We start from the raw sequence: 72,089 nt of genomic DNA, 5'->3' as shown, positions 1-72,089 counted from the left end.
TAGCAAGCCTGACATGTAACCTGTAAACCTGTTTAATCCCATACATGATCAACAATCATACATAAAAATTAAAAACTTTTCTTTCATTCAAACACCAAACTCAACCTGAACTTAGACATAATCATAACCATGATCCCTCTGTGGGATCTCATCAATGCCCCAATGGGCAATTACAACATATGTTGAGTTGGTTTTACATAAACATCAATAAACATAAGATCATGTATCAACAAGGGATTACAATAAACTATGGTCAAGCACACTTCTATACCTCAATATCATTATACATAACACAACTATTCATAACTTTACATTTTATCATGTCCACATTCTACCTATTACATACAATTGACTTCAAAACTCTTGCTGACCTCCTGGTCTACCCTGTACCTGCAAACCTGGGAAATTTGGGAGAGGGGTGAGCTACTAGAGCCCAGTGAGCAGAATCATAAAGCATTTAAAACACATGCTATCATGGAATGCATCACATCACAACTAATCATATCAAGGATGAACTTGTCACCATTTAGCCCTCTACATAATCCAATCATGCCAGGGGCGTAGTGCAGGCCACACCTGGTCTTTCCCTTATACATAACATAACATACATAATCCATGGTGCCGGGGGCATAGTGCAGGCCACGTCCGGTCTTTCTCTTACATAGTGCCAGGGGCGTAGTGCAGGCCACACCTGGACTTCCATATCATATCATCATGTCATAACATATGAGGGCTAATGGATCATTCAACATTCATCCACATCAACAACATATTATGCAATGCAGCATATTCGTGATTTCTAATGCAAACAACCTAAAATATCACATGGCATCTGTGATGCATGAACATGCTCAAAACTGGTTTATTTACTTGAAACTTAAAGAGTTATTCTACTCACCTCTGGCTAGCTCTGACACTGACTGAAGCAACTGACTCACTGCTGGGGTCCTCGGGTCCGAACCTACACAGGTGGACTCAAATGAGGGACCAAACAACTAGAACATAACTCTAAAACATCCCCCAAAAACCCCCTAAAACACCTTCAAACAATCATGCAAAACATGCAAAGGAAGGCTGAACAGGGCAAGTTCGGCGGCACTTTCGGCGGCCGAAAGTCCCTCCAGAGCCGAAACCCAGGCAGGTTAAGCGGCACCTTCGGCGGCCAAAAGTCCCAGACAGAGACGAAAGTCTCTTTTTGGCAACTTCGGCAGCCGAAAGGCCTGCCTCCCAGGCAGGTTCGGCGGCCGAAAGTCCTTCGGCTGCCGAACCTGGTTTCTGCCAGAGGGCAGAAACTTGGTTCCCTTTGCACAAAAACCTCTCCTTCTCATTCCAACATGCATATAACTCATTCAAATCATGCAAATAAACATACATTGGCTCCTAGGGGCTTCAAACTATCTTAAACCTCAACTACAACACACAACAACAACACATTGCTCAAAATCACAACATAAGCTCATAAACTTAACCATAAGCTAAACATGCATTCTACCTCATAGATCTTACATAAAACTTACTTAAAACATGCAATGAGCTTAAGATCGGCTCTTACCTCTTGAAGATCGAGAGAGAGACGACCTAAACTCGGAAATGGGAGAGATTTGGGTTCTTGAACCTCAAAGCTTCAAAACTTGCTCAAAACTTGAAAATCTTCAAAACAAGATGAAAACTTGTGAAAATCGTGAAAGATTTGAAGGAAAAGCTCAAAGATTGGTGAGGAACGGCGGAGAGCTCACCTTGGCTGACAATGGAGAGAAAAACTCGCCCATTTTCGGCTAAGGGACCCTTTTATAGTGGCTGGCCAGGCCACGTTCGGGGGCCGAACGTGCCTCCGCATGCATGCCATGTTCGGCGGCCGAACTTGAGGTTCGGTGGCCGAACCTGGACTTCCCTCACTTATGCCTTCGGGGGCCTAAGGCACACCCGAAATGCATTCATGTTCGGCGGCCGAACTTTGAGTTTCGGCGGCCGAACCTGAGTTTTCCTCCAAGGTTGTTTTCATTCAAAAACTCATCTCCTCTTTACTTAAAATCATGAAATACATTAAAACATTTTAAGAAAACATGTTTCTACCCTACTAGAGGCTTTCGACATCCGAGATTCCACCGGACGGTAGGAATTCCGATACCGGAGTCTAGCCGGGTATTACATTCTTCCCCCCTTAAGAACATTCGTCCCCGAATGTTTCTCAACTAGCACATAGCAAGACATACAACATATCATACACATAAAACACATGAAACATATAAGAAACTAACCTTAGAAAAGATAAGGGTATTGCTGGAGCATGGACTCCCGTGTCTCCCAAGTGCATTCTTCCAAATTGTGGTGGTTCCACAGGACTTTCACCATTGGGATTTCCTTGTTTCTTAGCTTTCTGATCTGGGTGTCTATGATCCGTAGTGGCTGTTCAACATAGGTGAGATCCTCTTGGATCTCCACATCAGGCTCACTAAGAACCTTGCTCGGATCTGACACAAACTTCCTCAACATTGAAACATGGAAAACCGGATGAATTCTTTCCATTGAAGCAGGTAAATCCAGCTTGTACGACACATTCCCAATCTTTTGCAAGACTTCAAAGGGTCCGATGTATCGTGGAGCTAGTTTACCTTTCTTTCCGAACCGAACCACTCCTTTCATTGGAGACACCTTGAGCAATACCAGATCCCCCTCCTGAAACTCTACCTGTCTTCTGCGGATGTCTGCATAACTCTTCTGTCTGCTTGTAGCAGTCTTGATTCTTTCTCTGATTATGGGTACTACCCTGCTGGTAATCTCTACTAGCTCAGGCCCTGCCAAGGCCTTTTCTCCAACTTCTTCCCAGCAAACAGGTGATCTGCACTTCCTCCCATACAAAGCTTCATATGGAGCCATCCCGATGCTAGCATGATGGCTGTTATTGTAGGCAAACTCCACCAAGGGTAGATGCTGCCTCCAAGAACCGCCAAAGTCCAGCACGCACATTCTAAGCATATCCTCTATCGTCTGGATGGTCCTTTCTGATTGTCCGTCCGTCTGTGGATGGAAAGCAGTGCTAAAATCCAACCTGGTACCCATGGCATTCTGCAGACTCCGCCAAAATCTGGAGGTGAACTGGGGCCCTCTATCGGACACTATTGAAACAGGAACCCCATGCAGCCTGACGATCTCATCAACATATACCTGCGCCAACTTGTCCACAGAATAGCCACTCCTAACAGGGATGAAGTGAGCAGATTTGGTGAGTCTGTCCACAATCACCCATATGGAGTCCAATTTGTTGGACGTCACCGGTAACCCCACTACGAAGTCCATAGCTATATTCTCCCATTTCCACTCTGGAATAGGTAGCGGGTTAAGCATTCCAGCCGGCTTCTGATGTTCCAGCTTCACCCTCTAACACACTTCGCAGGCTGACACAAACTGTGCCACTTCTTTCTTCATCGCTGGCCACCAATAAACCTTCTTCAGATCTTGATACATCTTGGTGGCTCCGGGGTGAACGCTGTATCTTGCATTATGAGCCTCCCTCATAATGTCTCCCTTTAGCCCTATGTCATCTGGTACACACAAACGACTCCCATAGCGGAGGATCCCCTTGTTGTCGAATCTGAACTCACTATCTTTGCCTGACTGACCAGTCCTGACAATCTTCACTAACTCTGGGTCCTCATGCTGTTTCTGAGCCACCTACTCCAGAAACACGGGTGTCACTCTCATCTGGGCTACCAAAGCACCTGTACCAGACAACTCCAACTGTAGACCTTCATCAATGAGCTTGTAAAACTCCTTCACCACTGGTCTCCTCTCTGCCGTGATGTGGGATAGACTGCCTAGTGACTTCCGGCTTAGGGCGTCTGCCACAACATTCGCCTTACCCGGATGATACTGAATCTTTCAATCATAGTCACTCAGCAGCTCTACCCATCTCCTCTGTCTCAAGTTCAAATCTCTTTGACTCAGGATGTACTGCAGGCTCTTATGATCCGTAAAGATCTCACATTTAACCCCATAGAGGTAGTGCCTCCACATCTTGAGTGCAAAGATTACTGCTGCCATCTCCAGGTCATGTGTGGGGTAATTCAACTCATGCTTCTTTAGCTGTCTAGAAGCATAAGCAATTACCCTTTCATTCTGAATTAACACACAACCCAATCCCACACGGGATGCATCACAAAAGACTGTAAAGTCTTCATCACTAGATGGCAGAGCTAACACTGGTGCTGAAGTCAACCTCTTCTTAAGCTCTTCAAAACTCTCTTCGCACTGGTCGGTCCACACAAACTTTTGATTCTTCGTCCACACAAACTTTTGATTCTTCCTGGTTAGTCTGGTCAGAGGAGCTGCAATCTTTGAGAAGTCCTGAACGAACCTCCTGTAGTAACCTGCCAAACCCAAGAAACTTCTAATCTCTGTCACTGAAGTGGGTCTAGGCCAGTTAGCCACAGTTTCTGTCTTCTTGGGGTCCACCTCTATTCCATTTTCTGACACTACATGCCCCAAGAATGAAATGCTCCTCAGCCAGAACTCACACTTAGAGAACTTGGCATACAAGCCATGTTCCCTCAAGGTCTGTAAAACCAACCGCAGATGATGGGCATGCTCCTCTGCATTCCTGGAATACACTAAGATATCATCTATGAAGACAATAACGAAGTGATCCAGGTACTGGCTAAACACTCTGTTCATGAGATCCATGAATGCTGCAGGGGCATTGGTTAACCCGAACGGCATTACAAGGAACTCAAAATGCCCATATCTGGTCCTGAAAGCTGTCTTTGGCACATCCTCCTCCCTTATCCTTAGCTGATGGTACCCCGATCTCAGATCTATTTTGGAGAAACAACCTGCTCCGGCTAGCTGGTCAAATAGATCGTCGATCCTAGGCAACGGGTACTTATTCTTGGTAGTGACTTTGTTCAACTGCCTGTAGTCGATACAAAGCCTAAGGGATCCATCCTTCTTTCTCACAAACAAAACTGGTGCACCCCAAGGTGAGGTGCTCGATCGGATGAAGCCCTTTTCTACCAACTCTTGCAACTGTTCTTTCAATTCCTTCAACTCAGCTGGAGCCATCCTGTAGGGAGGGATAGAGATCGGTCGGGTTCCAGGCATCAGTTCTATCTCGAACTCTATCTCCCTAGCAGGTGGTAAACCTGGCAGTTCGTCTGGGAACACATCCAAAAACTCTCTGACCACCGGCAACGAGGTGGGCTCTCTAACCTGACTGCTAAGCTCTCTCACATGAGCCAAATACCCCTGACATCCCTTCCTAAGCAACCTACGAGCCTGAAGAGCTGATATCAGACCTCTAGGTGTACCCCTACTGTCTCCCCTGAAGACAACCTCTGACCCATCCTAACCTCTGAACCTGACTACCTTGTCCCTGCAGTCCAAGGTAGCACCATGGGTAGATAACCAGTCCATCCCTAGAATGACGTCAAAATCTGTCAAGTCTAGAACCACAAGGTCGGCGGAAAGGCATCTTCCCTCAACAAAGACTGGACTGCACTGGCAGACTGACTCTGCCACTGATGGATCACACTTGGATCCACTGACCCAGAGAGGACACTCTAACCCAGAGATCATCAACCCCAACCTCTGAACAGCTCTCGGAGCAATAAAAGAATGAGATGCACCAGGGTCCATCAAGGCATACACATCTGAACAACCAATGACTAAGTTACCTGCCACCACGGTGTTAGATGCGTCTGCCTCCTGCTGAGTCATCGTGAAGATCTGTGCTGGAGTTAATGGACCTTCACCTCTGAAACCCGCTGAAGAAGAGGCTGCCCCTCTCCCTCTACCTCTGCCACTGGCCTGAGTCGCGGCTGGAGCTGCTGGCTGAGCCACACTGCTAGAAGCTGTCTGCTGGGACTGTGCTCCAAAAGCTGCCCTAGGACACTCCCGAGCCATGTGTCCCTCTTGCCCGCATCTGAAGCAGGCTGCTGTCCCAGCCCGGCAAACTCCCCTGTGTGACCTACTACACTTTGCACAAACTGCATTATCTGCACCAGAGCTTGAGCCACTCCCTAGTCCCAGACTAGACTTAACCTTGTTCCAGAACTTGTTCTTCTTAGACTTCCTGGGACCTCTGTCCCACTTCTTGCTACCTGAAGCTGCTGCACTCATTGAAGAAGAGCCTGGGGTCTTCGAACCAGAAGGCTGTGCCACTGACTGTTTAACTGTCCCCTGAACGATGGCACTGGCCTCCATTTTCCGGGCCATATCCACTATGGCATGGAAGCTCTCCCTATCTGCTGACTGGATCAAGGAGGAATATCTGGAGTGGAGTTTCATGATATACCTCCTTGACCTTTTCTGGTCTGAGTCAAGGTTTTGCCCTGCAAATGGCAACAGCTCCAAGAATCTGTCTGTGAACTCCTCTACACCCATCTCATCAGTCTGCCTCAACTGCTCAAACTCTATCATCTTCAGCTCCCTTGAACTATCTGGGAAAGCCCATCCTGCAAACTCGTTTGCAAACTCCTCCAAGACATGCTATCCACTTTCGGGTTCACATAATTTTTGAACCACTCTCGTGCCTTCTTGCACTTAAGTGTGAACCCAGCCATCTGAATGGCTCTACTATCATCAGCCCCAATCTCATCTGTGATCACCTTGACCCTCTCAAGATACACAAACGGGTCATCCCCTTTTTCATATTGAGGAGCACCCAACTTCATGTAGTCGGTCATCTTGACCTTGCTCCCACTGGCTGAGCTAGGTCTAGAAGGTTGAGCAACTGGGGCTGCTGGTTCTGTAGGTGGTGGAGGTGGTGCAACATTTTCTGAGGTAGGGTTTGCTAGATTTGGATAGTAAGGTGGGGGTGGATACATTGGGTATTGTGGGTATGGTGGATAATAAGGTGGGTATGGCATCTGTGTGGGATAAGGGCTAAAGCTATGGTAATCCGATGTGCCTCCCATCGAATACCCAGGGTTTTGTGAGAAGGGTGGGTAGTAAGGTGGCTGAACAAATCCCGAGGCCTGAGTGCCTCCTTGGGATTCTCCCATTCCTTCTTCTGACATGCTAACTCCCAGACTGCCATCCCTCCTCTGCTCTACATCCATATCATCCCCCATGTCCTCTGACATTCCTCCCTGAATTGTTCCTTTTACTGATCTGCTTCTACCCAGATCCAAAGACCTTCTAGGGTCTCTTACTGCTCTTTCCCTGCTAGACCTGCTTGACATTGCCCTAGGCAATGCTGGAGGACGGGCGCTCGTGCCCTCATCCTCAGGTGGTACTCCAGTCAATCTTGCTGATCGACGAGTTCCTCTCACCCTGTTTTCTGAAAAACAGTACACATCTCATAAACATTAGCATCATATGGTTCATGTGGGCACACATGAACCCGCATCACACATCATAGCATATCATTAATGTACATGCATATAATCATGGCATTTCACATCATCATGCAAGACAGGACTCCACATCCTATCCTAGTGGACATGATCTTCCTATTATGCTTGACCTTCTAACACAACTATGAGCCCGACACTCTAGGTCCGACCATATGAACCTAGGGCTCTGATACCATTTTGTAACGACCCGAAAATCGAACCGCTACCGGCGCTAGGATCCAGGTCGGCTTAAGGCCGCCGGGACCCGTAGCAAGCCTGACATGTAACCTGTAAACCTGTTTAATCCCATACATGATCAACAATCATACATAAAAATTAAAAACTTTTCTTTCATTCAAACACCAAACTCAACCTGAACTTAGACATAATCATAACCATGATCCCTCTGTGGGATCTCATCAATGCCCCAATGGGAAATTACAACATATGTTGAGTTGGTTTTACATAAACATCAATAAACATAAGATCATGTATCAACAAGGGATTACAATAAACTATGGTCAAGCACACTTCTATACCTCAATATCATTATACATAACACAACTATTCATAACTTTACATTTTATCATGTCCACATTCTACCTATTACATACAATTGACTTCAAAACTCTTGCTGACCTCCTGGTCTACCCTGTACTTGCAAACCTGGGGAATTTGGGAGAGGGGTGAGCTACTAGAGCCCAGTGAGCAGAATCATAAAGCATTTAAAACACATGCTATCATGGAATGCATCACATCACAACTAATCATATCAAGGATGAACTTGTCACCATTTAGCCCTCTACATAATCCAATCATGCCAGGGGCGTAGTGCAGGCCACACCTGGTCTTTCCCTTATACATAACATAACATACATAATCCATGGTGCCGGGGGCGTAGTGCAGGCCACGTCCGGTCTTTCTCTTACATAGTGCCAGGGGCGTAGTGCAGGCCACACCTGGACTTCCATATCATATCATCATGTCATAACATATGAGGGCTAATGGATCATTCAACATTCATCCACATCAACAACATATTATGCAATGCAGCATATTCGTGATTTCTAATACAAACAACCTAAAATATCACATGGCATCTGTGATGCATGAACATGCTCAAAACTGGTTTATTTACTTGAAACTTAAAGAGTTATTCTACTCACCTTTGGCTAGCTCTGACACTGACTGAAGCAACTGACTCACTGCTGGGGTCCTCGGTTCCTCGGGTCCGAACCTACACAGGTGGACTCAAATGAGGGACCAAACAACTAGAACATAACTCTAAAACATCCCCCTAAAACACCTTAATTCTAGAACATAGACTCCAAAACTGATTCTGATTTTGATGAAATGCCACTTTTAGAAAATTGTTCTAATGTAGAGATAGAAAAGTATCCTATTCAGGGAGAGTCCTTAGTGATATTGTATACTTTAAATGTTTTTGTTAAAGAAGAGGACTTGAACAGCATGGAAACATCTTTCACACTCGTTATTTAATATGTGGTAAATTTTGTTGCATGATAATAGACTCGGATAATCAAGTTAATTGTGCGAGTATTATTTTAGTCGATAAATTAGGACCAGAAACTATTAAGCACCCTAATTCTTACAGACTTCAGTGATTAAATGATAGTGGTGAGACAAAGATAACTAAGTAATATAAAGTGTCATTTTCTATTGGTAAGTATGTAGATGATGTTACTTGTGATATTGTACCCATGCAGCCTTGTCATATTTTGTTAGGTAGACCATGACAATTTTACGTTTCTTAGTATAAAATATATACTGGTACCATTACCTCCTAAAGATGTATATGTAGATTAAGTAAAATTACAACAATCTGCTAAATTAAGTAAGGGAGTCGAGACAAGTAAAAAGAATGAAGAAAAAATGCCAGTAGTAAAAAGAAGATTTCGAATGGTTCAAAGGAGTTACTGCGAGTAAGGGTAAAAATGAGAGAAGTGTAATAGAGAAAACATTAGTGAGTGTGGAGGTAAAAGGAGAGCTGAGGGAGAAGAATGAAACATTCAGCAAGTCTTCCTTTTATTGTAAACAGAGAGAGAGTTGAAGAAATCATACTTAGAGAAAAGACTTTGATTATGTTGTGTTTTAGTTTCAATTTTATGATTGAGACTAACACTATTGATGAATTGTCTAGTTCTTTTTCTAAGTTGTTCTAGGATTTTGCAGATATATTTCTTGAGGAGATGTTATATGGGTTGCTGCCATTTGGAGAATAGAACATCAGATCGATTTTGTTCCTGAAACTCAAATTTCAAACCATCCAGCTTACCGAAATAATTATGAGGAAACGAAGGAATTACAAAGGCAAGTTGATGAGTTGCTAGATTACGCTTCACGATTGTTGTTCATCGCCAGTCAATTATAAATGTCGCGAGTTTACAGTGATATTGGGCCACAATATTGAGAGATTGAGTGAAATGAGGAGGATGAAATCAATTTATTAGGTTTAGGGATTTTAAAGTCCCATCTTCACGAAGGGGTTGCTTAAATTTTAAACAAGGGCATTTTCGACTTTTCATCATAAACAAACAGAATCTGTTAGTCAAATTTAACAAAAGGATCGATTAGTTCTATTTTTTAAAATGGAAAAACATTTTAATTATCTCTAAGAATTTAATAATAAATTTTTTTAAAATTCAAAAATTTTATAGTAATTTTTCATAAAATAAATATAACTAGAATATAAATATAACTAGAATTAAAATATAGATTGACATTTACAATAATTGCATAATGAATCTTCATTGTTACTTACAACAATGAAAGTGCTCCAATTTTTTAGTATATTACACCACTATTAAAAAAATTGTTCTACAGTAATTACAGTTAATTATTACTTTATATACTTAAACTAAAATTATAAATTAATAATAATAATAATTTAAAAATTATTATATTTATTTTGGTTATTGTAGTATAAAATATTAATTAATTAATTTTTTTAAATAAAAAATAACTAAAATTATAGTATTATAAAATATTAAATAAATTATTTATTAAAATATATTATTATATACAACAACTTTTTTACAATAATTTTAAATTATTATTTTAATAATTAATATAATAATTTTATAATCACTGTTATACAATACGCTATATCCCATTTCAAAAAAAAAAAAAATGCTATATGAACTCTAAAATGATATAATGTATCAACTTTAATTAAAATTAATCAACACTGTAATTATTATTATTATTATTAAAAATAACTTTATTATATAAAACTTAAAACAACAATTAAAAATCAGCTTTAACGGTATTTGTTAAATTAAAAATACTAATTTGATTAATTAATTTTTGTTTTGTCATTTATTAAAGTAATTCTATAAAAGAGAAAGTTTTTATCTCTGTATCAGAATGGAGTCCACGAATGTGTTCACTACTAAACTAGAGTGATTGAGCAATTTGATTAATTAATTAAAATAATAATAACGGCATAATATATTTCACTTCCATTGTTTTTTAAGAAAATAATAATAATTAATTAAATATCGAGACCATGGTGGGTAATGACTCGGATGAAATTCCATGTTTGTGAACATTAACAGTCTGTTTGGATAAATAATTGGGGAGGAAGGAAAATATATTTTATTTTCCATCTATATGTTTAGATGGATAGAAAATAAAATAAAAAGTGAAAAAATGATAACAATAATAATATTTTATTAAAATTATTATTTTGCCCTTATAACTTTTATAGAATTTTTTTATAAAATAAAAAAATTCATACAATAAAAATTATTAAAGAACTATATTATTATGAAATAATAATATATTTTATTTTCATACTCATCAAAATTTTATTATAAAATTAAATTGAAAAAAAAATACTAAAAATTAACCATGTAATAATAACTTTTTTATAAAATTTTTAAGACATATTTCTTGTTATTTTTTAATAATAAAAATTTATAAATATATTATAAGGTTAGAATTTCCATACTAAAAAAATTATATGCATGTCATTTTACAAAAATTAAGACACTTTTCACTTTAATTTTACAAAGAATTTCCCATATTTTTCTTTCTAAACAATGAAAAGTGTTTTTCTCTTACTATTTTCTTCTGTTTATTTTTTCCCTCTTTTTTACATTTCCAAACAAAGCATAAATGTCTGGAATTAAAGCAAAAAAATTCAATTTGTAAAAAAAGAAACATCTTTCTCCATTCGCTTGTAAATCTTTATTTCCATCTTTACTGAAGATCCTAATCCCATCATGCAATTCTTTTTCATCCCTATAAAAAGATACCTTTCTTATCCTTTCACCTACAAGATTAGGCTCAGCAATTGAACAGCATAAGAGTCAGGTTGCAGCCATCTGTCGATAATGGCTTCAAGAAAAGGAGAGCAGATCGGTGTAGGAGAAGCAATTGAAGACAAGGAGCAACTTATCCAAGGCCAAGAACAACCAAAGCAGAGGTACGTCATTGGTGTTTGTCCCAATTTGAAGACGCGCTATCAGCTCAGCAAGAAAGCAAAGAAGAGAGTTTCAATGATTAGTACGCTTCGGAATGTCAGTGGATTTGACCCAATTTCATATCCTCAAACCCTAAAGCAGAATGTTGCACCATCTATATATGGTCGTGAGGGATTGCCTTCGAGGGAAACAATGAATTCGCTGATAGATCCTTACCTTAGCATGATTGGTGTTTATGGGATGGGCGGCGTGGGTAAGAACATCCTAGTAAGGGAGGTCCATAGAAAATAAGCTCAAAAAGCTATCTGAGTTTACTAAAGAAGAAATAGAGAAAAGGTACACCCTGTTTTTTGAGTTAAACTACAAGAATTTATCTCTTGGTGAACTCAGATAATTTTGTTGCTATATGGATTGTTTGGACAATCTAATATTGAAATACTTAAAAATATTGCATGAGTTTGAGTTTATTCAAGCACATATCTATTGTTAAAGATGAAGATGAGAGAAACAAACTATGTATTTTGATGGATGGATGAAAGCTTAGTACTTATTGGCAATGCTTATTGCACATGGATGGATTTGTAAAAGGTCATGATATTGTTGGAGACTCTACCCTGTTAAAGCTAGATGCTTTATAGGCAGAAAGTTGAGCTGTTGTCAATTTTTATTTGAAGATTTTTCTTTAGACATTCTTCAAGCACTTTTTAATGGAATTACCAAACTCAAAGTAGTGAATTTTACTGGGTGTTTTCTTGTCTCTACCTATCACTTGGTCTCCTAACAAATTTCTTTCCTTGTGCTTGCTTCGATGTCACCTGGATGACATAGCTATCGTTGGAGTGTTAGTTTGGGCAATTGTTCCAAACTTAAAATCATTCCAGCAAAATTACTTGTCCGAGTTTTCATTATTAGAAGCCTTGTATATGAGCAATAGCTTTGTTGAGTGGGAGGCTGAAGCAATAAGCAAGCAAAGGAGTAAAGTCTTTCTGAGTTGGGAAACTTGTCTCACCTTAAAATTCTGGAAATACAAGTAGTAGATGAGAAGATGGTATCAAAAGCCTTTGTTTTCTAATGATTTGCAAAGGTATAGAATACTCACAGGAGATGTATGGGGCTGACATGGAAACTTTGAAACTTCAAGAACTCTAAAACTCAAGCTGAAGACAGGCATCATGGGATTAGAGTATTGTTGATTGATGGAGACCGAAGAACTATATTTTGATGAAGTCTGAGGGATTCTGTGAAGGCTTTCCAAGCTTGAAGCATCTCCACATCCAGAATAATGATGCGATTCAGTATATTATCAACTCAACCTGTTTTTCCCAACCTAGAGTCCTTGTTTTTGGAAATTCTAATGAACCCGGAGACGTTTTGTGATGGTCTACTTGCGAGAGGTTCATTACGGAAATTAAGAGTTTTAGAAGTTAGAAATTGTCAAAAGCTGGAACCGATGGTTATGGTTGGAAGTGAAGACAAAAATGAAGTGGTTGAGATCAATCAATTGTATGCCTTGAAGGTAAATGATATCCTAAACCTCATATAAGTTTTTGCTGGAACAGAAGGTGGCTAGGAACAGAAGAGATGATCCAACTTTTCCCATTGTTTTGCATGACTCATTTTATAAGAAAAGAATTCGGATGAATTCTTGCAAAGTAATACATGATTTCATCTTTTATTTTGTAATAAGCATCTAGTTCTTCCATTATAAACAAGAAAAAGAATTGAATTAAATTGATTTCTCGTGAAATTTTTTTATTCCAAGCAAGGAATTTAAATATGTTTCAGTTTGATATTTTATATATTAATTTTTATTTTATATATTATTTTTAAAAGAAAAAAAAAATCAAGGAGTTGTGCTTAAAAGAAAGGTTTATCTGCAGGTTTGTTTTCCCACCTAGGAGGAATTGAAATTAACCTCAATTACTTGTGAAAGGACGTGGAACAACCACCTTTCCACGACATGCTAAAATTTATTGAATTTGATTGTATAGAGTTGCGACAATTTATTACATTTATTCACACTTCAATTGTTAAATGTCTTTTGCAGCTCAAAAAATTTGAGATACGCATGTGTAAGTCCGTGGAATTATTGACAGAGAAATTCGTAGGACTGTATCCTTGGTTTTTCTTCCGCAGTTGCGTATATTCTGCCCTGCCCTGGGTATCCGATTAAATTTCAGAATTGACAATATGTGTAATGTCTTTGAACCTGGTTCATTCCATTAAACGGGTGACAGTAAAGGGTCAATAGTATTATATTGAGATTGAGTAGATATGTAACGGTACGTTGCCTGCTTGTGGCTTTCGTTCCACATCGGATTATTTTCTAATTAGCACGAAACTATTAAATAAATTGGATTAACCATTTTGAATCAATTAAAAAGTGAGTCCAAAAGTTATTTGAATTAGTTTGGACCGGACTGTTTCAATTGGTCTCACATCAGATTATAAAAAATCTAATATAATAGTTAGCACGAAATTATTAAATAATTTGGATTAAAAAGTAAGTCTAAAAGTTATTTAAATCAGTTTGGACCGGACTGTTTCAATTAGTCCTACATCGGATTATAGAAAATCTAATATAATAGTTAGTACGAAACTATTAAATAATTTGAGTTAACCATTTTGAATCAACTAGAAAGTGAGTCCAAAAGTTATTTGGATCAGTTTGAACCGAACTGTTTCAATTGGTATCAGAGTCACTTTTAGAAAAATTAGTGGTAACATCCCACCACATCATATTATAGAAAATATAATATAATAACTAGTACGAAATTACTAAATAACTTAGGTTAACTATTTTGGATTATGTGAAATTTTTGGATCAATTTGAATCAGACTGTTTCAAGATATATTATTAAATAAAGGGCAATCTATAACTTAATCTATAATATTTAATAAAATCTATAATTTAGTTACTATTATTTTAATAATAAATAATTTAATTTATGAAATTTTATTTAGTTGACAAAATAGTCATTTTATTAAAATTTACTGTTAAAATATAATAATTTAATTTCTTAAATTTTATTTTTTACAATAGCTTAACTTTTTTTAATTTTAATAATTTTTAATAATTTAATCCTTATTATTTTAATATTTTTAACAATTTAGTTCCTTTAATTTTAATTGATTTCTTTAATTAACTGTTGACTAATGATAAATTTAATAAAAAAATATTTTATTAATAAAATAAAAATGTAAACACTAATTTATTTATTATTAAAGTGCACAAACTAATTTATGGCTTTTGATATATCTTTAGAGACTATATTGTAAATTACTTTTATATAAATATTATAAAATTAATAATAATGTTTCTATATATTTTTATAAATAATTATTAAAATAAGTCTACTGAAATTTAATATTTAAATATTTTTAAAAATAATTTAAAATTTTAAATAATAATTTTCAATTATGTGTAATAAAGAAAAGCTTATACTTAAAATTATATAATAATAAATAAAAATAAATAAATATTACTTAATTAAAACTATAAAAGCCATAAACATAAAAATTTATATATCTTTTACGTGATAAGAAATAATAAAAGAAAACAATATAATAACTTAATTTAACTAAAAAAATAAATTATTAATAATATTAATTATCTAAATGATACTTCTGATTTTTTTAGTTAATAGTTATTTGCTTTATATTGACATAATAATAAGAAAAAAAAAGATATTCATAAAAAATAACTGTTTGAAAAATAATAATAATAAAAAAAGAATAGTGGTCCATTAGGCATGATTAACTATAAAAAAATAAAAATAAAAATATAGTTACGCATTTTTATCGGTAAAAGATTGATAATTCTATTGTTACTATTTTAAATAGTCAATAATTTATTTTAATATAACTTTTTTTATTCTACTTAAGTAAGTTATATATGTGTAAGAATATTTTAAGAATATTAACTGATTTAAACTAAAATAAGAATATTGTAATTTCATTTGCAAAAATCAAAATTTGAATTGAGTTTGAAACTAAAGTTAAAGTTGAAAAAAATCAAAATTGGAACCGAACCAAAATTTTGTTTCATATATAATTCTTAGACATTAAAGAAATGAAGGTTTAATTCCAGTTCTGGTTCCTAGCAAGAACTGTAACAAAATCAGAACCAAACAATCTTATTCTAGATGGTCATAGACATTAGATGCATCACAAGGTCATTTGTGTTTTTAATTGAAGGAGAACAATTCAATTTAGAAAACTAGATTTAAACTATGCAAGTCGTCGGTTCTCTGGTACCCAACTATTTCATCCAAGTTTACTCTAGTTCTACTAAATACAATGTTTTTCCTTAAGTCGAACTAGATTTAATTTTCATTTAAATCAACCTGATCGATTGGTACAATTTAATTTAAACAATCATGTATATGAACGTGTTAGGGTCCTTAGAAATGGTTCAAGTAATGGATCCATGGCTGAAAGATTCGGAACAAGCAAAAATGGATGGGAATGCGATTTTTTTTTTGCGATCTATAATTGCAATAAAATAGGCTATCTAGAGCGAATCTAAAAATCTCTTGAGCTGAAATATTTTCTCATGCCTTTCTTTATTAATTTGTTGCACTTATATATTGAATGGAGAGATTACCATCTCCTAAGTACAGAGAACCACTAAATGAACATGGAAGATCACCATCTTATAGTTATGGAAAATAAAATAGTAGCTGACTTGCATTTCTTTCGTGGGTTGGCTACTAAGAACATGACTGTAAAAAACTGGGCAATAAATAACAATTTAAGAAAATAGCTTAGCAGACATGACAATAATACTTTAAACATTATAGCAGCACAAAAATTACGGTAACACTCGACAATATTCTAAATTGTTATTTGTAGCTTGATCTTGCTGAGATTTCTTCTTTCTTCCATATGTGAATCTCATGTATCTCTTCAAGGGCTTGCTAACATCACTCCCCTCCTCTATTATGTGGTTATCCTCAAGTGCAAACTTAAGAAATTGTTATTATAAATGGTCTATTGAATCCCATAAAGTATCGGCTAGCGAGGAAAATGCCCAAAGAACTAAAACCTTTAGTCGGTAAATACGCCTATCAAGAATTGCTAAAGGTTGTCATTGGAGTGATTTTGGTTGGTAGAGCTATAGCTAGGTAATTGCATTAGCTTGGCATGCATGGTACTGCTTAAGACATGAGACATAAAAAATAGGATGCAACCGCAACTTAGATGGTAACTCCAACTTGTATGCCATTTGTCCAATGCATTGTAAAATAGTAAAAGAGTCATAAAACTTGGGTAAAAGTTTGTGATGGCAACAGTTAGCAATGGACAACTGTTTATATGGATGAAGGCAAAGAAAGGTTTTATCTCCAAGTTGGAATTCGATGGCCTGATGGTGCTTGTCATAGGTGTCCTTTATTTCTATTGGTCTCACATCAAATTATTTTGGATAGAACTCAGAACTTTATGTCTGGATTGAAGAGCTTGATCAACCGCATCAAGGACTAAGCTGCCTACAACGTATGAAAGCAAACAAGATGGAGGTCGACTATTGACTACTTCAAATGGGGCAGTTTGCAATGCTAAATGATAGCTTGTGTTATAACAATACTCAATCCATAATAGCTAATCAAACCATTTTTTGGATATTCACTAGTAAAACACCGGAGATACATTTCCATTGTTCGATATGCAATATTTATTTAACTATCAAACTATGAATGATAAGCTAAATTAAAAGATGATTTTGTTCCACCCAATTGAAAAAGTTTAATTCAAAATGAACTTGTGAAAATAATATCATGATCATTAATTATAGTTTTAGGGCGGCCATATAACTTAAAAATATGATCGAAAAATAAATGAGACATACTTACATCAGTGTAGGGATATGATAAAGGAAGAACGTGTACAAATTTGGAGAGGCAATCCACTACTATCAAAATTATATTTTTTCTAGGAGATGTTGAAAGTCTCTCAATAAAGTCTAAGGAGATATAAACTTAAATTAGGGTAGGAATAGAAAGTGGCTAAAGAAGACTCATAAGTTGAAGGGTTTCAGTTTTATGTCGCTAATGCTCAAATAAATTCTTTAATTTTGAATTTTATTCAAGACCAATAAAAATTATGAGTGATATGGAACAAGGGTTTTTTTGTAATCTTTATGCCCTTGATTATGGAGTGCTACAATTATGGTTCAAATAGAAGGAGAATCTTTAGGTAGAAAAATCTTACCTTTGTATAAGAGAAGACCTTGTTTATAACTCCATATATTAGCTGTGGCACCATCATTTACAAGAGAGATTAATTGCTGGACTTGATTTAATACTTATTGTTTCGTCTAATATCATCAAAGAAGCTTAATTGCGACACGGATATTGCCATCAAGATTGAATTATCAATATCTCTCCTTGAAAAATCATTGACTACTATATTAAGATATCCTTTTCTATATTTAACAACGAAGGAAAAACTCAAAAGTTTATAGTATCAATGATATTGACTGGAGGATAATACCTTTTTTTCTAAAAGAAACTTGAGCCTATAAACTCAAAAGTTTATAGTACCAAAGTTTATAATACCAATGTCGCTAGCGCGAGATGCCAAAGACGCAACACTTGCGCTCACTGGCCAACCTGCTCCGATAGCAATAGCCTCGTTATTGATTGCATTGCGAAGGTTTTTGCGATTTTCGAGAGTCGCACATCAGTTTTCTCCTACAATCTCGACGCAACTTGATCTTCACCAACGAAGGGAGCAGTTGCAGTCATTGCTACCTTCTGTCATGGACTCGCATTTTGACACTCAATTGGGACCATGCGGCACTTGACTTGAATGCCTTCAAGCCAAGTCAGCCTTGAGAATCACCCAATTCCCTGTGAACATGAATATCCTAATTAGTCAAGGTTTCACTTGCGAACAACGAAGCCAATAGGCAGCATTCAATCAGAAGCCTCACAGTAGGCACAAAGATAAAAACTGGACATGAGAATTCATAAACAGGCTACTTATTTTATTCCAAGGGCAAAATAGTAATTATATATTATCACCGATACCATCGTTACAATAATTATCACCTCCCTTGTAGACAGGGGGGACGGTCTACAAGGAGTGAAGGCACAGCTCAAGATCTCCGTAGGCTTACGGTAGCCAACTGGGCCTAGCCCTTGCTGGTGGGCGACTAGTCACTCCCCCCTAAAGAGACTTGGGAACAACTTGGCTTGTGGCAGGAGGAGACATCAATATGTCTCATATGACACACCCCTCTAAATAAATAATCTAAAGGGAATTACAAAAATCTAACACGACACTTAGCTTACTTCTATTTTACACTAATTTATCCCAATATTATTTCTCAAAAACTCTACTGTTGAAAAATTACAGTTTTGGTCCCTGAGATTCTAGGACCCTAACACTCTCCCCCACTTAAACAGTCGACATCCTCATTGACTTAGTTTCTCAGGAGGATGAGGATGGGGGTATCCAGCACCTGAAGTATCTATTCAGGAGTTTTTGGGAAGCGATGGATTCATGTTAACTAACAGAGATTCCATTGCATGGTTCCTCATTTACATGGTAGCATAGGAATGGGTCAAGCCAATGGATTCAGGAGAGACTGGATAGTGCCTTTGTGACTCACACATGGTTGGAGCACTTTTCGACTTGTAAGTTATCTAATCTTTATGCCTCTGTTTCTGATCATTCCCCTATTCTTCTATAGTGTATTAGTAGCCACTAAGAGGGTAAAAACAAGCATTTTAAATTTGAAAATTATTGGTTGACCAAATCTGATATTTATAATGTCGAGGTTCTAAGGTAGAAGAAGTAATAAGCGAATCAACCTGTGTGTTGATAAGTTAGTGGCTTGGAGTAAGAGTTTTGGTTGTAATTTTCATAAAGAGGTTAGTCGAATCCATAATGGTATTAAAGCTATGAGGGACAGTAATAATGATCTCTCTAGACTGATTGAGAATGGTTTGAAAGAGAATCTAAACAGGGTTCCTCTGGAGGAGGAGTTGTATTGGAAACAATGCTAAAAAAACTTTTGGTTGCAAGAAGGAGATAAGAACACTGAATACTTCCATGCTCAGGCCTCGACACGGAAAAGAACTTTGTTAATTTTCTCATTAGTAGTGCTAAGAAGCAGGTGTCAGATAAGAAAGGTATGAGCCTTATTGTTATGGACTATTTTAATAACTTGTTTTATGTGTCTAATGGTGATTATATGTGTTACAGGGCTTATTGAGCCAGTGGTTACTGATAGTGATAATAATAGGCTCTTGGCACCTTTTTCAGCTAACGAGTTTCGCAGAGCAATCCTTCATATGCACCCTACTAAGGCCCCAGGCCCAGATGGCATGAATCCAGCATTCTATCAAAAATTCTGGGATATTATTGGGGAATTTGTGGTAACCTCTTGCTAAGAATGGTTGCAAGTTGGAAATTTTTCAGACACTCTCAATGACACTACTATTGTTCTTATTCCCAAAAAGGAATCCCCATCAAACCTACGGGATCTGAGACTGATCTTATTGTGTAATGTTCTGTATAAGATTTTAGCAAAGGTCCTTGCTAATAGATTGAAAGTGCTATTACCAGGTATTATCTCTTCATCTCAGTCTGCTTTTGTACCTGGCAGGTCGATTTCTGATAATAATGTTTTGGTAGCTTTCGAACTTATACATTTTATGAAAAGGAAAACAAGAGGTAAAAAAGGAAAAGTGGCTCTCAAAATTGATATCAGTAAGGCCTATGATAGAGTAGATTGTATTTATCTTAAGCTAATAATGTTGCAGTTAGGATTCAATAGTAGGTGGGTTGATATGATTGTGTTGTGTGTCTCAACGGTTAGATATTTTGTTACTTTAAATGGTGAGAAATTTGGGCCTATTACACCGAAGAGAGGGTTATGATAGGGTGATCCTTTGAGTCCTTGTTTGTTTATTTTATACTATGAAGGGTTGATAGCTTTGTTTCATCATGCAAAATGACATGGGCTTATTCATGGTATAAGAATTTGCTGTCGAGCCCCGGCTATGTCCCATCTTTTGTTTGATGATGACAGTTCCTTCTGTTTTAGGGCAGATGATAGAGAAGCTGGGCATATTAAGGATATCCTGGGAACTTATGAGTATGCTTCAGGTCAAGCTATTAATTTCAATAATTCAGGTATCTTTTTTAGTCCCAATTGCTCTAACCATATTAGAATACACATTTCTTTAATTCTGGGTGTTTATAATCCTCTTGACCATAGGAAATATTTAGAATTTCCTTCCGTTATTGGACATAATAAAAAGCGTATGTTCTCTTTCTTGAAAGATAAAGTATGAAAACATGTGCATACCTGGAATGAAAGATTCTTATCTAGAGCTGGTAAAGAGGTTATGCTTAAATCAGTAGCTTAGGCTATTCTCTATTATGTGATGAGTGTTTTTGCCATCCCAGTTTCTTTGTGTGAGGAACTAGAAAGGATGATGAATTCATTTTGGTGGGGTTCTAATGGTACTAACAGAAGGAAGATTCATTGGCTATCATGGCAGAAGATGAGTGTGAGTAAGGACAAGGGAGGTTCAGGTTTCCAAAATCTAAAGTACTTTAATTTGGCTATGCTTGGTAAGCAAGGTTGGAGATTGCTTTCCGCTCATGAGTCTCTTTCTTTTCATGTTCTTAAAGCTAGATATTTTCCTAGAGTGGATTTCTTTGATGCTAATGAAGGGTCTAACCCGAGTTGTATTTGGAAGAGTATTTTGTAGGCCAAGGAGTTGCTAAATAACGGTACCAGGTGGAGAGTAGATAATGGTGAGTTGATTAAGGTTTAGGGGGATCTTTGGCTTAGCCGAGATGATAATTTCTTTGTTGAAACACCTTATATGGATGGGCTGGAGGATCTCAGAGTTTCAAGTTTAATTAACGAGCAAGGTACAGGTTGGAATTTGTGGCTGCTCTCAGAAGTTGTTGCTTCCTAGTGACATTGCTTGTGTGTTAAATATTCCTTTGAGTATATCTAGGCAGTTAGATAAATGGATATGGCATTATACACAGAACATGTTATATTTTATAAAATCTAGGTATCACTTGTTGGTTAGTATGGATGAAAGCTTGGAGCAACCAATTATGTCAGGCTCATGGAAGAAACTTTAGAAACTGCAGATGCAACCAAAAGTGAAAAATTTTTTGTGGTGAGTTAGTAGAGGTATTCTACCTTCTAATATATCTCTGAATTTGAAAGGAGTTAATATTACTACTGGGTATAAGGTTTGTGGAATCGATGTCCTTTTTCACTGTCTTGTTCCAGTTGAGTGTTGGAGGATCTTTGATTTTCCTATTCTAGATTAAAATATGTCTAATAGTTTTATTCTAATTCAAACTATATTGGGTTTGTCTAATATCTCTTTGTAGAGCAAGACACATATGCTGTTATAGAATCTCTGGAATGGGAGAAATGCACATCTATGGCGTGATCAACACTCGGTTCCTCATCAAGTTGTTCGGGTAGCGGTGGTCTATTTATATTCTTGATTAAGTCTTCAACTTCCTACAGGAGGAGCTAATGGTAGCCATAAACATGCCACGAATAGTCGTTGGCAAGCACCTAGTACGGGGAGGTTTAAATGCAATGTGAATGCTGGAGTAGTTAGTCAATCTAGAATTATCAGGCAAGGTGTTATCTTGCATAATTCTTTTGGGTCGTTTCTTGCAGCATTTTTTGGTCATTTGAGAGGTAATGTTCAGCCCAAAATGGCTGAAGTGCATGCTTTGCGTGAATCTCTATTGTAGCTTGAATCCTATAACATAGATAGTGTGGATGTTGAACTCGATTCGAAATGTGTGGTTGATGTTGTGTTATCTCAATGTGAGAATTTCTCCGAATTTGGTCAACTTGTTTATGATTATAGGATTTTTTTATATAAAGATCCCATTCTATTTCTTATGTTAGTCCTATTTATTGACTTTTATATCCAGAATTTTTAATGATTCTATACATTCTGATATTGGTTCAAGTTTTTCACTTTAACATTTTGGATCTAGATTTAGTGTTATGGAGAGACTTGCTGGTCTGGATTAGTATGGATCTTCAATATTAAGTTTTTTCTCAATATAATTAATAAAATTTATATTAAAAAAATATTTTAATAAATTTTAAATAAAGAAAACTAGTAAATTTATAATAATAATGTTAATAAAATATTTCATATTTAAAAGATTACGTCCTCTATTATAACTTTTAATACTGAAAAAATATTAATCGCAACACGTGATAATTGTTTTATCTGTAAATATATTGCATTATAAAATTGCTAACAGCAGGAAGTACTACATAAATATTAAACACGAATTTTAATTTGCTTATTGAAAAAAAAATTAAATATTTACATAAAATTATATTTATATTCTAATTTTTTTAGGTAATAAAATTAGTTACAATTTAATCAATTTAAAAAATTGACAACAAATTATAATATGATTCTTGAATTTTTATTTCATTAATAAGATAGTATTTTGAAATAAATAAAATGTCTTAACTATGACTACTAATTCAATAATTTCCTCTTTTAAAAATTGTAAAAATTAAGTTTAAATTAAATTTAATAAAAATAAATAAAAACATGACAAAATCGTGACTAATTAATATTTAATTTTATTGTCCAAAATATAAGTATAAGTTTTCGCAAACTTTTGAATTATTTTATCGAGTTAACCAAATTTGTTTCACAAGGCTAATTAAATTTTGACAAAAGCAGAGGTGGTTCAGAGTGTGTGTGCTGCCACCTGAAACAGAATGAACTCACAAAATATTGTTTAGATCTTTATTCCTAATGGTGCTGATCTAAAGAGATATATATCTCAAATGGTTCACAATAACCTATATGCTCTTTGCTTGTGTCGGTTGAAGGTCTGGGATGAGAACATATTGAAAATTATAACATCAATCAGCTTCTGGAGAAGGGAGCACAAAACCCTACTCCCATCACTTGAGCAGCTCAGTCCAGACGAAAGTGATATTGGAGAAATTTTGAAAGCTAAAAATATCAAATTTATCAATTATTGCTGATCAATACTGCATACAAATATGCAAGGCAGCTTCCTCATTTTTGCATAGAATCTCACCATCTGTTAAGTCTCTTCTATGCTCTCTCACGAGAGGTATGAGGTTGGCCACTATTCATATGAATGCTACTCAAAATATTGGCGCCATGGATGTGAGTGTGAAACAAAAGAGGGGAAACTTCCAGTTTTGTTTGCACTTTACATGTATATCCTGAATCTCTTGACATCAGCCCGGTTTACTGAGGTAAGAGGCAAGATCGACGAAATTCACTTGTAAGTGATGCCTCGTTAAAATGGAGACTGGCACAAGGGGCAGGATGATTTGTGAGAAGTTGAGAACCATTTATACAGACAGGCAGCATGGAATTTATGCTTGCAAGTTCTGCATGCAAGGCGAGGAAGACTATGATTGGTCGTGTGAATAACACTGTAACATATGGGGCACTCCTCAACACCTTCAAATTCCTTGTCAAAATTGCTCTTCCAAATTCGTATAGCTTCAGCTAGTGCGCCATTCTGCATCACCAACAAACAATCATAAGGTTATCTCAACATCTTCTTCTTAATGCATAGGTGTTGAGCATCTATAATGCAGCAAGTGGCAAAAAAGATTTATCCCCATTTCCTTTTCTTCTTGGTTATCTCAACACAATCGGATCATAATTAGGATAAGAGTGATCAGAAAAAAAATGGGTCTGGTCTGTACAGAGTTTAAATCAATTTCAAATATATGCAAGCACAATCAGATCATAATTAGAATAAAAGTCATCACAGGAATAGTAAATTTATTTTATTTTTTCTTCTAAATTGTGAATAATTATCTATTTGTTTAGAAAAGTCTATATAAAGGCTGCCTTAGATCCCATCTCATATCATCTCTTCTCATCACCTCCTCTCTCTTCTACGGTCCCCTCTTGATCGAATTCTTCTTCTCTTTCTTCTTTTATTTTCTGTAATTTTATCATGGTCCTTAGAGACTAAAACTCTTTTATTCAATTGAACGTTAATCAAATTAAGTTCAATTAATTTCTATTTTTGAGAAATACCACTTCCATTATTGTCCTCTTAGAAATTTAAGAGACCTATTGAATCTCCTAGAAAGACAACGTGTTGCTAATTAACCAAGTAAATACGTAATTATTTAATTGGGTTAATACAAGTAGCAATTAAAATATTCGTTTATACTAACTAATTAATTGATTTGATTTAAATACTTCGCTTATTATTATTAATCAAGTTTGGATTCTTCTTTCTTAAATTAATTAATTAATTAAATTTACACGCTTAATGCGATTATTAATTAACTAGAAATTAATTTAAGAAAAAATTAGTAAAATTCGATTGTTTGAACACTGTAACAAAATAATAGATAATTAAATGAAATTATCTCTTTAATCCATGATCAATTGCAAACCTCTCAATTTCGATTAATTTCAGCTGAGTTTTCTTTATTAATTATTTGTTTCATAATTTCAATTTAATTCTTCTTAAAATCAACTTCTCCAAATAGGAATTTTCTAATATAAGAAAATTCATTAGTTAGTTTCTCGATTTTAAAACATAAATAAAAACATCGCTAAGATTTTAAAAAGTCTACTAATTACTCCTTTCGTCAATTTTAGCTCTCATGTGTTGCAGAAAGGTCTAAAACACTTTCAATACAAAGAGACTAATTAGCATATATTTTTAAAAAACTGAAGAACCAACTAATAAATTGAGACTAAATAGTAAAATACTTATCGGTTAAAATTAGCAGAATAACTAATTAGTAGATTTTTATACCTTAGGGACATTTTAATATATTTTTCAAAACTGGAAGATCGGCTAATAAGTTTCTCCATATCATAGGGACTAAATAGTATATTTTCCTGTATAAAAGAAGTTTGAGGACAGAGTTAGGGCAAGATGAACCCCAGGCTGGAGTTATAATTCACATCTTATCAATATAGCTTTTATATCCACAGTACCATCTGAAAAGTAGGGGTACGGGAAGTGTTTTTCAGGTTCCCATAACTGAGATGATCAAAGGACTAGAATTTATATTAATAATTTATAAATAGATGTCCTAAAATATTCACTTTTTTAAGTCCACAAATAGTTTTAAGCTTTCTCATTTCGACAAAAAATCAACAGTTATGGGGATTAAGCTGGAAGCTTTTGCTTGGAGGTGCATATTTCTGCGTTATCTTTTCTCCTCCATCACAACTCCCCTCTTTAAATGTTTCTTTTAGTTCATTTCTTTTCAGTATTTTTTTTTTAAAATTGCTATACTACCAGATTTTTAACCTGTTGCGCCACTCTAATAGACCTATTCCACTTTTCTAATCCTGCTTCTCTGACACCTTATAATTCCCCAACCCAATCAATTTGCAGGACATCCCACAACCAAATAATCAACTGCCCAATAGCACAGTAAGATACCTATTCTCAAGGCATTGGCAGAAAAGCAATAATATTACTAGCAATTACCTGATTACGAACAAATAGCATCATTGACATCAACCATTTCCGCTGCTTCACTTCACTAATGCCTAGGCTTCTCATACAATCAACGTCCACAGGACGCAATGGGTAAGATGCAGGAAGACGAATAACTAGATCCATTCCAGTCTCATCCTTTGTATATGTAGCAACTACCTCATTTGCTGATTTGCTTACGCTGACTGAAAAGTTCTCATCAGCAAAATTGGATTGCTTTATCTGCATCAAGGATAAATGGTAGAAACACACTCAACGATGACTCGATGTTCTAAACTTTCAAGTACAAAAAGATTTCACTTAATGATATAAAATTGCAAGAAATTCTTCCTTTTTTCCCTTCATCATTTTCTTTTTCGAATCAAAGCAGTTTAGCAAACGCCCAATTGAAATCCACATAGCTTGAAATACAACAGTATAAAAAAGTAAGAGTTCCTATTTTTTTTTTTTCTTAAAACAGGACATACCTGGGATAATTCATTCACAATTAGGGGAGGACTGCACCATGTTCTCGTAAATGTTTCAATTAGAGATGAGGAAGAACGGTCACGTAAATCAGTAAACCAACCTCGAACATAAGCTGGAAGAATGCGGAGCATCAAACCAAATAATGCCCCAGCAAGTGAAGCCATTTTCTTGGGTGTAATAGGCCATAATGCTTCCACAGAGAACAATACTGAACCTGTTGTGATAGCAGATGTTGCTGCACTTGCAATCTCTGATGCTCCAGCAGGAAGATCCCCATCTTTCTTTTTAAGACTTTGTGCCATACACAATTCCAAAGGAATATGCTGGAAGAGGCAATCTAATATCACTGTATTAGCTGAATCTTGTACATACTGGACCAATTGCTCCCTTGCAGCTGATAGTGAGGGTAATGACCACAAATGTGATAGTAACAAAGACCAAGCAAGGTAGACGTTCACCTGCATATTTGAAGATAAGCCATAAAGATGATAACTAACTTCTGATGTGAATATACAATGACACAAGCTGCTTAGAAATACAGCAGAATGAATAAATTTACTTATTTAAGTGACTTACCCTTTGATGTGCAGTCAAATCCATTTCAAGAACCTCGTAAGGTAGTTTTTCAATCATACAAGATAATTCCTCCTTCAAGTGGACATTTCTTTCCGATGACAGTTCAAGCTGACTTGAATTCAGGTTGCCATTAATATCACCATCCAAAGAACAATCAACATCTTCTTCAATGATAGCCAACTGTGAAACTGGTTCAGATGAAAGAATAACATAAGCAGCAAACTGCAAAGGTGGGACTGGTAAAGAGGAGAACAGAATGGCATACAAAGAGCTTATAGGCCCTTTGGTTAGCCCCCAAAATTCAACAGATTTCATTGCTCTGTCTCTAGCAGGCAGTGATGAGTTAACAACATTTGAAGCCACCAACTCCCAGAAGTAGCTATTATCAAGCCGAGATGTGGCTACAATAGATGCAGCTTCTTGACAATAAGAACTTGCAATGGCCTCAGCAATGCCAGTGCAAAAGAACAAGCGGAGAATGCCTTCTAGGATTCGATCCCTAACTGGCTTCCATCTTTCAAGTCCCATGGGGTTTGGAATCATATCTGGTTGTTCATGTCTTAAGATCCCAGAAAACAAAGAAAACGATGCTAGGGCATTAAGAGCAACATTTACAGGAGACATGTCTGAGATCGAGACAAGCTGCTCAAGATTCCTACGAACATCCAAATTTTCAGAAGTTGAGCTGTTAGTGATCACATCATTCACATTTTCTGTAACTTCCTCCATCATCACAACCGCTGACTGAATCCAAGACCTCAATTGCAAGAAGAAGAACTCCCAGTCTTCCTCAGTGAATTCTTTCCAGCAATAACCAACAGAAATAACCATTAACTTTGACAGCAACATCTGTGCCATTTGCAAGTGCTTACCTACTGCCGAGACAGTAGCATTGTGTCTCTGCTTTCGAAATAGATCAAGTATGAGTGCTCTCTCATCAAGGCTTATGTCCCTCTCCAGCTTCAACGATTTAGTACTGCCCGTTGTGCAAAAAGGATAACAAGCAATAACCAGCTGGAACCATTCTTCCATATCTATAATGGAACAAAATGGGAAAAGGCTATCATCAATATTTTTCAATAAAAGAAGAAATTCAATATATTGATGAAATAAATGGCAACAATCACAAAGGGCATCTTTTGGAAAGTTTAAACATGAAACCATTCAACTTAATTGTTTTCTATTTGACTGATTCTCATGTTTGGAAAGTTTAAATTAATAGCATTCAATTCTTCTAGGTAAAAAAAAAGTCATTTGAAATAAATAAATTCATTGCATATAACTATTATTTTCCAAGAATACAATTCAATTGATGAAGTCTCCAATTAAAACTCCAAAACACCCTCACCTCAATTACATTGTTTCTCTGTAAATAAAGGGTAAAACAAGAAACTCGGTACAATTTCAATTTTGCCAAATACTAGAAATGAAACGAATTCCATCATTTTAAAATTTATTCCTAACACATGGATTTTATATCAAAATCATTTGAATTGATTTCTTTTAATAAACTGAATAGAATTCATGCATAATAATTATTTCAAACAGGGTGAAAATACAATGACCACTAGTAATGGAACACTAAAAAGAAGCCGGTACATATCCATCTGGTGAAGTTCTACATCCTTCATGTGCCAAGCAATTTTCTCTAATATGTCACTTAGTAGCATGTATACCCACCCACCGAAAAGAACAGCCGATGATAGATGTTGGTAATTCACTAACATCAATGAAAAAATATCATAACAAGCTAATGCTAGACGGGACCACAAAAACGTAAACTTTTTCTCATGGCTTAAAAAGCATGCCTGTACCTTGTCCTGTTTCCCATGAAACTATAGGCGGGAACAATAGAATCCTTTGAAGCCAATCCTTAACAATACTCTGCAACCAATTTTCACCTGAATTACAAACTTCATTGTTGTCATCACATTCACCAGGTATGATGCTTCCCCGATATAAAGGCTGTACAAGAATGTTGACTATCAAAGGAATAATATTCAAACAATTCCGGTTTATTGCTTCACCTATGTAAAGCTTATTGACCAGCAACTCAAAGAGCTTCATAGCTTTGTTTCCTTCCCATATATCATCTTTGAACAAAGTCAAGAGAAATGACAAAATAGCTCTCAAAAATGGTTCTTTAATTTTGACCAATTCATCACCTACAGCAGGCCATAAATTGAATGAACAGTATGTACCACTTTCTCCATGAACAAGAGCACCATCAAGTAAGATGTTGAAGATGGAATCTAACAGGCTTTCCCGGAAAATATAATTGGAAGTCTTGGAAAATGCACTTAGATGGGGCAAGAAAGAAGCTGTAGCACTGCCTCCTGGCCATTCCCATGTGCATAAGATTTCAGCAGCAAGCCAGGCTCGACCAGTAAGCTCTTCATTGGTTGGTTTATTCAAAGGAGATGAAGGGGTATCTTCTACATAAATTGCAAAAACTCTATTGAACCCAAGCTTGAATGTAAGTTTGTCAATTAAAGAAACAAACTTGTGACTCCCATACACCTGCACTTGGCAACAAATTTAAATTTGTAAGTCAACATATCAAGTCACAAATTAGACAAAACCAAATATCACTAAATCAGCCATTAAACCCCTGATTATACAAAATATCAAATGCAAATTTGCACCATCTATCTCGTATTTAAGGAATCCTTTTGCATAAGAATGGAAATCTATACGACAAGGCTTTGCTATTGTGAGGAAGTGAGAAAGAGAGAGGAAGATGAGAGAGAAAGAAGATGAGTGTTGGGGAAAGCTTAATTCTTCTCTCAAGCTTAATATCTTATTTATGCTGCACAAAAGAATACAAATCAGGAAGTATGAAGAATTACAGGGAATTTACTTGCATTATTACAGCAACTTGATTAGGAATAAATCAAGCACAACTCAGGCAAATATCTCAACACTTTCCCTCAAGCTAGAGTGTACATATTATATACTCCCTTGTTATAAATATATTGGATTCAAGCACCTTGAAGAGATTTAGTGAAAATATCTACTAACCAGTAATTTGAGTTAACAAAACTGGTAGTAATGCATCCTGATTCAATCTTTTCTTGAATAAAGTGATAATCAATGTCTATATTCTTTATTCTTTCATGAAAAATTGGATTTGAGGTGATATGGACACTTTGGCTATCACATATTAACTTCATTTGCCTAATTTATCCACATCTCAATTCTTGGAGAAGTCCTTCTAACCAGATTAGTTCACAAGTGACTAGAGCCATAACTTGATATTCTACTTCTATACTTAATCTGGCAGCTACATTTGCTTCTTACTTTTCTAGGATATTAGATTTCCTCCAATTATCACATATTATCCTGAAGTAGAACGTCAACTTTGACCCTGCCAATCCGCATCAGAATATCATACAATTTGCAAGTGACTCTTGTCTTCATATAGTAGACTCTATCGCGGTGTACCTTTAGATGTTTTTAAGAATATGGATTATTGCATCCCAGTGATTGCTATAAGGAGCCTTTAGTAGGGTGAGCAATTTTCGGTTTAAACCGAAAAACTAAACCAATCAATTCGGTTCGGTCGGTTTGGTTTTTTTTATTTGTTCAATGTGGTTCGGTTAGATGTTTTCAATTATTTTGGCTTTTCAGATTGGTTCAGTTTCTCTCTTTAAAAACCGAAAAAAAGGAAACCGAACTGAAGAAGTCCTATCCATGAAATGCTGCCTTTTAGTGTTATATATAATATATATATATATATGCACACAGATGCTTTCTTGATCAAAAGCCCTCATCTCCATTTCCTCTTCTCCTTTGGTGTTTCTCTCTCCATCTTCTTCTCCCTCCTCTTCTTCTTCCACTTGACTCATAGATCCACTACTTTCAGTTCATATGAATCATACAAAAAGATGTTTCAAATTCCTAGTCACAGAATTGCAATCCAAATCACAGAATTGCATTCATTGGTGTTTCCAGATCCAAGAGTTTTTGTAGATCCATTTCCAGATTCATGCATCAGCGTCCTCTCATCAGTTGCACTCATCAATCATCATTATTATTGAATACGTTCATGTGTTCTTGTTGTGGATTTGAGTATTGAAATGGAATTGTTGTTAGAAACAGTTATTGTAAGCTTCTATTAAGATTTTATTGATTTGGGATTATAAATTTGATTAGATTTGTTCAGATTTTGTACCGATAGTTTAGATAATAAATTTTTTATATTGATAATTTGGGATTATAGGATTGATGAGATCTTAATGTTATTATTGATTATATTTTGGAATTATTGATTTTTTATAATTATCAAAAGTATTCTTCGGATTTTGAGTAGTTGGAATCTGGGATTGTGTCCCTGTGAGGCTGAGGGAATTCACGAATTGACAAAGCTTTTTGGGTATTTTTTACGGTTCGATTCCGAATCGAAATCAAATCAAACTAATTCGGTTTGATTCAATTTTTCTTTATTTCGATTTGATTTCGGTTGCCATTTTTATTAAATCAATTTTTCGGTTTTTTATTTCAGTTCGGTTCGGAACCAAATCGATCAAATGCTCTCCCCTAGCCTTTAGAAACTGGCTTATAACACTCACAACAAATGCAATATTTGCACATGCCATTGTGAGATAATTTAATTTTCTAACCAAATGTTGATATATTTGCACATGCCATTGTGAGATAATTTAATTTTCTAACCAAATGTTGATATCTACTAAGGTCTTCTAATGGCTCCTCCTTGACCAGGAACATATTTAACATTTGAATCCATAGGGGTTTTTACAAGTTTGCAGTTTAACATACTTGTTTCCTCGAATATATCTACAGCATATTCCCTCTACGAAATCGATATGCCAAATTTAGTGTGCTACCTCAATCCTAAAAAATATTTCAATTTTCCTAGATCCTTGATCTAAAAATGATTGAATAAAGTGTTGCTTGAGTTGAGAAATTTCATCATGGTCATTGCTTGTTATGATGATGTCATAAACATAGACCACCAAGAAAATGTTTTTACTATATACTATGATGTAAAAACACCTAATGGTCAGCCTCACTTTGGCACATTTTGAATTGTTGGATCACTATGTGGAATCATCCAAACCATGCTCTCAGGGACTGTTTTTAAACCATATATTGACCATTTTAGGCAGCATAGCAAGTTAGACTCCTCTTGAGCAACAAACCCTGGTGGTTCTTTCATATACGCCTCTTCAGCAAACTTAGCAAACTTAGCAAACTTACCATGCAAAAAAGCATTTTTAATGTCCAGCTGATGAAGAGTGCAATGATGCATAGCTGCCAAAGACAGATGCAATTTTAGCTACTGAGAGAGAATGTTGCATCACTATAGTCAAGCCCATATATCAAGGCAAGTTGTTAACTGATCCATTTTGCCATCAATACCAACCTGATAGTTAAACCCAACGGCTTCTACCAGGAGATTTGTCGTGTGGTAATGAAACCAAACCAAGTACCATTACCATAAAACGGAGTCATTCCCCCTATCACTGCATCTCTGCACCCTTAATGTGCTAATGCTTTATTTATAGTCTTAGGTATGGGAACATTAGACAAGGTAGCAACAAAGGTATAATAGGATGGTAATAAACGATGGTAACACAAAAAATATAAATGGAATGGGGGTTGCAACAAAAACGAATACCTTCATAAAGTGCAACGGTGTTGTTGCCACTATTAGAGCAAGTGACGAAGGAGCAAGAGAAGAGTCGTCAAGAGACGAAAGAGTAAGAGAAGATTCATCAGAAGCTATCCAAAGGAAGGGCAGGAGTGTGAATAGGAGGGTAGAGACAACTAGTAGACTCGAAGACAAAGAGGATTGAATGGTGTTGGAGGTGCTTGGAGAGAAATACAGAGAGGTTTACATATCTATACCCTTTCTAAGTCCAAGACTATATTAAACATGCACACTTAACAAATCTAAATTGGAATTTATCTTTCTCGGGAGTGATTATAAACAAAGCATGTACAACCAAATAAATGCAACTCCAAAGAATGGGGATTACTAGAGGAAAATGATTACTGCTTGGCAGCTTAGTATTGCAAATACTTATTGTAATCAGCTCCAGTTAAGATAATGGAGTATAATTGTTGATCCTTAGCATTGGGTAAGGGTAGAAATCTATCACCATTGATCTTAGCGGTATGAGCCATAAGGTGATTAGTATTGGCATATGAGTGTTGTGGTCAACCATGCAAAAACAAGTGTCTCAAGTGCAACCACCTTTGTTACAATAAGCTCAATGTCTTCTAAAGCCTTTTTATTTCCTTTTACAAGAACCTCCTTGCTTTTGCTGATTTTCAGTATGCACAGCTAACACAAATGTCTCAACCACATTAATATTTAGTTGTATTTAAAGAAGCGTGTACTAATCATACAAAGACATCTCACCAAGAAGCAATAGTGGGACTCGTTGATATCTGATCCCTACTAGAAGCTAAGTCAAATCAGAGACCAATTAATGTCAACACCACAAAGAATTTATCTCGTCATTTTTCCTGTGTAGTGATGATATCAGAAAAGGGCATAAAAGAGTTGAACTCATCTTTCTATTTATGGTAAATAACTTGCTATGTCTTGATGATTTTGTTGTAAATAGACAATATACGAGACAACCTCGTATATGCACTACACATCATTTGTATAACGAGAGTCCAGACTTCCCAATAAGATTTGCATGCTTGGAATAAGGTAAGTAACTTAGGGTCGAGTGAATGCCACAAAAGACTACACAATTGCACATTAATCTTAATCCAACTTGCCATATCAATAGAAGTAATATCATTAGCGCTTTCACTAAGTGATCATCATAACCCTGACCCATAAACCACAATTCTATTGATGCAGTCCATGATACATAACTATCACTATGCAGCAATTTCACAGTAGCAATAGTAGGAAAACTTGAAATAAAACCGAAGAGGGGCTTGAGTGCATCTGAATTTGAGAAATCACCCTTCTTAAATCTCAACCATATTGACGAAGATAACCCAATTAAGAAATCACTAAAAGGATACTATTTGAAGATGGATTACTGCTGCCTGAACGACCCACCATTGTTTAAGCTACCGTGCTTGTGAAAGGAAAAGAGAAGATTGGGACCACTGACGAGGATCGCTCTATCTAGGTGAAGTGGCTGGAGTGATTGCCGTTGAGAAACAGTTGTTGGAGGACTGTCCAGGAGCCAATGTGTAAGGGAATGTCAACAAATTGTGGCAGCAAGTGGAGATGCGTGAAGTCTTTTTCAGTGATCGAACTGGATAGAAAGGCCAATTGGAGGGAGGCACTTTGGATGGTGAGGGAGGTGAGATACGTGGGTCTTCAGATAGTACTAACAGAGGATGTCAATTACAGGATGGAAAAAGAAAGGATGAACCAGGCCTTTTAGGCTCTGATAGATGTGAAAGAGTGAGCAAGAGAGATGAGTGAGAATAAGAAGAAAAATGTTGGGGGAAAGCTTAATTCTTCTCTCAAGCTTGATGTCTTATTTATATTGTACAAGAGAATACAAATAAGTATGAAGAGTTACATAGATTCTAAGTACATAATCACAACAACTTAATTAGGAATAAATCAGGCACAAATCATGCAAATATCTCAACAGCTATCTAGGCCTTTACTATAACCAACTTGACACAGCGTAGCTAATTAACACACACACACTTGTGAGAAATAAAGAGTATGAGAGAAATTCTCTATTGTATGCTTTATTAAAGTGAAAACTGAATTCTCCATATCACAACTAAAGGTAACAGAAAGTTTTTAATGAAAGGGTTAGGGAAGTACTATAAAATAGGTAATTGTTACAGGCTATAGGAAAAAGTTATAATGTAATGGGAAAATGATTGTTGCATCAACAAATGGAATATTAAACAAGAGAAGCATTTTGGGCAAATCATAAGATTCCAGATGCCAAGGATGAAACAAATATTCCTAAAATGGAATGTAATAATACCAGTCAGTGAATATTATCTAATTTTATGTTGCATTGCAATGAATATACATGATCTCATTAATTAAAAATGGGAAACAAAATTAAACAATATAGAAGTTAAAGAAAAGTAAGAAGGAATCACAATTCTAATTCTATCAAGTGAGCAAGAAAATTATAAAAATGCCACTCACATTGACATCAGCGGGAATATCTGTGGAATTTAAGGAAGAAGTCCTAGCTGGGGTGCTAAAGTCTGGAATAATCCATGATGGCCATGTATCTTCTTTCCTCAGAAGCTGGTCTAACAGATTTTGCTCCTCATATTGATCACGGCAGAAACAATCAAGAACTTCAAGCATCCATTTGCAGCACAGAGAAGTGATTCTATTTGCATTAAGCTTACCTTCCTTGAATACAACAGACCGAATAAACTGAACTAAGATGCTCCGTACTCTATTTAGAATGCCAATGTTGAGACTTTTCCAAAATTTTCCATTTATCTTGCTGTGAAATCTGTGCAAAGACTCGTTAATCTCAGACCGGTCCTTAATTTTTTCCTTTGATTCATCAAGTGGATCATCTATGGTTGCTTCCATGTTCTGTTCCCAGTTCATGATAAATACTGTAGCCAAAACACCTGAAACTTGTTCAATTTCCTCACCGACTGTCTTTAAGCAATATAAACTACCACCAAGTACATCCAAAGCAAACTGTGCCATCACATTTGCAGATATCCGATCATCCACTGAAACATTTGCTCCAGCAGCTAACAAACAACCTGTATCCCTAACAGAACTGAAAGGGGACTCACAAATAAAAGTGAATAACTTTTTGGAAACCTCCTTATATACCAAAAGCATAGCATTTCTGGACACAAACGAGATTAAATCTTCTTCTGTGAAGCCACCAAGAACAGCACTGCAGATGAATAAATATATTAGAAATCACCTTATGAAATCATTAGAAAAATACTAACACCTGATCTCGCATAGGAATTGAGGATTATTAACAGAACATCTATTCATATTTGGTACGATCAGCACCCTGTGATGCATTGGCTAAGAAATTTAGAAGCTCAATTAGCTTTTACACAACTAACAATCCAAAACAATTTGAGTTTTGGTGCATCCAAGTCACTCAATCCAATAAATGAAGATTAACATAAATAGAAAACCATCATAACCTCTAGGTCAAGTCATAAAATCTTATGTTTCTTATAAGCATTCATTCAACTAGTGCACTAGTGAAATACATAGAGAAGCAAGATAAGCACAAAATCTAAACAGGCTAGCCAAATTAGTGCACAAAAGCTGAAGTGAGAATTGATTAATCACACACTATAGCAAATAAAAGCAGGATAGGGAATAACTCCATCTATGTCACATGGACACTTTTGAATGCCGCCGCCTGATGAAATATCTACATCTCTTGTCATATGGGGTAAAAATGTTATCAACTTCTATAAATATGTTGAGATTCCTACATCTAAAAGGAGACATATCAAAAGGGGTTAACAAGGGTCATAAGCCAACTAAGTAATTGGTTAGCTCTAACCTTTTAGCATCAATTAGTCCAAGCCCAAGTACGCCCAATCTCACTTCATGGGCTTCTCCTCTAAGCCCATTCATTCACCTCTACTCTTCAATTCAAAATTGTAATATGGCATCAGAGCAAGTTAGGTCTGGTTTCAATATCAATTCAGTTCCAAGTTCAGTTTCCCAGTGTTGTGACTGCATTTCAAAATATTCAAGTTTCAGGGGAAGGATTTCAAGTTTCAACCATCCCACTTGCCACTTGAGGGGGAGAGTTCAGACTTCAGAGTCATACATCTAAAAGAAGACATAAAATCAAAAAGGCTTATAAGGGTCATGGATCAACAAACTAATTGGTTAATTCTAACCTTTTAGCAATGTTTGGTCCAAGCCCAAGTAAGCTCAATCTCACTTCATGTACTCTTGCCTCTAAGCGCATTCATTCACCTACACCCTTCAATTCAAAATTGTAATATAAATACATGACCAGTGATTGATTATATCTCCATTCTATAATTCAGTCCATACTGCATTTACTTCTCCACAACATATTAAACTGTATAGAATAATGGATCAATAGCAACATTTCCATTCACATACCATATAAACTGAGCAGCTGAAGCTCTCAAGGGAAAAGAGGAGCCGGCAACAGCAACTACAGTTGATTCAAGAAGCTCACGATGCCAGTCATCTGGATCGTACCAGTGTTGATGACTAGAATCTTTTTTCAGCATCCTGTTCATAATTTCAACCCTTGCTTTCTCTAAAAGCATTGCCAACAGAACTAAGTAGTCGGACTCTGGGGATCCAGGCTCAGTTTTATGATTTGCATGACTAATTGCATGAGAAATAATTGAACTCCACTGCTCAGAGAAATATTCATCATTGAGAAATGCAAGCAAAAGATCAAGCCGAGCACTGATGGAGGAATTACATCCAACCAAACACCATGGAACAAATGTTTCTTTGAACACTTGCATGAAAGACTCTGGTTCCAATTCTTTGTCCCTATCAGCTGAGAAGGAAGAAGAGCAAAGATTTTCGTTGTAGAAAAAAAGTTCCTGGACTACCTTACGTGGTCCAAACAATGAAACTGCAGCTGACAGAAGCTTCAACCCATCTGATAGGTCCTGAGGATACAATATTCATGATCAAGCAAAAACAATGTATTAGAATTTAGAAAACATACTACAGAAGAAAGCCAGAAGAACAAGAGCTTCATAAACAAGTAAATAGCAAGACTTCAAGACAACGAAAGACTCACGGTCACAGGGGAGACGCACCAACCAAAAGTCAAAATTAACAATTAACCTTAGTCCCAAATTAGCCAGGACTGGCTACAAGGTTTTAATTTCTCCACCCATCATGTTTAGGGCTAAGCTTGAGATACTGGATACTAGATCCTTTACTTTTATGTCCAATAGATGCAAAAGTTCAATTGAGAAAGTTCAAAAATAATTTATTTACATGGCTTTCTATAAGCTGCAGTTCCAGTCACCTCATGAACACAAAAACAAGACTAAAAATAAACTAGAAGAGTGTCACTTTAAAAATAAAGAAAATATGTCTGAAAAGCTATACATTCTGACAAAAAAAAAACTTAAGGGAGAATTATTATTTAGTCCCTACTGTATGAAGAAACACACTAGTTGGTCCGTCGGTTTTAAAAAATGCTCTGACATTCTAAAAAGTCTACTAGTTAGTCCCTCCATTAGTTTTAGCCGTTAATTATTGCAAACAAAAATCTAAAATGTCTTTAATACAGAGGGACTAATTGGTAAATTTTTTAAAAATCTGAGGGACCAACTAATAAATTTTTTAAAACTATAAGGACTAAATAGTAAAATACTGACCGAAAAATTAACTTTTTAAAACGTCATGGACGTTTTAATGCATTTTCCAAAATGATTAACCAGTGAGCTTCTCCATACCATATGAACCATGTAGTAATTTTTTTAAAAATTAATCATTAAGGTCTAGCAAGAAGTTAACCAAGCTAGCTGTGGGTTTCTGTTTTGGCCAATACATCCCCTCAAGGTCCATTAGTTAACGCTTAAAGGGAAGCAACTCTTTAAAGCATGACCCATTCTATTGCCACATGTTTGAAATTCTACACATTTCTCCCAGTCATTTAGGCATAAAGGATATCACTCTGATGCCAACCAACAAATGTAAGCTAAGTGTACCACATTCTCTCGAAGGCCAGGGCAAACACAAATCCATAAGCAGAAATGCAGTATATGATAAGAAATCAACAAATCACACCAATTATTATTAAAACATGTTAAGTGAATAGTAGCTTACAAGAGATCTTATCAATGGGAAAGACTTAGCCAGCATTGGTCCAACTAAATAAACCAAAGGCCAAGTTTCACCTTTTTGTGCTGAATGCTGTTCCAGTAATGACAAAAATTTAATGACTGGTTCTACATCTTCAGTATTTCTTCCTGCATTCTCTTTTTGCTGAAACGTCTTTAGGCATTTCTCCTGAAATGCCACACAAAAAGTAGAAAGTAGATCATGTTCCATTGAATAAATGCCTGAAAGGATTTCCACAACACATTTTCCTAACTCTTGCAAATAATTCACAGGATACTTGATGTTCAATGATTCCACAATCTTCAGTTCAGAAGTCACAGTACCATCCTCAGAAGGATCCTTAGACATTCCAGTGGATGCTTTGTTCTCATTCTTGAAGCCAACGAACATATATTCTTGCCACAGGAGTTTTACTAGTATATCATCAACAAGACCAACTCTGAAATGATGTATGGAATCCAGACTATCATAATACCTGCCATCAAAGGAAAAATGTATTTGTGTAGATATATAAGAAAAATATACACCTAAACAACATACAGAAGAAAAAAAATAAAGAAGATCCTACTGGACACACAAGTAACTTAATAGAACAAAAGGTTAGAATTCTGTCTCAAGAGAACTGTACAATGTCGCACCTTGATGCATTATGCAACGCCCAAAGGAAACATTCTTTAAACGCCTGGAAAAATGCTAGATGAGCAGAACTTGTTGAATTGGAAAATATCCTTCCATCCCATAGGTTACGGAAAAATTCAAGAAAAAACTTCTCACCCTCTACTGATTTAGAAGGCACAATGTCCAAAAATATTACCAAAGCTGGATAAGAGACCTGTTGAGATCCAAAGCATCCACTCCTGAGAAAATGCCAAAACCGATCTAGCACAATTTTTTGAATACTCAACAAACTCCAACTTTCAGGAAACTTTTTTGAAAATAGCAATAGGGCATCCCACATTGACGAATGACAACTAGGATCCTTTTCCTTAAATGCACCAAGTATTGCAGCAGCAAGAGTTTTCATATTTCCTTCATTAAAAGCATGAGGAATGTTTTTAATGAAACTCTTTAAAGCTGAATATGTAGCAGAACGAATTGCAGGGCTCTGGGACTTCAAAAAGTCAAGGAAATATTTGTGGGCAGAGAATAGCTTTTCAGCATAAGAAATAGCAGTCATTCTAGCCTTCAAAGCATGTTTTGATGCAGTAGCTAGATTTTCAAATCCAGGTCGCTCAGATTGCACACAAACCAAAATGTCAAGAAGTGTGGCTAATGCCAGTATGGATGAAGATATCACCTGAAAACGAAGAAATAGTTTTCAAATTCAATATTAGTGAAAAGAAGCTATGTAGTTGTTGAAGATAAACGGCACACTATTGCTCTAAAGAGTCCTAGAATCAAAGCACAAAGTGGAAGTACATGGTGGGGCAGAAGATTTTGCTTCATCAACCAAATTGACCAAACAAACATCTTCAAAAGCAGCAATCCAAAGTTAACCATCAGTAGAATATGCAAAATGATTATAGCATTCACCGACTAATAAAATTTTGGAAAACTTACTATTTGGTTTGGTAACTGTAGCATAGAGAAACTCATTAGCTAGTCTCTCAGTTTTAAAAAATACTTTAAAATGTTAAAAATACAATAGAATGTCGCTGATGTTTTAAAAAGTCTACTATTAGTCTCTCTATTAATTTAAGCCATTAAGCTTTGCAAAAAAGCAGAAACGCTCTCGATACGGAATAACTAATTAATAGACATTTTTACAAAATTGAGAAATCAACTAACGAGTATTCCTGTAATTCATGGACTAAATAGTAAATTTCCTATAATACATGGACTAAATAGTAAATTTTCCTAAAATTTTTCAAAATGAATATAGTATTCATCATTAATAAAATACTTTTTCTTTGAGAATGGCAATGCAAATAGTAGTTTTGGGAGTAAGAAAATATAACAAACCCCCTCTTAATGCCATCCCATGACTAAAAAGTACAAGCAAAAGAATATATCCATGTATCCTAGAAAGAGAGAGAGAGAGTTATCTTGCTAATTGAGAACAATATACACTATTTTGAGAACCAATCAAAATAGAAAATGGAAAAGATATACCAAATAAATCCAAGAAAAATTGAAACAAGATAGTTCTAGGGAATATTCTTCTGACAAAAGTGGAAAGGATGTGTGGCCAAGAAATAGCCAATTTGATAGCCAAAAATCTCATTAAGGAGTTCAGCAGTTCAAATATCCTATCCCCAAAATAAGAATGAAATACAAGAATACTCTAAAACTCCCCAAAATTTTTCATGGTATCAAAACTTTTTCCTGATTTTAGGATTTAAATTCAATTTTTCCTTTTTAAGGTTTCAAAACCCTAAATCTACCTTTTTGATACTAACCCATCTAGAAACCTTCTCGCCTCTCACCACCGGCACCAGGAGAATCATTGGACCGTCGTCGACCCGACTGCCCAGCTCCAATGCCAGAAAAACCTGCGCGTGAGGCTCATGCGCCCTCCCTTCCTAGCGCGTGAGACATCATCGATGCTGCTTTGCCGATCCGATCACTTTAGCGACAATTTCGACCGTCTCTCCAGTCTTCCCGTGCCGCTACCCGCTCTTTTGGTGATTCGGTTAGGCTCTCTTGTGTGTACAACCTTGGGTACTTATATCTTTTCACGGTTCATTTGTCTTTACCATGACAGAGGATAAAAGAAGTCTTGATAGCAGAAGGTAAAAAGGTCTCGGCAAAAGGTAAAAGGGTCTCGATGGCAGAAAATAAAAGGTTCGATTTCTAACTCTAATAATCCTTTATTGCAAATTAGTCTCATAAAACTTGATGGAACCAATTATCTTGTTTGGTCAAGGTCTTATTTGTTGTTTATCAAAGCTAGAGGACTGCAAGGATATGTCACTGCTAATAAGAAGCAATCGGATGAAAGTGATCCAAATTTTCCTCAATGGGACTCGGATAATTGTCTTGTTATGACATGGTTACTTAACTCTGTGCAACCTCATATCTCTAAGTCCTATTTGTTAATTGATACAGTTGCAAAAATATGGAAAGGCTTTGTCCTTTAACTTATTCTAAAATTGGAAATGACGTCCAAATTTATGATATTCGGAATAAGATCCATGATACTAAGCAAGGAGAAATGACTATCTCTCAATTTGACTCTGAGTTACGTGACTTATGGCAGGAATTTAATTACTATCAAGACTTTCAGACAGACTGTACTGGAGATGCAATCAAATTTCAGAGAATGATTAAAAAGGAGTGGGTCTATGATTTTCTTGCAGGGTTGAATAACAAATATAATCCAATTCAGGTCCAAGTGTTGGGAAAAAATCATTTTCCTTCTCTAGAAGAGGCCCACACCCATGTTCAAGAGCAAAGTTATCAACATGCCATGCTCTATATTGCACCACACCAGTTGAAAAGGCTGGGTTGGCTACTAGTTTGAGCACACCGCAACCTCTTAATTCTGAGAAAAATCACCTACATTGTGACTATCGTAGAAAACCAACACATACCAAAGAGACTTGTCGAAAGTTATATGATCGTCCTAGAGGCTGTGGGGAGGAAATCAGGTACCTCCAAAACTCGAGCTAATTTAGCAGAAACTGTGGAGATTAAGGAGACAACAGCGGCTGAGTTTCTTTCCCCTAGTAAAATTTAGAGTCTCAAGTGCTTCCTATCTCATATTGACACCCCTTCATCCTCTGATGCCACATCTAACTTTGCAAAGTTAGGTAATGATTCCTCTCTTGATATTGTTCCATGGATTATTGATTCTGGCGCGAATAAATACATGACAGACTTTTTAAAGGCTTTCTCAATTATTCTTTCTCTAACCAAAGATAATATCAGAATTGTGGATGATTCTTTTACTCCCATATCCGAAACAAATTCTGTTATTTACACACCAATATTAAATTATCATCTACCCTTCACATTTCCTTTTATCTATCAGTACTATCACCAATACTCTTAACTGTAAAATTGAATTATTTCCTAATCATTGTGTTATTCAGGATCTTCTCACAGGGAAGAGGATTGGCAATGGTAGGCTACACAATGGCTCATACATGTTGAAAGGTGATCCAGGTTTTCTGATATCTCAAGCCTGTTTTGGAAAAAATAAGGATGTCAATCAAAAAATAATACAGTGGCATAGGCGATTAGCGTATCCATCATTTTATCTTAGAAAAACTATCCTAGTTTGTTTGCCAGAACTCAGTTTGGTTCTTTATTTTGTAATGCTTGTGCATATGCTAAGCACACTAGAAACTCTTATCCTTCGAGTCATAATAAAAGCCAAATTCCTTTTGTAACTATTCATTCTGATGTTTGGATGCCTACTCAAACTGTCTCCTTATTTGGCACTCGATGATTTGTCACTCGATGATTTGTCACCTTTATTGATTATTGCACTCGAATGACTTGGGTCTATTTGATTATGACTTGAGTCTATTTGATTAAAGCTAAAAGTGATGTCTTTTCTTGTTTTCAATCCTTTCATAAGATGATTTGTACTCAATTTGATACTAAGGTGAAAATTTTGAGAACACACAATGGAAGAAAATACATGGATAGTAGTTTTTCTGCTTATATGGAGAATAATGAGATAGTACACCAAACCAATTATCCTTATACTAGTGCTCAAAATAGCATTGCTGAAAGAAAAAACAAGCATCTATTGTAAGTAGATCGATCTCTTATGTTCACCACGAACCTACCAAAGTATATTGGGGAAATACAGTTCTTGTATTTGCTTATTTTATCAATAGAATGCTCCTTAAGGCTCTTGACTTTATGAGTCCTTTGGAGGTACTATAAGGGAAGAATTCATACATTGTTACACCAAAAATATTTGAGTGTGTTTGCTTTGTCCATACTAAGACGACAGAAAAGTTGGACCCTAAGACCTTTAAGTGTGTGTTGGTTGGATATTCTCTGACACAGAAGAGATATAGGTGTTATCACCCTCCATTAGGAGACAAACTCCATCTAAGAAATACTTTGTCAGTATGAATGTTACCTTCTAAGAAACTGAACTCTACTTCAGTTCCACTCACTCACCTCTTCAGTAGGAGAATAATGAGCAAAAAAATGTGAAGATTTTTGGAAGAATATTGAGTATTCTTGTATTTCACTCTTGATTTGTACAATATGTCTACATGGCTATTTATACACAAAGAATCATATCTAAACAGGAAGCAAATAATCAAATAATAATTACAGAGATAATTAAGGATCCTAATCAAATCAAATCAAATCCCTAGAATCAATTAGGATTAGCAAATAAGTCAACACTCCCCCTCAAGTTGGTGCAAAGATGTCACACATGCCCAACTTGCAAATCAGATTATGATAGATCTTGTTGTTAAGCCCTTTAGTAAACACATCCGCAAGTTGCTCAGTAGAAGTCACATGAACTAGGCTCAAGACACCGTCTGTTAATTTTTCTTTAATGAAGTGCCGATCAATTTCAATGTGCTTCGTTCGGTCATGTTGGACTGGGTTTTGTGCTATACTTATAGCAGCTTTATTGTCACAATACAAGATTATCTTGTCTCTCTCGGACAATCTCAACTCTTCCAATAACTTCTGCAACCATAAGAGTTCACACACTCCTTGGGCCATTGCTCTGTATTCTGCTTCCGCACTTGACCGAGCAACAACACTTTGTTTTTTGCTCCTCCAAGTGACAAGGTTTCCCCCCACAACTGTGCAGTAGCCAGATGTGGATCTCCTGTCATCGAGAGATCCTGCCCAATCTGCATCTGTAAAACTTTCAATTCGGAGATGACCATGTTTGGAATAAAGAAGCCCTTTCCCTGGCGCAGACTTTAGGTATCTCAAGATGCGAAGTACAGCTTGCATATGAGTCTCGCGAGGGTCATGCATGAATTGGCTGACTAAGCTAACAGCATAGGCTATATCCGGTCGAGTGTGTGAGAGATAAATCAACCTTCCTACCAATCTCTGATATCTTCCAATATCCACGGACTCACCAGTTCCTGCTTTCAGCTTGTGGTTACTTTCAATGGGAGATTCTGCTGGCTTACACCCCATCATACCAGTTTCTTTCAAAAGATCCAGAATGTACTTTCTTTGAGAGATGAAAATTCCTTTTTCTGATCTGGCCACCTCGATACCTAGAAAATATTGCAGTTTTCCCAGATCTTTGATTTCAAATTCCTGAGCTAACAACCTCTTTAGTTGAGCCATTTCCTCTTTGTCATCACCTGTCACCACTATATCATCAACATACACAATAAGAAGGGTGATCTTACCCTTATGATGTTTGATAAACAGAGTGTGATCAGCATTGCTTTGTTGGTAACCGAAGGACATCATGGCTCTGCTAAACCTGTCAAACCAAGCTCTGGGAGATTGTTTTAGCCCATACAAAGCCTTTTTTAACTTGCACACCTTTCAGCGAACCCAGGAGGAATTTCCATGAATACTTCTTCCTCTAAATCTCCATGGAGGAAAGCATTCTTCACATCAAACTGTTGCAAGTCCCAGTCCAAGTTGGCCGCGCAAGATAACAGAACTCTGATTGAATTCATTTTTGCAACTGGGGCAAATGTCTCTTGATAATCCACTCCATAGGTTTGGGTGAAACCTTTAGCAACCAATCTGGCCTTAAATCGTTCAATTGTGCCATCAGCTTTATGTTTCACTGTGAATACCCATTTACAGCCAACGAGTTTCTTCTCAGGTGGAAGAGTGACAAGCTCCCAAGTTTCATTTTTAGCCAATGCTTTCATCTCTTCAATCATTGCTTTCTTCCATTTAGGATCTGCAAGAGCTTTCTTCCAATCCTGTGGAATAGACACAGAGGAAATAGACAAGGCAAAGGCTCTATAGGAAGGTGATAAAGATTCATAAGAAACAAAGTTAGAAATAGGGTGTTTAGTGCAAGATCTGACCCCTTTTCTTTGTGCAATAGGTTTATCTAAGTCATTGAAACATTCAAGAGTTGTGGGTAACTCACCAGAAGAAAGAGTTGTGGGTAACTCACCAGAAGAAGATTCATGACTAGGTAACTCACCAGGAGAAGAGTCTTGACTCTGAGTAGACTGCATAATGGCTTCTTCTGCCTTGTCTCTCCTTGAATACCTTCTCAAATCTGGCTTGTCCAAACGACCAGTTCTCTCTCCCTGATTGGACATCTCCCCCTGTCTACTAGAACTCAAACTTTCTGGTTGAACCATATCACTCAAAATCACAGAATTCGGGATCACCTCTTCTTGCTCATTATTCTCCCCCTGAAGAGGTGAGGGGTTGGTACTGAAGTAGGGTTCAGTTTCTCGGAAGGTAACATCCATACTAACGAAGTATTTCCTAGAGGGAGGATGATAACACTTGTATCCTTTCTGTGTTGGAGAATATCCAACAAACACACATTTAAGGGCCTTGGGATCCAGTTTTCCTGCCGTCCTAGTATGGACAAAGCAAACACACCCAAATACTTTTGGTGGAACAACGTATGAATTCTTCCCTTGTAAAACCGCCAAAGGACTCATAAAGTCAAGGTTCTTGAGAGGCATTCTATTGATAAGATAAGCAGATGCAAGAATTGCATCTCCCCAATATGCTTTGGGTAGATTCATGGTGAACATAAGAGATCGAGCTACCTCCAATAGATGCCTATTTTTCCTCTCAGCAACGCCATTTTGAGCACTAGTATAAGGACAACTAGTCTGGTGTATTATCCCATTATTCTCCAAATAAGCAGAAAAGCTACTATCCATGTATTCTCTTCCATTGTCAGTTCTCAAAATTTTCACCTTAGTATTAAATTGAGTACAAACCATCTTATGAAAGGATTGAAAACAAGAAAAGACATCACTTTTAGCTTTAATCAAATAGACCCAAGTCATTCGAGTACAACAATCAATAAAGGTGACAAACCATCGATTACCAGACAATGAGACAGTTTGAGTAGGCCCCCAAACATCAGAATGAATAATCGCAAAAGGAATTTGACTTTTATTATGACTCAAAGGATAGGATGTTCTAGTGTGTTTAGCATACTCACAAGCATCACAAAATAGAGAATCAAACTGAGTTCTAGCAAACAAATTAGGATAAAGTTTTTCTAAGGCAAAGAATGATGGATGTCCTAACCGTCTGTGCCACTGTATTATTTCCTGATTGACATCTTTATTTTCTCCAAAACAGGCTTGAGATATCGAAGAACCTGGATCACCCTCCAACATATATAAGCCATCATGCAGTCTACCATTGCCAATCCTCTTTCCTGTGTGAAGATCCTGAATAACACAATGATCAGGAAAGAATTCAATTTTACAATTAAGGGCATTGGTGATAGCACTAACAGATAAAAGGTTGACAGGAAAGTGGGGAACATGGAGGACAGATGATAATTTAATATTGGATGTGCAAATAACAGAACCTGTTCCGGATATGGGAGTAAAAGAGCCATCAGCAATTTTGACACTATCTTTGGTTAGGGAAGGAAAATAATTGAGAAGGCCTTTAGACGAACCTGTCATGTGTCTATTCGCACCAGAATCGATAATCCATGGAATATTATGGAGAGATGAAGTATTACCTGACTTTACAACGTCAGATGTGGCACTAAAGAATGAGGAATCAGAGTTAGGAATCGAGATTCTTGTACCTTCTGCTATCGACACCCTTTTACCTTCTGCCATTGACACCCTTTTACCTTCTGTCATGGTAAAGGTTTATAAACGGTGACAGAATAGGAGGTATTCAAGGGTGTACACACAAGAGAGCCCAATCGATTCACCAAAAGGACCGGGTAGCAGCACGGGAAGGCCGGAAAGATGATCGGAATCGTCGCCGGAGTGATCGGAGCAGCAAAGCAGTGGCAGATGATGGGTCACGCGCCGGGAAGCGCCGGGTCACGCGCCGGGAAGAGGTGGCGCGTGAGCCTCACGCGCAAGCTTTTCCGGCGTCGGGGCTGGTCGATCGGCCGGCGGCAGTCCGACGGTTCTTCTGGTGCCGGCGGTGAGAGAGTGAAGGGCTCCTAAATGGGTTAGTACCAAAAAAGTAAATTTAGGGTTTTGAAACCCTGAAGAGGAAAAATTGAATTTGAACCCAAAAAATCAGGAAAAAGGCTTTGATACCATGAAGATTTTTGGAAGAATATTGAGTATTCTTGTATTTCACTCTTGATTTGTACAATATGTCTACATGGCTATTTATACACAAAGAATCATATCTAAACAGGAAGCAAATAATCAAATAATAATTACAGAGATAATTAAGGATCCTAATCAAATCAAATCAAATCCCTAGAATCAATTAGGATTAGCAAATAAGTCAACAAAATGTAATCCCGAATTCTGTGATTCTGAATGATATAGTTCAGGTAGAGAATTCGAGTTCTAGTAGACAGGGAACAGGAGGGAGAGAATTGAACGTTTGGACAAGTCATATTTGAGGAGGTATTCGAGAAGAGACAAAGCAGAAAAAGTGATTATGCAATCTACTCAGAGTCAAAACTCTTCTTCTAGTGAGTTACCCACAACTCTTGAATGCTCCAATGACTTAGATAAACCTATTGCACAAAGAAAAGGGGTCAGATCTTATACTAAACACCCTATTTCTAATTTTGTTTCTTATGAATCATTGTCTCCCTCCTATAGAGCCTTTGCCTTGTCTATTTCCTCTGTATCTATTCCACAAAATTGAAAGGAAACTCTTGCAGATCCTAAATGGAAGGAAGCCATGATTGAAGAGATGAAAGCATTGGCAAAAAATGAGATCTGAGAGCTTGTTACTCTCTCACCTGAGAAGAAACTTATTGGCTGCAAGTGGGTGTTCACAGTGAAACACAAAGCTGATGGCACAATTGAACGATTTATGGCCAGATTGGTTGCTAAAGAATTCACCCAAACCTATGGAGTGGATTATCAAGAGACATTTGCCCCAGTTGCAAAAATGAACTCAATCAGAGTCCTATAATCTCGTACAACCAACTTGGACTGAGACTTACAGCAGTTTGATGTGAAGAATGCTTTTCTCCATGGAGATTTAAAGGAAGAAGTGTTTATAGAGATCCCTTCTGGGTTCGCTGATGAGAAAACACAAGAAAAAGTGTGCAAATTAAAAAAAACCTTGTATGGACTAAAACAATCTCCTAGAGCTTGATTTGACAGATTTAGTAGAGCCATAATATTCTTTGATTACCAACAAAGCAATATTGATCACAATCTGTTTATTAAACATCACAAAAGTAAGATCACCCTTCTTATTGTGTTCTTATTGTGTATGTTGATAATATAGTTGTGACAGGAAATGGCTCAACTAAAAAGGTTGTTGGCTCAAAAATTTAAAATCAAAGATCTACGAAAACTGCAATATTTCCTAGTAGGTATTGAGGTGGCTAGATTAGAAAAAGAAATCTTCATCTCCTAAAGAAAGTACATTCTGGATTTTTGAAAGAAACTGGTATGTTGGAGTGTAAACTAGCAGAAGCTCCTATTGAAAGTAATCACAAGATGCAAGCAGGAATTGGTGAGTAAGTGATATTGGAAGATACCAAAGATTGATATGAAGATTGATAGAGAGGTTGATTTATCTCTCACACACTCGACCAAAAATCACCCATATTGTTAGCTTAGTCAGCCAATTCATGCATGACCCTCACGAGACTCATATGCAGTCTGTACTTCGCATCTTGAGATATCTAAAGTCTGTGCCAGCGGCAGGACTTCTTTACTCCAAACATGGTCACCTCCGAGTTGAAACTTTTACAGATATAGACTGGACGGAATCTCTCAATTACAGGAGATCCACCTCTGGCTACTGCAGAGTTGTGGGTGGAAATCTTATCACCTGGAGGAGCAAAAAACAAAGTATTGATGCTCAATCAAGTGTTGAAGCAGAATACAGAGCAATGGCCCAAGATGTGTGTAAACTTTTATGGTTACAGAAATTATTGGAAGAGTTAAGATTGCCCGAGAGAAACAAGATAACTTTGTATTATGACAATAAAACTGTCATCAGTATAGCACAAAATCCAGTCCAACATGACTGAAAAAAGCACATTGAGATTGATCGGCACTTCATTAAAGAAAAATTAATAGACGGTGTCTTGAGCTTAGTTCATATGACTTCTATTGGGAAACTTGCGGATGTATTTACTAAAAGGCTCAACAATAAGATCTACCATAATCTTATTTGCACGTTGAGTATATGCGATATATTTGCACCAACTTGAAGAGGGAGTGTTAACTTATTTGCTGATTCTAGGGATATGATTTGATTTGATCAGGATACTTAATTACCTCTGTAATTATTATTTAATTATTTGTTTCCTGTTTAGTTATAATTCTTTATACATAAATAGTCATGTAAACCCAATTGTAAAGATTTAAAAGTGAAATACAAGAATACTCTAAAATTCCCCAAAATTCTTTATATCTAAATTAAATTAAAAGGATATAAATGGGGGAAAAATGAAACTCAAAAGGAATTACCATTTATCTTTATCCCAATTGTGATGTAAAAAGGAGCATCCAAAAGATTAAAAAAGAGACAAAAATTATTATTTGTCCTACACAACTTTCACATTTACCAATTAATAGAAAACAAAATATGAGTTTCAGATAGAACTCATTCAAGAAAACAAATTAATGCAACTTTGTGAATGGACATGGATATAATGAATTTCAGAATAAAAATTCAATAAATAGCAGCACAAGCATTTTTCTTCAGACTTCTTATGATTAATTACATGTTTTTTTACCTACATATCAATGGGCAGCCGAGAGAGAGAGAGAGAGAGAGAGAAGAACATGCACTTACAACTACAGACTTATAAAGCAATTATACAATTAAATCAATTTTCAATTTCATAACCATTAAGAAAGATTGTTTTAAATATGCATTAAATTAGGGAAATCACTAATCACACTAAATTAGGAAGGATGCTCAGCACTTAATCAGGAATATGATTTTCTTATTATATATTTTCCCATTTAGGATTTTCTGTATTCTATATCCATAAGCTTGGGAGAATAATCAAGTAATCAATTGTAAAAATAACTCTCTTCTTACCTTCTATTTCCACAGGGTATCAAAGCCATAAAGGCCTGCATCTAAATCCCCATTTTCTGCTCTAGTCTACAGCTTTCTGTCCTTTTTCTGCCACACTAATCCAGGGTGTGAGGCAGTTAGTCTCAGCACCTGTCCAAAAGCAGTCACTCACTGGCAAAGTCTACATCTAGAATCGCATTGCCGAGTCCTCCACATAACGCCACACATTGCCCCAATATCCTGGTGCATTGTTCACGCACCAGCGTGACACACTTCTCCAGCAACCTTTATTCACCGGAACCAACTCTGGTCGCCTCACTGGAGACTGCCAACCTCATCCAGCCGCTTTCCCGGCTTTGGTCCTTGCAATCAAATCCACCAGATACAATATTTTTATTTCCAAGACGAAAAAAAAAGGAGGATAAGGAAAGTATCTGAAGAGGACGTAACTTCACTATATTCTATTACTTTAACTAGGACTACTTGTGATATGTATTTTCTGTACCAAGCAAAAAAACAACAAATATAATCTTCCTCTGTTTCCTCTGCAACCTGGTAATTCATCTGCATATTTGACACAATCTTCATCTATGAAGTCATGGATTCTTGACTCAGGTGCCTCCAATAACATACCCAGTTGCTAAAATCTTCCCCCCACTCTTGATTCTTTTTCATTTTTTTCTGATGTTATCCTAGCTAATGGATCCAAAACAGTAGTTAAAAGGAATAGGTAAGGTTCACCCTCTTCCTTTATCTTTAAATTTAGTTTGGTTCGCACCAGAATGTCCATATAATTTGATATCCATTAGTAAATTAACTAAACACTTAAATTGTTTTGTGACCTTTTCTAATTTTGTTCTTGTGCAGGACCAAGGCACAGGAAAGATGATTTGCACAAGCCAAGAATCACAAGAACTATATCATCTTGTTGACTGTAGCACGATTGTAGGACTATTCAGCATAACTTCAGCACGATTTGTTTGATTTGACTACCTTAAATTTTTGTAAGATATTGTAATTGAATAATTAGTGTAGTTTCCTTTTTTGGACTAGAGAACATGTATAAATACCTGTAAATTTCTCACTTCAATATACAAGAAAAAAAGAGTCTTTTATACCCTATAATTCTTCGTGGTATCAAAGCCCGTGCTCTCTTTGTGGAGGTGAGTACTTTCTCTCCCAGCACTGGTGTTTCTGCTGTTTTGCCTTCTTTTTTTTTTCTACTCCTGATTTTCAGCAAACTCAAGAGGTGGTGCTACAATATCTCCCTTTTGCCACCGCCCACTCCAAGAGATAGCCCAGATGCCAATCAGCCCATCCCTAGAAGCCCGCTGCTGTGTGTGAGTCCACGCGCCAATTCAAAATTTTCAGGCACTATTCACGTGCCGGTGCATGAAGTGCATTCCGCCTCCACCAATCACCTTCCTTGTCCAGACATCTTCTCACCAAACCCCAGATGCATCTACCTGGTTTTTGACTTGTAATGGATCTCTACTCTCCATTAGAATCTTTAGAGAGATAACCGCTACCACTGCTCCCTCTAGTTCCTTGTCTTGGTCAAAGTGCTCTTCCAAAATTTTTCTTCCCTACTCTCCATGTCCAAGGCAAGATTATATTCGAATAGTTGATGGCTCCTATACTCCCATAGCTGGCACAGGTTTTGTTAATTATACTCCAAATATCACTCTCTCATTTGTCCTTTATGTACTCAGTTTTCCTGTTAATTTGTTATCCACCAATGCTTTCACTAATTCTCTCAATTGTAAAGTGGAATTCTTTCCCACTCACTGTATCCTTCAAAATTTATGAACCGAGAAGAGGATTTGTACTAATAGGCTGCAAGATGACTTATATATTTTGGATGGCAACACAAGAGTTGATTCAAATCAAGCTCTTCTAAGTACGAATAAAGATGTCACTAAAGAAATAATTTAGTGACAGGAGGTTAGGGCATCCTTCATTTTTTGCTTTAGAGCAATTATATCCCAAATTGTTTAGGCGAGCTGAGGTTAATTTCTTATGTTATAATGCTTGTGAATTTACCAAACACACAAGGAACTTTTATCCTTTGAATAACAATAAAAGTAATTTTCCTTTTATGACCATTCACTCTAACGTATGAGTCCCACAGAACATGTGTCTTTATTTGGTAATAGATGATTTGTTACCTTTATTGACTATTGTACCATATTAACTTGGATCTATTTGTTGAAAGCAAACAATGAAGTGTTTTCTTGTTTCAAGACTTTTCATAAGATAATACGTATACAGTTTGATTCTTATTGAATCCCACATCAATTTAAAAAAGGGTAATGTGCCCCTTATATGGACCATAGGCACTCCTCCTCCTTGAACTAACTTTTGGAGTGAGTTAGATCTGACCCAGATTTAACATGGTATCAGAGCCTCCCATTTGATGTTGGACCTCCCATACAAATGTGTCACACTTCAGTATGGTCCTAGGCATGAGGGGTGGTCCTAGGTGTGAGGGGTGTGTTAAATCCCATATCGGTTTGGCAACACTACTCCCCAGCTTTTGGGGCCTAACCCAGATTTAACAATTTTAAAGTGAAGATCCTGATATCAGACAATGGAACAGAATACATTTTGAAAGGATTCCAAAATTATCTTAAGACAAATGGAATAATACATCAAACTAGTTGTGTTTACACTAGTGCACATAATGGAATTGCAGAATGGAATTGCAGTTTGCCAGATCCCTTATTTTCACCATGAATCTACCTAAACCATACTGAGAAGATGTGGTTCTTTCAGCTGCCTATCTTTCTAATCGGATGCCATTGAAAGCTTTTGACTATAAGAGTCCTTCAAAAGTTCTACAAGGTAAAACTTCCTGTACTATTCCTCCAAAGGCTTGTTGTTGTGTTACGTTGGGAAATTGGAACCTAGAGCTCTTAAATATGTATTTATTGAATATTCTCCTACACAAAAAAGATACAAGTGTTATCACCCTCCTTCTAAGAAGTATTTTGTGAGTATGGATGTCACTTTCAGGAAATTTGAATCATATTCTCCTCCACCTCCATCACCTCTTCAGGGGGAGAATGAGAAACAGAAAGAAATGATCCTTGATTCCATACTTCTTGATATTCATGCGAGGAAAAGAGCCAATTTCAAGGGAAGAATGTTGCTCAGGAAGAGAATGATAGTCATGGGGAATAGAGAGCCAAGTTCAGGGGAGGATGTTGATGTTAGGCAACTGGATAGACCAAATTTGAGGACATATAGAATAAAAGAAAAACGAATAAAGCAATCGAATAGTCTATACCATGCCAAGAATCATCCTCAAATTCTCCGGTGAGTTATATTAGTTCTCGATGATTGCTCATAGAAAAGGAGTGAGATCTTGTGCGATATCCATTATCTAACTTTGTTTCTTATGATTCCTTGTCTCTTATCCATAAATCCTTTGTTTTATCTATTTCCTCTGTGCCTATTTTACAGCACTGGAACAAAGCTCTTAATGATCCAAAATGTGAAGGAGCAATGGTTAAAGAAATGAAAGTTTTGAAAAAAAAAAATTGAGACTTAGAGAGCTTGTGACTCTTCCATCAGAGAAGAAATTTATTAGCTATAAATGGGTGTTCACGGTAAAACACAAGACTGACAGTTCAATTAAGAGATACAAAGCTAGATTGGTGGCTAAAGATTTTACCCAAACCTATGGAGGAGTAAATTATCAAGAGACATTTGCTCCTGCTGCTAAGATGAATACGATCCATATATTGTTATCTTGTGCAGACAATCTTGATTGGGAACTTGCAACAGTTTAATATTAAAAATGCATTCCTTCACATGAAGTTTTAGAAGAGGAGGTGTACATGGAGATTCCTACATGATTTGATGATAAGAACACACAAGGAAAAGTTTGTAGACTGAAGAAAGCTTTGTATGGTTTAAAGCAATCTCCTAAAGCGTGATTTGAGCAATTTAGCAAAGGCATGACTTCCTTTGGATATAGACAGAGTAATGTTGATCATACCTTATTCATTAGACACTATAAAGGTAAAATCACACTACTCATTGTCTATGTTGATGACAATATGGTAACTGAAGATGAGACAAAAGAAATGTCTCAACTAAAAAATCTTCTTGCTCAAGAGTTCGAGATCAAAGATCTAGGAAAATTGTAGTTTTCTTGGGAATTGAAGTAGTTAGATCAAATGAGGGATTTTTATCTCTCAAAGGAAGTATATCCTAAATCTCTTAGAATAAACTGGCGATGTTAGGTTGCAAGCCTGCAAAAACTCCTATCGAGAGCAATCATAAACTACAGTCAAAGATTAGTGATTCATTTGACCAAAGAACACATCAGAGATTGGTAGGAAGATTAATATATTTATCTCACACTAGGCTTAATATTGCATATGCAATGAGCTTGGTAAGCCAATATATGCATGATCCTTGAGAGACTCATTTGCAAGCTATTTTTCGTATTTTGCAGTATTTGAAGTCTGGTCTAGAAAAAAGACTTCTTTTCTCCAAACATGATCACCTCCAAGTAGAAGATTTTACAGATACTGATTGGGCTGGATCTCCAAACGATAGACGATCAACTTCTGGCTATTGTAATCTTGTGGGAGGAAACTTAGTAACTTAGAGAAGCAAGAAGCAAAGTGTAGTTATTCAATCAAGTGTTGAAGCATAATATAGTGCAATAGCTCTTGGAGTTTGTGAATTACTATGGCTACAGAAATTGTTGGAAGATTTGAAGTTGTTAAGGAAAACCAGTCTCTTCTTATTTTGTTTTGTGACAACAAAAATGCCATCACTATAATTCACAATCTCGTCCAACATGATCGAACGAAATATAAAGATATTGATCTTTACTTCATAAAGGAAAAAGTGACATAAGGTTCCTTGAGTATACTACATGTGATATCTGATAAACAATTAGCTGATGCATTGACCAAAGGTCTAACAACATGATCTTTCACATTTTGATTTGCAAGTTGGGCATATGTAATATCTTTGTACCAACTCGAGGGGGAGTGTTGAACTAGAGTAAGATTGTAGGACTATTCAGCATGATTTGTTTGATTTGATTAGCTTAATTTCTATAAGATATTATGATCGAGTAATTAGTGTAGTTTTCTTTTTGGGCTATAGAACATGTATAAATACCTGTAAATTTCTCATTTCTTGTATAATATACAAGAAAGAACGATTCTTTTATACTCTATAATTCTTCATGGGTGATGGCAAAACAATAGCTAAGGAAAAGGTTTTATGTGCACCTTTTATAGCAAAAATGAATGAAATTTGAAATTAACAACCTTTTAAAAATAATTCCTTGAATCCAGTGAAGACTCGGTCGTTTCGTATTGATTCATCGGATTCACTATTAATTATTTCAACTTAATTGCATTCTCGTACATTTGCGATTTGCCCCATAGATGCGAATCGCTAGAATGTAGAATTGAATGGAGAATTGTAAAATTCAAGTACATTTAAGATTTGCCTCATAGATTCAAATCAATATGATGGATAATATGAGTCATAAGATTGGAATCAAGAATCATAAAATTCTAACAACAGTGACCACTCTTGTATTTTTTTTTTAAAGCATGTCCTTATATGCACTACTAACTAGGAAATTTGTGTCACGTTGTAAAAAATAAAAGTTCAAGTATGTAATGGGACGAAAATAAAGATGAGGATGCTACCAGTACTTTTTGGTAAAAGTCACTTGGAAAATATGCATTTGGCCTACACATTTATATAACAGACAATATTCCACAAAGAAACAATCAATAATGTCGCATGCACAAAATACACAGATTACACGGTAACCCAAACTCCAAAATTGTCAAGCTTCCACTAAAAAACATATAACTATGGACCAATTACCATCCAAACTCATTGCATATCAACCAAAAATTTGACTTGAACAAAATCTCTAATAATGTCTCCAAACAAAATCTTCCAAGAGAAATCCAAAACCTCAAGAGAGCTCAAGAAGTTCTTTAAAGAATTTAAGCAATAGATCCAATGTAATAGAATAAAGTCGAATATAGGTTGGGAACTATGTTAGAATGAGAACAGGACTATGGAATAATATTTCGTAGTTACTGAATTACTTGATATAAGAACAAAGAGGTTATCTACTCTAGGGAGACAAAAGATTAAGCATCAGTAGAGGTGATTATTCGCAGGCCTTAGGCAAGTTAAAATTAAAAGGCTCCCAAAGAAAATCCCAGGCCCAACCCAGGTTTGCAGGCTGGGCCTAGTAGTCTCTTTTGTCAGTCCAAGACTGGGTCTACACAACAATGTCCATTCCAAACCAAAAAGGAAATATAATATGTACATATATAGAGAGAGAGAAAGAGACCATACCTGCTGATGCATGTCCTCCAGTTCATCCAAAGCAGCTGCTCTATCTGACATACTTTGTGGCGTGAGCTTTAAATTTTCCTCCAAATACATAAATACCTCAGTTGTGCATAAAATTAAAGCATCTAATCTCTTTTCTTGTGCTGGAAAGGCTGCCTGTGCCCAATAGACAATATGACTACTATAAAAGCCATAAGCAACACAAATTTGCAAATTAATAAAATAAAATAAAAACATACTAATACATGAAGGACGAAAATCTAAAAGCAATGGAAGTATAAGTTTAAAAAGATGTTAATAAAACTTAAGAAAGACAATAATGTTATTTCTGTTTCCAACTGTTCAAAAGAACACTTTGCACCTTGAGCTGACATTAATCCCCTCAGTCCCACCCATCCCAAGCGAAAAAAATCTCTCCATTCCCTAAAAGACTTGAGTTCAAAGAGCTCAAAGGAATTGAGCTACAAATAAAAACCAAACAAGTAGAATCCGAAGTCTTCAAAAAATATACTCCAAAATTTTACTCAATTTTCGATCTTCAAAAATACCAAAATTAACATTCAAAAAACGCTTAATGCTACTCAGAAGTAATACACTCCTAACCCTAATGACAAAGCCAAATGCCAAAAATACCCAAATAAACTATTTAATATTCTTTATAGGATCCATATTCCTTAAAAAGTTATCTAACAGTCTCACATCACCAATCCATTTTCATTGTTTCATACTTACTTCAAACCATCATTTTTTGCAGCAATTAGGAATGTTGATTATTCCATTATTGGAGCTCAATTTGGTGTGCTTGGTCAATATATGATCACAGTTTGCAAATTTCTATAGTTTAATCTAAGTCCTGGTTTTTAGGGATTTGATTTGAGCTTGTAGATGTGGTAATTTCTATAGGGCTTTATTAATTTTTATTAAGATTGTGGATTTTTAAGTTTTCAGGATATATGTTCCTTAAGAATTTCATCAAGGCTAATCTGTGATGATTGCCTTAAAAAAAGTCCACAGCTAACAAGCAGAAAATGAGCATTATTGCCAACTTACTCTAGGCATTACCAAGAATGACATGCTTGTAAGAAATAATGAGCAGTACAAGATGACAGGTTAACAAAGTGCTACTTCGCTTGCAATAACTGATTAAGATATGGCATTTCACACAGAGAGAGGACTAATCAGGTGCTTAATGGACTTTAATGAATCCTAATAATATGTCCTACTTTTTTTTTTCTCCTGTAAGATTGCCATTTCTTTAAGGTTGTTTCAATTGATGAAAAATCAATTTCTTTAAGATTGTTTCAATTGATGGAAAATCAAACCTTGATTTGCTAGTTTAGTTTAGTCTAATCTTTGACTTGGCTTAGCTCCTAAATAGTGTAAATTGATTATCCTTAATAACCATTAAACAAACTGTTTTATCAATCTATATATATTTTTTCATCGAGTTAGCTTCAAGTATTAAATGTTTATCCTTGGCAACTGTTTTTCCACAACAAACTAACAAGTATCTCAATTTTTATCAAAATTCTTTTGAGCCCGTTTAAATTACTATTTACAAATGGAAATCTTATCCTCTAATATCCCACTAGTATCTCATTATTGACTGCCAAAATTTCAGTAATGATAATAAAATAATAATAAAACTAAATTAACTTATACATGTTTCAACCATTGAGTAAGGAACTTCTAAGGAGCGCATCCCAAACAATTAATCAAAATTGGCTTTCAAATTGTATGTAGGACATTTCATAAATGGTGAAGAGGCTAAAGCAGTAAAGCTGGGGATAGGAGGGTTGGATTCTAGATTCTTTCAAAACTGCTAGGTGCTAGCTATGTTGTTTCCATGTAGTTTAAAATAGAAAAGCAAAATAAATAAATATATGAAACCTAAGGTAAGAGATAAATTACGGTATTGATTTTATAAGGGGAAATACCTAGGATTACAACTTGTAGAATAAGATATCCTCCGAAAACACAATATATAATGACAAAATAATAAGTTAAACCTCTGATCATAAAGAAGAGAATGTAAAGAAAGGCCCTGAAGCAGAAGCCGAGAAGACCACCTTGTCCCATATAACCAGCCTAGCTGTTAAAAATACAGCCACCGCTCTACATTAGTGGTACCTTCATACCAATTTTATTTGCAAATTTGTGATCATGGGATGGGAGGGACAAATCAGATTGGACTGGAAGGATTTGCAAAAATCACTAGACGAGTCCAACAGGTCAAATCCTCTCGTCTACCCTAGGGAAACCGAAAAGAATCCAAGAAAGCCACAAATAAAATTCTACAATGCTACAAAGATATTTCTAATTGAGATTTTTTAAGAAATGGAAGTCGCAAAAGAAGGAACATAAGCAATTACTAACAGAATCATTATGCATAGAAGAGATTCCGTAAGATGAGGCAAAAGATGGGAAAAGGAATCCTGACAGACACAAAATTTCCTTCCGACAACATATATGACAGGACACGGAAGTCAGAACACCTCATCCTTTGAAAGATTGGAGTTCAAACCCTGAAAATTGAATGCTTTACAATTTGAAGCAAACCAGTATTTTGCTATTATCCTATATCATCCTTTAAACCTTCGGTCAAAGTACCATGGAGCTCCTTTTCAATCTTACTAGAAAGCCCACTCAAGTTTAAGTTTAGGAGTTTGATTTCCAAATTTAAAAAAGGAAATTTTTATTCACAAGGTAACTTTTATTTTGCACCATTGTTCATGATAAATTATGTTTATTACTTTCTCTACAACAAAATCTAGTATCTTATTGGAAAGGGTTAAACCTCTTTCAACAAAAGAAAACGAAAAATTTTTGCATCTTAAAAGCAGTTAGAAAACCTGTAATGATTGCTTTGCAGCTAGAGAAACTTCGGAAACCGGATCAAATTGAGAAAACCACCATGGTCCCATCAAAGATTTAAGGTGTGGAGCTAAATCTCTTCTGTAAAAACAAGTGTTTTTCCACAACCAAATTATTAGCATAAACATGATTGTGAACCAAGGAAAATATTGATGAATCATGCTAAAACAATGCTAAGACATTCTAAAATTAAGGTAAGCAGCAGCATTTGACATCCTACAAAGAGAGAGAGAGAGAGAGAGAGAGAGAGAGAGGGAGAGAGAGAGAGAATTTGCTTCCATAAGCATCTTAAGTATGAGAGATGTCCATACCCAACAGCAACTACAAGGTTGTTCATGGTTTCATGAGTGGCTCGCCGAACTTCTCTATTATAATCCAACAACAGCCTCTTGTATTCAAATGCCTAAGAGGAGCACAAGAATTGCAAAAGTTCAGATGAATGCAAAAAAGCAATAAGTCAAGCATAAAGTATAGATCATGAAAATCACATAACAACTATCGAATGAGTACTATCATTTAATATTTCACGCCTTAATGGGCTCAGATATATTAATCCAACAAGTTCCTTTCAACTTAAAATTCTTGAAAGTAAAATATTAAAATCAACTCCAGTAACTATAACTAGATAAACTGTCTGAGATGAACAAAAATTTTTCTTTGCCTCACGGTATAACTTTTTCTTAGGAAAAGGAAAAGCTATCAAGGTACTGAATACATAATAATTAAACATAAATAATAAGATTATTGACATTGGCAATCAGAGTAATGCAGAGGATCATTTCAATGAAGCTTAATTTCAGTGGCACCATAACCTCCACCTTCACCCCCTCCCCCCAAAAAAATCGCACTTTATGATTTCAGTTAATTCTTCCTCTTTTCCTTCTCCTCCAAATTTGCAAACACATCATAACCAAAATGATCAATTAGTTCATAGGCTTAACAGTTTCTAGGATGAACACTCATGTAGGCAGCCAGGGAAAGGAAAACAAGTAGTTAGTTAAAGCACTTAAATTCTGCTCATATAACTCAAAGAGAGAGGCAGGAGACTATACTACTACAACAACATACTGGTCAACATTCATACAAAGGAAAGGAAGGGAAGAGAGAGAGGGAGCATACCCATTGTGGAATGATTAGTACCAAGTCCTTTCCAGACTTTTGCTTGAATAGAACAGATAGAGATTGCAGAGCTTTAAGCTGTTCAAAGAATTAAAAGATAATAAATGTCTTAACACAAAAACTGTTCATGCCACTTAAGTTCACATTCACATAGATGCATATAGAGATGCACACACAATTATGTATATTTATAAGTATACATATTTTTTATGTTTACATAAGTTGTTGTGCATGTTCCTGTGTAAGTACATACACAATTTTTACCTTGGTAGTAGGATCCTTCCTAGCCAGTCTCTTCAAGTGCACTGCCATTTCACTGTCCATATCCTGCAATGACAAGTAATAGCATATCATGAAGAACAACATAGCAAAAAGCATAGTCCTTTAAGCAAAAAGCATAGTACTTTGATAATCCCCAAATTCCTTCCATCTAATATCCTATAGTGCAGGCACTATAAAGTTAATCTCAAATCATTATGGTCGCTAAAACGCTATTAACTTGTGCATTCAAAGAAACCAAAAGAGGGGAAGAAGCAGAAGAGAGAGAGTCATACTAAAAAGGCGCTTGCTTCTTCGGTAGAAAGAGAGGTATCGAGACGAGAGCTACCAACATAGCCACCGAACCCAACGGCGGCGGCAGAACCCGACGGCAATAGCGAAGCGGCGAGACTGTTATCAAATCCCAAACATTAAATCTCTGAATAATAAAGGAGCAATAAATAAGAAGAATTATTTATGTCCTTTTGTACCTGCTGCTGGATGGTCGGAACTTGCTCCGGCCGCCGGATTCTCCTTTCTGTCTACCCATGACGCGGGCTCTTCTTTTTCTTTGCTTGTAAAATTTTTTCTTTCTTCCTCTGCTCTAAGCTTAAAATGCCGTAGAATGAGGAGTTTTACGGTCGGACGGAGTCGAATAAAAATGTTAGAAAATTCACTTTCGGTTTGATTTTTAAATCTACATTTCATAGGATAATTACAATTTGAGATTCGACAAAAAACTTGCAAAAAAAAAAAAGAGAGAATTACAAAGCCGTACCTTATAGTTTAGCTACTTTTTTAAGTAGAGATTACAACAAAAAAAATTATATAGTTTCACTCATTATTAAAATAAGATTTTTTTTAATATTATTAATAAATATATATTACATTTAAAAATTAATTAAAAATAATTTTAAAATTATATATTAATTCTTAAATTTTTGTAAAATATATAATTTAGTCCATATATTTATAAAGTTAAATATAAAATTTTATTTTATAATAAAACAGTCACTTTATTTATAATTTATTTCATATATAGTCTTTTTTTCGATTATAATTCATCTCTAGATTTTTACAAATTGATCCTAAATATTATGATTACTTGCTAATAATTACTTATATTTTTGACAAATTAATTTCATATATTTATTACATTTAATATCTTATATTTAATAATAAATAAAATTAAATAAAAATTGAATTAAAAATTTAGCATAATGATGCGATATAAGAATCGCTTAAAATAAATCATGAGTTATTACTATAAGACAGTGTTACGTGGCAAATATATGATAAACTGATATGCGGTTCCACTCATCGAAAGGAAGATCCTAATACTGTAACACTCGGTTTCACCAAGATTTGATATCTCTTGTATAATACCTGGCTAGACTCCAGCGTCGGAATTCCAACCTTCCGATGGAATCCCCATTGAAATCCGGAATCTCGGATGTCGAAACCTCTTAGAAGGGTAAAATAAGTTTTTCACAAAATTATTTTATGGTTTTACTGTTGGTTTTTGTGTTAAAGAATTTTAAAAGAAAGAAAAAAATGCTATGGGGGGAAAAACCAAGTTCGGCCGCCGGACCTCATGTTCAGTGGCTAAACCTGGTGCTGCCGCGGGAGCTCTCTTTTCGACCCCCGAAGATGGTCTTGCCAGCCATCTATAAGAGGCCTCCAGTTCGAAAATGGGAGAGTTTCTCTCTCCATTTTCTCTCCCATTTTCGGGCAAAGGTGAGTTCTTGACCTCCCATAGTTGATTTTGTTGTTTTTCCTTCAAATCCTTCAAGATATTCATGAGTTTTCTCTTGTTTTTGAAGTTTTGAGTTTGAATCCAAGATTTTAAAGTTTGGAGACCATTTCTCCTCAATTCCAAGCTTGGGTCGCATCTACCTTAGATCTTCAAGAGGTAAGTGTAGATCCACGCCTTTTTCTATGTTTTAAGTAAGTTTTAAAAAGGGTTAAGGGTTAAAAATGCATATTTTGGTTAGATCTAAAGTGTTAGGGTTTATGTTAGTTTTGATGATGAATGCTTGCTCTTGTGATGTTTTATAGTTGTTTGTTGGGGTTCAGGCTAGTTTTATGCCCCTTGTGCATGTTTGAGTGTGTATGCATGTTTTGAGGGGTTGTATGTGAGGATTTGAGGAGTTTTGGAGGCTGAGTGCATAGGGCAGTTCGAGTTCTGCCTTGCTGGAGAACCCAGGTTCGGCCGCCGAACCTGCAGGGGGAGGCAGCCTTTTGGCCGCCTAAACTGCCCCCGAAAGCATGACTTTCGGATCTGTGTTGAGGTTTCGGCCGCCGAACCCGCCCTCGAAAGTTCCTAACTTTCGGATCTGTGGAGGACCTTCGGCCGCCGAACCTGCCCCCAAAAGTGCTTGACTTTCGGGTCTGTGTTCGGCCGCCGAACCTGCCGCCGAAAGTCCTCTGCCCAACTTTCCTTTGCTTATTTTATGTGCATATTTTGTGATGTTTTAGGGGATTTTTGGGGAGTTGTTTAGAGTCATGTATTAGCTATGTTTGGTCCCTCATTGTAATACCCGGCTAGATTCCGGCATCGGAATCTTTACCTTCCGGCGGAATCTCCGTTGGAATCAAGAATTCTGAAGATGCCAGAGGCTTCTAGAGGGGTAAAATGTGTTTTTCTAAAATGTTTTTACTGATTTCATGGTTTTAAATGGAAAAGAATTGAGTTTTGAAAAGAAAAGACCAAGGAGGCAATTGCCAGGTTCGGCCGCCGAAAGTGAAGTTCGGCCGCCGAACATGGAAAGGCTTCGGGAGTGCCTTTGGCCTCCAAAAGTCTTGTTTGAACGAGCCAAGGTTCGGCCGCCGAAAGTCAAGTTCGGCCGCCGAACATGCATGAGTTTAGGGGGCACGTTAGGCTGCCGAAGGTCTCTGACCAGGCCACCTATAAAGGGCCCTCAGATCGGAAATGGGCGAGTTTTCTCCCCATTCTCGAGCTCAGGTGAGTTTTTGTCCTCCCTTGGTCGTTTTCATGCTTTTCTTCATCTCCTTCATGTTTTCATGAGTTTCATGGTTGTTTTGAAGAGTTTTCAAGCTTGGATCAAGGTTTGGAGAGCTTGAAGACTTTAAGAGTTTGGGTTCTCCACACCTCAAGCTTTGGGTCGCACCAACCCTCGATCTTCAAGAGGTAAGTGTAGATCTTTGCTTTCCTAGTGTCTTTTGAAGTTTTATGAAGGTTTTAATGGTAGAGTATGGGTAGCTATGCATGTTTAGGTTTATGTGGATTTTATGCCCAATGTATGTTATATGATGCTCATGTATGTTTATATGATGTTATGTTGAATGTTTAGGCTAGGTTATGCATGAGGGAGAGTGTATGCATGAGTGGGAAAGAGCAAGTGAGATTATGGGTTGTTTTGATGGTTTTGGCCTATGTGGGTCATAAGCTATCTATGTATGTTTTGATGTGTGTTTTGGAGTTTAATCAAGCTATTAAGCTCCTTTGTGCATGGTTAAGGGTTTATGCATGTTTTGGTTAGGTTGGGTGCTTGTTTTGGGGTGTTTAAAAGGTTTGGGAGGCTTGAATGCATGAGAAGCTGAGTTCTGCCCTTCTGGGAAGAACTCAGGTTCGGCCGCCGAAAGTGGCTTCGGCCGCCGAACCTGTCTTTGGATGCATGGTTTGGCCACCTAACCTTGCCCCCGAAAGTTGAGTTTTGACTTGAAAGCAGACTTTCGGCCGCCGAAGGGAGGATTCGGCCGCCGAAAGTGCCTGACTTTCGTCTCTGGAGTGGGACTTTCGGCCGCCGAAGGTGCCCGAGTTTCGTCTCTGGAGGAAGGGTTCGGCCGCCGAAGGTGCCGCCGAAAGTGCCCTGTCCAGCCTTTTCAAGGTTGTTTTCTATGCATGTTTATGTGATGTTCTAGGGGGTTTTTGGGCAGTTGCTTATGAGTTGTTAGAGTGTGTTTGGCACCTCATTCGAGTCCACCTATGTAGGATCGGACCCGAGGGATCGAGGAGGCCATCAGTTTTAGCAGTTGCAGAGTCAGTCCAGCGTCTGCCAGAGGTGAGTAGAACTAACTATGCATGTTTTAAATTAATGTTTAAAGGTAATGATTGTATGAGCATAATACACGCATCATGAATGCCATGTGATATTAGGTTGCTTTACATTAGAGACACGAATATGTTGCATTGCATTATTTATTGTCAGTGGGGATTGGACCAAGGTGACATCAATAGCCCACGATCTGTCATGGCAGTGAAAGTCCTGTGTGAGTTCCTTCGGGAATCGGGCGCCGACAGAGGGAGTTTTGAGGTCATGTCTAATCCGAGATGTGAAATGTTTGTGCTGTGACACATATCATGAAAGCATGAAATGAATGAATGAACTGTTTTATGATTTCTACTCACTGGGCTCTAGTAGCTCATCCCATTTCCCTTAACCCCAGTTTTGCAGGGCCAGAGCTAAGTTAAGCCAGAGTAAGTCAGAGTAAGCTATGGGGAAAGAAGAGTGAAGCCTGGTTTACTGTGTTTTGATGTAATAGTATAGCTTAGTGTATGTATAGGAAGAAGCATGTATATGGTAAGTAGCTGGATATACAGAGATGTTATGTCTGTATGCTTGTATACTTGACTAGTATAGTAGTGGAAATGATGTATATAAAGGATACGATATGATAATGTATGGAAAGTTGGATGAGAAGTATAGTATGTCATGTGCTGTTTAGAGTTGTGCTTGACCCTAGAGTTGGTTGATCCCTTGGCTTACATGATCTTAAGAAAATGTTTTGATGTTAAAAAGGTTAAAGGTTTTAATGATGTGAAATGTTTTAATGATTATGAGATTTGAATGGCCCGTGAGGGAAGAAAGGGTTTCAATCCCTTGACCCAAAGCGGACATGGTTTTAAAGCATGCTTGATTACCCATCTGGTATGAGGTTCTATGTTTTCATGCATAGGTCAAGCTGAGGTAAAGAAAGCAAGTTTAAAGGTTTTTCTGAGACACAAACTTAATTTTCAAGAAAAGTTTGATCATGTATGGGATTATACCAGAGGTTTGGCATGTCTAGTGGCTTGCTACGGGTCCCGGCGGCCTTAAGCCGATCTGGATCCTAGCGCCGGTGGCGGTCCGGAGATGCGGGCTGTTACACTCATGGGAGTCCATCTGTGTAGGATCGGACCTGGGAGACCGTAGAGGCCAGCAGTGAGTCAGCTGCTACAGTTTTAGTCAAGCGTCAGCTAGAGGTAAGTAGAACTGAACTATCTTTTCAAAGTAACTAAACTTTTAAGCATGTTCATGCATCACGAATGCTATGTATATGTATTAGGTTGTTTTGCATTAGAATTCACGAATATGATGCATTGCATAATTTGCTGTTATTGTGGATGGATATTGGATGACCCACTAGCCCTCGAGTAGGTTATATTATGACGGATACGGAAGACCAGGGCTGCCCATTCTACGCGCCCTGGCACTATATAAGAGAAAGACCAGGGCTGCCCATTCTACGCCTCTGGCATTTATGGATATGCTATGTTATGTTTAAGAGAAAGTCCTGAGGAGCTCCGTCGAGGGCCGGGCACTATTTGGAATATGTAGAAGGTTACTGGTGACAAGTCCATCTTATTGTGAATTGTTTGTGCTGTGACGCATTCCATATGAGCATATATTTATTAAACTGTTTTTATGTTCTGCTCACTAGGCTCTTGTAGCTTATCCATTTCCCCTAACCCTAGGTTTGCAGAGTCGAAGATAGCTTAGGAAGTTGGCATAGTAGCTGGTATAGTTAATGTAATAGTATAGTTGTGGACATGTAAATTTTTAATGGATTAGAATTGTGCTTGGCCCTAGTATATGTTTTTGTAAATCCCTGTTGTTCATGATCTTTATGTACAAGTTTTAATGATGACTTATGTTTGAACCAAGCTTGAGGCATGTGATGTTTACTATACTAGAGCATTTAATGAGGGTTCTAGTGTGGGTTTTATGTATATAGTTTATGAAGCATGCACAGGTCAGGCCTTGGTTCGTGAAATGCTTAAGTTTTATGAAAATGTATGATCATGTATGGGATTTTATCAGGTACACAGGATGTATAGTAGGCTTGCTACGGGTTCCGGCGACCTTAAATCGATCTGAACCCTAGCGCCGGTAGTGGTCCGGTTTCCGCGTCGTTACATCTTGAGTAGGACGAGACTTCTCAAAAAGTTACCATTAGTGACTACAATCCTGTAAATCTATATTACATCTATAATCGGGGAATTCCTTATCCACTAACTGGTACCAATCAAATTTTCAGGAGATTGATAACCAACTCCACTTTTTTACAGTATAAAAACTAATGTGCATAGAGATTAATGCACGCATTCTTACACAACCATTCTGAATTCTAAGCAATTCATTACATTCTATCAATTTACTGACTTGAGTATTGAAGTGGCTACCTAGAGGCACCAACCACTTCACATCTTCTTTTTTGCAGATTTACCAATCATAACTCAACTCCATTACAGCCACATCATTTGGTTTCGTTGTCGAGAAATTCCATTGAATTCTTCATGTTCATTTGCATTAAAACCAGTCTTCTATTTAACTTTCTCCTAAAAAGACACCTTTCTTTTATTTTATTCTCTAAATGGCTGATAATTCACGAGTCCCTACCAATAAAGGGATCATCATTTCTTCCAGTGGACAAAACACACCTTTTATGCTCAATGAGGCAAACCTCAATAATTTGAATAATGAGCAAATGCTCTGGTACATCAAAAGGCTGCAAGCCACCTTCGAGAAATATAAGGCTTATGAGGAGCCCTTGTTTATGGCTCCTACGGTAAGGGAGGAAGCTTCCATTGAGACCCTAAGGATTTAGATGGAAGCAATCTGAACACAATCCAAAGGGAAGACTAAGCTAGAGGATGAGGAATCATCAGACGAGACTCCAAAGGACGTCGATTGGAAGTTGGTCCGAGCTGTGCAAAGGTACCAGAAGGAGCAAAAGGAGGACTACGACCTGGACGATGCCTCGCCCTTTCCAGAAGAGATCCTAGCAGAACTATCCCTGCCAAGTTCAAGTTGCCAAGCTTATATAAGTATGAATGAAACAGCTAATCCCAAGAGTCACTTAGTGATCTTCAGGACAATGATGCAACTTCAAAACGTCAATGATTTTGTGCTGTGATGAGTGTTCCTGTCTACACTCACAAGTTTGGCTTAAAAGTGGTATCAATATCTAAGCTCAAGTTCTATTCATAATTTCATACAATTTGCTATGTTGTTTAAATCTAGATTCATTACCCGCATGCCTCCTAAAAAACTCTTCTCTGACTTATGGAAGATCCTCTGAGCAGAGAGTGGTATCAATATCTGAGCTCAAGTTCTATTCATAATTTCATACAATTTGCTATGTTGTTTAAATCTAGATTCATTACCTGCATGTCTCCTAAAAAACTTTTCTCTGACTTATGGAAGATCCTCCGAGCAGAGGAAAAGTCTTTAAGGAGTTTCATTTCACGTTTTAATGTTCAAGTGATACAGGTGGAAGAATTAAATTATGAAATAGCATGTGAGGCACTAAAAAATGGAACTCGTAACATCAAGTTCATGAATTCATTGATCAAGAATCCTACCGCTACCTATCAACAGTTGATGGATAAAGCTCAAAAACATGTAAGGCTTGATGATGAGGTCTAGGCACTAAGATAAGACAAGAGGACAATTCAAAAGCAAACCCAAAAGCTGAAGGGGCAAGGGTAAGAAGGAGACCTTAGGAACTACTACGGGGTGAATAATATTCGGTTCAAACTGAAAAAACTGATCAAACCGAATTAATTTGAAAATTCGGTTCAATTTTTTATTCATTTAGGTTCAATTCAGTTTTTAATTTTGCTTATTTCGATTCGGTTTAATTTTTATTAGAAAAAAAATCGAATCGAACCGATTAGTAATAATAGTATATTATTTTTAATAATATAGAGAGATTTGATCATATCAAGTTTAAAATATTCTAATTAAATTTTAAAATTCTAAAAATAAAGTGTAAAAAATAAAAAATTTATTAAAAATTCAAATCGAACTGAATCAAACCAGTTTGATTCAGTTTGATTTCTGACTAAAATCGGTTCGGTTCGATTTTCATAAATACTAACATTTTAATTTTTGGTTTATTCGGTTCGGTTCGATTTTAAACCGAATTGACTGAATTCTTACTCCTAGGAACTACCTAGTGTTCCGAGAAGGGATGACCTAGGTAAGTATAAGAATTACACTTCATTCAATGACTCACAGATACACATTTTAATGTGGATAAGAAAAAATGATAAAGAGGTCAGATGGCCTTCCAAGCTCAATCCTAAGAGAGCCAGAAGATGAGACAAGATCAAATACTGCCATTTTTATAAAGACCACAAGCATGTAATGAAGGAATGCCAGTAGCTAAAAGACGAGATTGAGAGATTAATAAGGGACAACACGCTTCGAAAGTTTGCTAGAAATAATAGAGAAGAGAGGAGGTCCGAGCCTGAGGTAAGAACTCTTGAAAATATCCCTGACAATGAACCTGCAGATATTATACATGTGATTGCAGGAGGACCCAACGATGGTAAGGGAAAGAACAAGCGTGTTACTGAAGACGTCTTGTCCGTTGAGCAAGAAACATAGGCAAAACAGGAGATAAGGTTCGGACCTACAGATAAGGCAACAAGGTCTTTCTAAAATGACCCACTAGTTATCAGTATCCAACTAAATAGGTATGAGGTGAGGCGAGTCTTGATCGATATAGGTGGCTCCATCAATCTCATCACACTAGATGTTTTTAGTAAGTCAGATTTAGATAAAAAAAAACTTATTAAGGTCTTCTACCTGTTAGTGGGGTTAGGGGATAAAACCATGCCAGCACTGGGCACCATTAATATCTCCCTTATGTTGGGTGATGAAAAGCACAAGTGGGAGCTGTATGCAGAGTTTGCGGTAGTGGACATTCCATTCGTCTACAATATAATACTCAGTCGCCCAATCTTAAACTATCATAGTTATTGTAGAAATATAATATTTTATTGTTATATTTCATAATAAAGATTACAACCTATTTATATATAAAAGACATTATCTAAACAGGAAGAAAAATCAAGTCTATGATTATACAATCCCTAAGATTAAGCAACTAACCCATCTATCAATATTTACTTCCTATATTAATATATTTACTTCCTATAATCTATAACACTCCCCCTCAAGTTGGAGCATAAATGTTAATTATGCCCAACTTGTTACATATATAATCAACTCGTCCCATACAACTTAGTAGACATCGAATTTGTGAACCCAACTTCTTCCAATAATTGACGTACCAACAAAACTTCACAAACGGTTTTTGCCATGACTCGACATTCAGGTTCAGTACTAGAACGGGAGACCACATTTTCTCAGCTTGGTAAAACGCCTTACACACATCATAAATACGAGAAATATTCCCTTTGCCATAATATAGAAATTCCAAATACTCCATTAATTCTTTAACAAATTCAGAATGATTAATAAAACTAATCACCTTACTGTGAATAGAATTTCGAATCCGTGAACAATACTCGATGAACAGTACTCGTGACTCGTGAACAGTACCTGATGAACAGTACTCGTGAATAGTACCCGATGAACAGTACTCATGAACAGTACTCGTGAACAATACCGATGAATAATTCCTGTAAACAATATCTGATGAATAGAACCCTAAGTCTCCAAATGCTACCCTTTATGGATAACCAAATGAACAGAGTCCTAAGTCTCCCAATGTTATCCTTTATGAGTAACCCAAATGAACAGAGCCCTAAGTCTCCAAATGTTACCCTTTATGAGTAACCCAAATGAATAGAGCCCTAAGTCTCCAAATATTACCCTTTATGAGTAATCCAAATGAACAGAGCCCTAGGTCTCCAAATGTTACCTTTATGAGTAACCCAAATGAATAGAGCCCTAAGTCTCCAAATGTTACCCTTTTATGGGTAAACCAAATGAACAGAGCTCTAAGTATCCAAATGTTACCCTTTTATGGGTAACCCAAATAAACAAAGCCCTAAGTCTCCAAAAGTTACTCTTTATGGGTAATCCAAATGAATAGTAAAAAAAAAAAAAGCCTCCACCCAACACCCAAACGGAAAACGAACCGCAAATCTAACAAGGAAGCTGCAAGGCGACTTTGGCATGCTCTTTAGGTGAACGGTGAGAGACAAATATTATCCTGGATGGATAACACAAAAGAATAGGAGTCCTGAGTCTCCAAAAATTTAAGACTAGACAAGAGAGAAAAATAAATCTCTACGAACCTGACTCTGATACCATGTAGAAATATAATATTTTATTGTTATATTTCATA

General features: G+C 36.5%; 1 protein-coding gene across 1 annotated transcript; it reads right to left on the bottom strand.

Annotated features, from left to right (window-relative positions):
- Positions 1-23,540: 23,540 nt before the first annotated feature.
- LOC110606775 (E3 ubiquitin-protein ligase listerin) lies at positions 23,541-62,420 on the bottom strand. Its single transcript, XM_021745764.2, has 16 exons — positions 62,252-62,420; positions 62,057-62,171; positions 61,767-61,829; positions 61,503-61,580; positions 60,695-60,786; positions 60,362-60,464; positions 57,513-57,665; positions 39,746-40,404; positions 39,093-39,582; positions 37,389-37,918; positions 35,448-36,174; positions 29,140-29,845; positions 27,326-28,359; positions 26,749-27,207; positions 26,273-26,503; positions 23,541-24,319 (listed from the first exon to the last, which is right to left on the bottom strand). Exons 1-16 carry the CDS (start codon positions 62,308-62,310, stop codon positions 24,092-24,094), a joined length of 5,727 nt encoding a protein of 1,908 aa, XP_021601456.1. The 5' UTR covers positions 62,311-62,420; the 3' UTR covers positions 23,541-24,091.
- Positions 62,421-72,089: the final 9,669 nt, after the last annotated feature.

The sequence above is a fragment of the Manihot esculenta genome, chromosome 18 (genome assembly GCF_001659605.2).
Source record: "Manihot esculenta cultivar AM560-2 chromosome 18, M.esculenta_v8, whole genome shotgun sequence".
Lineage (NCBI taxonomy): Eukaryota > Viridiplantae > Streptophyta > Magnoliopsida > Malpighiales > Euphorbiaceae > Manihot > Manihot esculenta.
Note: the sequence above shows the minus strand (reverse complement) of the source record. Positions and strands in the feature narration are given on the sequence as shown.

What these genes read in the sequence shown, in the direction of transcription:
- LOC110606775 (XM_021745764.2), bottom strand. Translation starts at nt 62,310, where the DNA reads ATGGGTAGACAGAAAGGAGAATCCGGCGGCCGGAGCAAGTTCCGACCA. An exon ending in AACCTTGTAGTTGCTGTTGG is followed by an intron (nt 60,465 to 60,694) that starts GTATGGACATCT and finishes TTGTTTTTACAG; the next exon opens with AAGAGATTTAGCTCCACACC. An exon ending in TGGAGGACATGCATCAGCAG is followed by an intron (nt 40,405 to 57,512) that starts GTATGGTCTCTT and finishes CTTCGTTTTCAG; the next exon opens with GTGATATCTTCATCCATACT.